Source organism: Hetaerina americana, unplaced genomic scaffold (assembly GCF_022747635.1).
Source record: "Hetaerina americana unplaced genomic scaffold, ioHetAmer1.1.p SCAF_6, whole genome shotgun sequence".
Lineage (NCBI taxonomy): Eukaryota > Metazoa > Arthropoda > Insecta > Odonata > Calopterygidae > Hetaerina > Hetaerina americana.
The window spans coordinates 4,077,121-4,149,209 of record NW_027287205.1 but is presented as its reverse complement, the minus strand read 5'-3'; positions in this window follow the sequence as shown (position 1 = coordinate 4,149,209).

Below are 72,089 nucleotides of genomic sequence, written 5' to 3'. Positions count from 1 at the left end.
ATGGTTCGAGGAAAAATGACATTTTAAATCCACCCGCTCTACGATAAATCTCCCTGATTTTACAATGGTGATCTGATCTACTATAGTAATTGAGGGCCAGTAATATGTCCTTAACTACCTCAGATTAGTAATCTGCCTAAAATTTACGCGTAAATTTAACCTTTATTTTAGCTCACGGTCAATTAGTGGCTGTAATCATAATTCTTTTAATAGTGTCATGAAACTGCTACCTCGTTCTTAACAACTTTTCACAAACCTAGCTCCTCTACGTTCCACCCAATCTACATAGTTCCAAAATTAATCCTACTTAATGAGGATCCCACACGCTTGCAGAGCATACTCAAGGTGGGGCCTTAACCAACGTGAAATAACAAAATTCCTTGCCTCTCTCATGACAATTCCCTATGCTATTCCGCAAATTTTGAAAATGTGTTTTCTCTTGGACATATCCGCAGTTATCGTTACACCCAAATATTATTCCGATTCTAAGGGTTTAATGTTGGTTCCCTGTATAGCGCAAAAGGTCATCGTTCTGCATACGCGAGCAGGGATTCGAACAGGGCCAGGAAATACGTTAGGACTGATGTTGTAGGCCTTTGATTCCAAGAGAAGATATTAAAATGCCACATATGGGGTGGATAATATCACGTACGTAAATTAGGGAGAGATAAAGTAGAACGGTTAGATTTAAAATGTCGTTTTTTCCTCGTACCATTAGAGATCAAAATGTGCGTGCTTATGACAGCAATCGCGAAGGAGATAATTAAAATTTGCAGTGCATATATTTGTCAATATCCTGCCTGTTTCTTTATTTAAAAGACCCTTATTTTTAACAGTTCTACCACATAGTTTGAATATACGTATCCTGATTTTGATTATTGTCGCATGCAAGTACCTTCTCCGAGTAATTAACTTCGTTCAAATGCATGATAGACCAACTATATTTGGGTGGATATTTAAGGATTGGGAATGCGCATGCATGAGTAGTTACCCCCCCCCCCCCCGCCACACGCCCTTGCGGCGGCTTGCGGGGTCTCATGTAGAAGTAGATGTCTGACGTACTTAAAGAATATGTGCGCAAGTCTTAAAGATGGGTTTTGTCTTTCTCGATTAGTAATTCAGGTTGGTTCAGTATCGGGTCCAAAACGGGTGGTAGAATCGTATTAAGGCATCGTTTTAATAAAATTCGAACCTGTGATGAGTACCATAATCTACCGAGTGACTATGTCAGGGGACACTGGGTTAAGGTGAGAAATGGCCACTAGTCATGCATGCGACGCATTTCACCAGTAAATCGGTCTCCATCGCCAAAAAGAAGACTCCTTCGCCAAGCCCCGTCGTCAGCCCGTCAGCCTCGTCATCTAAACGGCGTCAGATGAAGCAGGATTGCGGCAGTTGAGGGCTGGCGGGGGGTGGAGCGGGCGAGGCCTGGGAAGGGGGTTTCGGACGGCCGACGTGTGGGATTAAGAAAGGGCAGCGAATGATAAAACGGAGGAGGACGCAAGGGCTTTAGAGCGAGCGAGAGATTAACAGGGACACCGAATGTATGGATTAGAAGGGAGCAGGAGGGGGTTGTTGGGAATAAGGGGGGCGGAGGCAGGGCTAGGATGTCAGGAAGGACTAGGAATCACTGGAGAAGCGTAAGTTAGAACGTTGACCAAATCCCTTACGTAAAGATGCCGTACACCTCGTCTATAGAGAACGTAAGAGTGGTGGTGCTGAGAACACATTAAAACACCCCCTCCAACGGTTGACAATAGGAGGGCTCACACCAAAACAGTAACCTTGGAGCCACCGCACCTTCGAGTCTGTTGGAGGGTTTAATTCGGCAACAGGTATGCAAAATCAACAATTACAATGCAATTTATTTACAATGCAAATGTAAAATACGTCTAATTATGCGGATAATGTCAGCTACAGGTGCATGCACTGCAGTTTCGGTAAGTGATAATTACTTCTCTGCGAATAAGAGACGAGCTAATAGTAGCAAGAATCAAAATAAACTAAGGTTGGGTAAAATTATAACAAAATACTTCGTTACCATAAAATTTACGTTGGAATAAAAAAGAAAAAAACACAATTTTTCCCACTACGTGCTCACTTACAGTTATTCTAATTCCGTATCGTTCGTGTAAAAAATTACGTTTTGAATGGAAATATTCCGCTCTTAATCTCCGTAATTATATTGCCATGATCTCTCCTACTGTGGAACGAAGGAGCCAATCATAAACTTTCAAAATCATCGCTAATTAGCTATTCTTTCTATTAATGCCAGAGATTTTACCTGTAATTCAACCATGCCCCCATTACTGACGTGGTTTCTCTTATAATTTAGATGTTATCCTAAATTCATCATAGAAGCGACTATCAAATCTAGCTCCCCTACGCTGCATACGGTCCAATGCGCCAATCAATTCAACTTCGTGATGATGCCATATACTTGCAGCATATTCTAATTGTGGCCTGACCAGCGACAGATAACATTTCTCATGAACCTTTTCATCACATTTACCCAGTACTCTTCTAATAAATCTTAATTTTTTGTTAGCTTGTCCACATATTCCCCTTAGTATATATTTTACTTTTTAGCGGTAGAGTGAGGGTAACGCCAAAATATTTAATCGAGTCTACACATTCCACTTCGGTGTTCCCAATACAGTAGGCGTTCGGGAGGGAATTGCTCTTTTTCCAAAAATTAATGACTGCGCACTTTTTTCAGTTTAATTCTAATTTCCAAATGTCGCCCCAGCGTTCAGGTCATCTGTAAAGCTGCTGTGTCCGCAGGATTACGGATATCTTTGTAAACCACTGCATCCTCAGTAAATAAACGTATCTTACTAGTGACTACGGAGTCAATGTCGTTAGATCAAATTGGGAGTATAAGAGTTCCGATAGCACCTCCCTGGGTAACACCCAAGGTAACCTCTAATGCACTAGAGGTAACTCCATCTAAAACTGTTCTAACCGACCAATCAAATAGTCTTAAATCAAGCCCTAGATATTTTTATCTAAGGCTGGATTCTATCTACGCCATCGGCTTCTAGCTTTGGGAGTTTTTTACTATTCGGTACTTTGTCGAAGGTATTTTTATAATCTAGAAAAACCTCGTCCACTGGAACATTGCTCCCTCTCCCGAAATAATAATTTCATGAATAAGAAGCGCAAGTTGTGTCTCGCAGGATCTATCTTTTCGGAAATCGTGCCGATTTTTCATTAATAACTTCAGATTATCGAGATGCCTCACGATCGATCCAGCAAATATGTTCCATGTTTTTGCACGAAATTGAAGTGAGAGTAATAGGTTTTTGATTACTCGGTTCCTTCTTGTCTCCGTTTTTAAATATTGGTGTTACATAACCTGCTTTCTGATCACAGGTAACTTTGTGATCTACTATCAAATTTTTATACATGATTTCTACATACGGTGCGATTTCCGACACTAGTTCCTCAAATATACGAGCGACAATATGATCTAGCCCGGAGGATTTTTTATTTTAATTATTAGCGTGAAACATAGGTAAAAAGGTCCAGCAAAGTTAGGATGGTCCTACAATATGGCAGCTCCAATCAGACGTTCGAGAGCGATGGTAGAGACCGTTGCCACTGGAGACGCCAGCGCCAAGCAAGAGGAAGCGATTGAGTCTCCCTCGAGCGATTCGCAACTCGCATCGCACGGGATGCAGCGACCGATGCTGCACAATCCGCGAATGCAGGGCAAGGAAGGAGTCGGTCGAGTCCCTCGCCTTCCGATTGACCCTTTCCACTGCCACCCATAAAATCTATCCAACGCAAGATGTGAAGAGAAGAATAGGGTTTATGATTGGGGAATACCACTCCATCCTTTCACAATTTAATTGCAATCATAAAATGCATCTTCGCGGTTGATTACTGAGAGAGTGCTCGGGCAGCCCGAGATCCAGAATACAAATAAGGGGAGGGAATCACATTGGCATGCACATCACGATGACCTCTTGATGTAAGGTCCATTGACGGCTGTAGAAACAGAGAGACAATTGAAAAATGAACGTGCATGACCTCGATGCAATCTCTAACTCAAACGGCTAATGAATCTGCGTCATTTTGAATTTCATTTTGCTCACGCCATGGACACAAAGGCATCTAAGAGGAAAACTAAGGGATGCGAACGGTAAATTTTTCAGCGCAGTTAAATTAGGCACGGGAGAGCAGGTAGCTGCGTCAATTTCGCCCTTCCACTCCGATTATTGGCGGTGGATGTTACTTATGTCGGCTTGGGGTGGGGTTGTGAGGGGGTAATGGCTGCCGAGTGGCATAGTCTGGCCAATAAAAAAGGAAACCATTGAAGCGAGGGAAATTTAGAGGAGGAAGAATATATCGATTGCGATTTCTCAACAAAGGCGGAAAAAACGACACCCGACTTTTGACCGCTTAATCAATTGCTGGAGCATAAACGACCGCGTTAAAGTTTCACCTTCGCAGCGACGTGCCGAGTGGGAGTAATGGATTTATCGGGTGACGCATTAATGGAAACAAAGCACGGGATGGGTTAACGAAGGCGAAATTCTCTTAATAATTCAGAGTAACGCTCGTGCCGCCCTCCCCCGGCGTTCCGACGAATTTGTTTCCCTGCCCTCCCGTCAATGTGTCATAAAGCCGGCGACTTCATTCGGTGGAATATTCAAATTACCCCCCCCCCTGGCTATCGCATTAAGGCCGCGGTAATAACCCGAAATGTTGTCAGCTCCCACTTCTTACACCCCATCGCTAATTACATCTTAAAAACCATGAATCAATCGAACGGCTCTTAAAAGTTATGCTGTGGGGCAGGGAGATTTTAGATACTGGGAGGTGCGAGCACCAAGTGCTATGCGATTTAGACTGGCGCGGAGAGATATGCAAACCGCAGCTCCGAAATTTACGAAAGATGAACGTAAAATATTTGACAAGTTATTCGGTTTAAACTTTGGATTTCAATCGAATCAGAGGCGTAATTTGTTATGATATGTCACTTTATTTATGAATGCAAAGCGTTCCATGGACGAGCAGCACATGAATGCCTCTCGAAATGGTGACGTGGAATGAAAAAAAGAGCAAGAAACCTCTCATTCATGCAAACGAGATTCGACATGATTTCAAAGCGACCGTGGTTTCATTTTTTTCTCTTTGAAAATTTCCGAGCGAAAGAAGGTGGCGTCGCACCACACTCGCACAATCAATTATATCAACTGCGCCTTCGACTATTTCGCGAATGTTTTCCCGTCCATTCCCAACGTGTGTTTTCCGGCAGATTTCCAAAAGGAGCAAATGAATTGCAAATTGTCGGCGCCGTTTCAAAACAGTGGGGTGTTTTTTTTGGCGAGAGTTTCAGGCGTTGATTGTGTGTTTAGTGGCGTATTTTCGGGAAGAGAAACGCATTACGTGATGCATTTTGGTTAACAGGCTGACGACGAGGCTAAACATGGAAAATTGCTTTCTTGCTTGAAGGGGAGAGGTAAAGGAGGGGAAAATTACATCTACATCAACAAACTACCCCGCATGACGTCACAAAGACGTGTGGCAAGGGGCGTCAGGTCTCTAACCAATCTACTTCTACTCCCATACTTAACTATTAGGTGGTAAAATTGGGAGATAATCCCAGCCGCCAATCAAATGTAGGAAATTTTGTTGAAAAAGGTGACACTTGGCTTTTCCACATTGAATTTTCGTTATTAGCTACGACCTCGGTTTCGTTACAGCGTAACATCTTCAGGTGGCCTAAGGATATTACCCTGTTACGAAACCTAGGTCCCAATAAAAAATTCCACGTGGAAAAGCAGTGTCATCTTTCATCATGAAGGATTTCCACCGTGTTACGCCAGAAACTGTGTCCTTAACTTTTGATGATCCTAAACACGTGTCAGACATGGATTTGACAAAAGACATAACATGTTTCTCGTTCTTGTTTAGTATGGGCGATAGAGCCGGGCAGTATTCCAAAGAGCGGTGGTATTGTGTACGCACTGTGAGGGGTAGAACTGAAATAAGAAATTGCGTGGTCGCGCATAAAATGCTACTCGCCTTTGATGCTTGACTATCCCCAACCGATGTGAATATAAATTACTTAAATGTGATGAAAAGGTCGAAGAAAAATGTAATCCTTCGCTGGCTAGGCCTAATTTAGAACAAAATGCTGTTATTTTACTATGGGATCCTCACGAATTCGGATTGACGGCCGAATTATATCGCGTGCAGTGTCGAGGAGATATATTTGTAAAACGTTGTTACGATAAACGTAGTGGCGTTTTCCAAATATTAGAGGAGCTAAGCTGGGAATCACTCAAATGAGCAGAGGTTAAATTGCAGATCTGATGCATAAATAAGAAGGACATGTTCATAAATTATAGGATTATGAAAGTGTGACGTAGACAGTCCAATATTTATATAAGGCACAAAGATTTTAAATGATTATACGATCAAATTACGTGAACCCTGAATGGAAATATCGGGAAGAGTAGGTTTGAATATTATTATCGTGAGTGAATCTTCGAGCTGACGGTGAATCGCCAGGATTAGCAGTCATACCTTTCAAGTTTATGACGCCCACTGACAGACTCCCCCAAACTATCCTCCCCCACGAAAGAAGAAACTGTCCTGGGGTCCCCCCTGAAACCCCCTGCCCCCTCCCCTTGCCCCTCCCGGCCAAAGTGTTCGCATGCGCTGAGGAAGAAGGGCGGAGAAAGCAAAGGGATCCGCAGCACACGTTTCAACTGTGACACCCCCCTCCCAGGGGATTGGCAGCCGTGACCGGAATGCCATCGGCCTGGTCTCAGGGCCGGCCGGTGGCCCTCCGAGCTCGCATGAAATCTCCCGAGGAAGACTTCGCCCACGCAGGGCTCCGGAGGACTCTAGTGGCTCGTGACGGGAACACGTCCATTCTAAATTCGTGAATTTCGAAAGACAAGCATGCCTTTTGGTTTTAGGGAAAGATCCTAACAAAAAAAAACAATAATGAACCGAAATAAAGGTTAACAACCGGGAAACAACAGTCATACAAAGGTACAACTCAATTTTCGTGACATAAAATAGATTAATTAAACATTTAATTCCTTCGTGATAGTAGTAATAGATTTAGTGGAGACAACCGACCGACAGCCGATGTCATTTGCACCATTGGGGATGGATGGGAAAGGAGGAAGGGTGGAAAGAAACCCGGCGTCGGCGTTAGCCTACTCTCAGCAAAAGGCGCCAAGGGGTCAAACACTTCAGCGTCCCATCCGACGGACGGCGTACTCATTCAAAGTGCCCTACACAAGTCACCTCAAGTAGGGATCGGAACCTCACTGATAAAATATCTGCCGCGGGAAGACAATACGCTAGCCGCCGCACAATCCCGAATACCTCGTGAATGCTCCCTTCAATTGTCCAAAGTTGACAGTGAATTCCTCTTTTCCCGAGGAACTCAACTAAGGCCACGTTTAATTAGAATGTATTCGTCACATCCACTTATTTATTCCCAAATTATCGTTTATGCACGAGTCTTCGATCGAAGACCGAATGCTAAATGGAATTTCTGACATCACCGAAAACGCCGCATAGTGTTTTCGCGAGTAGCACGCTGTCAGACAGTATCAGTCGAACCCATGCACTCACCCAAGAAAAGAACTGGTCATAGGAAAACATTTATAGGCATTGATATTTTTCTTAGATATACTAAGTTGTTCCACGCAAACATATTCCACGGAATTCGACCATCACGCTATACCAAGAGTATTGCCATCTATTTCAGGAGTATCGCCATTGGTAGTAACCGTTCTTGATCTTAGAAGAAAAATGACTCACATGAAAAATGAAGCAGTCTTTGTAAACAAAATGTACTGATGTTTTTCAATGGAATATCACCAAGTATCCGCGATAAGTCTGAAGCAAAGACCGGTGGCGTTTCCTCTACCCTCGACGTCCGCGCCGAACATTCCCGCAACGCCCCAGTTGCAACGGAAACCTTGAGTTACCCACGAAGGAGTTGAGAGGCGAGCGGAAAAGGAACTGCAAGGAAAGGAAGGGATGTAGGCGGATGAAAGGGATACGTGAGACCCCCCCCCCCGGTGGGGACGGGGGGGGAGTCTGGGAAGCACCCCATCTGAGCGGCCAGGGAGGTGGCCACGATGGACCAAGGGGCCACACTGGAAAACGAGAGCGACTCGGTCCCCTCCCACGGAACCGCCTCTCCAGGGCCACCTTTGCCCCGGATGTCCCCAGGGAACGGCACCCGACACAGGCCTCCGGCTGAATGAGATAGGGTCGATGCCAAGCGAGGAATGCCCACCCTCACAAAGGGCCACCCCTCACACATCAAACTACCCCCGCCTTCACTCTCGGACCCTCGACGCGTTCTTCAAACGCGGATAACTCGCCCCTGCCTCTCCCGCAGAGACGTCTCCCCAGCAGAGGCCGCAAATGGACCGGCGAGTCGGAAAATAATTGTTCCCTTCCAGAATTCACTTCGGATGCACTGATGGATTGCCTGCACTGGGGGAAGGGGGCTGGGTCACGGCGCAAATAATGTTTCCCTCATCCACAAAGGGCCACACCTTCTCTTGGCGAGGATGCGGTCTCTCATGTAAATGGGCGATTGTCATTTGTATCCCCTCCTGCTAAATATGATTGCTAGGAAGATTCTGCAGTGGGCAAAATTAGCACTTGTTTAATATTAAGACTGGCACTGACATGTACAATGCGTGCACATTGGTGCATATCCTTCTGATAACAACCTTGCATATACCGCCAAATTATCAAATTTGCAGGTATGTATGATTCATATACATATATATATATATATATATAATTTTATAATGTATAACACTTAGCAATAGTGGACACAGACAAAAACACAGAAACACACAAATAAGAGACTCACTATTTTTCGAATTTTCGGTGGTCGTTGCCACCTTTATCAAGGAAGAGAGGGACAGAACCCTGTCCCTCTCTTCCTTGATAAAGGTGGCAACGACCACCGAAAATTCGAAAAATAGTGAGTCTCTTTTTTGTGTGTTTCTGTGTTTTTGTCTGTGTCCACTAGTGCTAAGTGTTATACATTATTATTCACGTCCGTGAGACTTTCAAAAAGTGTTATATATATATATATATATATATATATATATATATATATATATATATATATATATATATATATATATATATGCATATGTAAATTATTATTGTTCCGGATGGGCAGTGTTAGGAAGAGTTGTATGGCAGGGTTGCCCATTATCACCGTTGCTGTTCAACCTGTATGCAGAGGAAATGATTAAAGAGGCATGGGAAGAACTGGAGGTAGGAATAGAAAGTGGGCGGGGAATTCGTAAAATCAGTTACGTTCGCTGATGACCAAGCTTTAGTATGTCAGTCAGCCAAGGGGTTGCACGATTTGCTGAGTGAATTGGAAATTCAGTGCGATAGGTATGGGATGAAAATCAATTTTAATAAAACAAAGGTAATGCAATTTACTAGAAAGAAAAAGGAGTAGCTAAACATTAAAATAAGAGGGCAAAAACTAGAGGAGGTAGAATAGTGTTTTGGACCAACATGGTCAAATTAGTAGGGACGTAAGGAGAAGAATTGCGCTAGGCAAAGAGGCTTTCACAAGGAGGAGGGAGTTGATGACAGGGACTTTGAGTAAGGATGTTAAGAAAAGACTCGTAAAAACTTTGATATGGAGCGTAGCTATATACGGCGCGGAAACGTGGTCATTGAAGCAGGAGGATAGACGTAGATTGGAGGCTTTTGAAATGTGGGTGTGGAGAAGAATGGAGAAGGTGAAATGGACAGAGAAGAAAACAAATGAGGAAGTACATGGTATGGTGAGCGAAGAGAGAGGTTTGTTGGGAGAAATCCTATGGAGGCAGGAAAAGTAAATGAAGGGGGTATTGCCCGGAAGTGGGATGTGGAAGACTGTAATAGAGGGGAAAGTGTTAGGCAAACGAGGAAAGGGAAGGAGCAGGACAGGGATGTTGGACGGGATGAAGGGAGGAAGAAAGTACTCAGAGATGAAGAAGGACCTGATGTAGAGTAGAATACTGGATTTTGTGTTTTGTTAGGAGACACAAAATATATTTAGTAGCTTTGCCCATCCAAAAACCTACCTTAACCGGTAGATTACTTAATAATAATAATATATGTATATGCAGACATACATTTATATTGATACACATATATGTACGAGATGTATTCTATTTCTCTTTAGTAGTTGCTCCCTATCCACCCAGAAATCCATCCCCAGAATTGGTTGCATGATTTCCCTATTTTACCTTTTAATTCGGAGGCCAATGGTTCGAATCCGGTCGGGGTTGACTTTTAATCCGCGTAAGGCCAAGAGCTCTTCGCCTGTATCGTAGCTGTTTACCTTTTCTGAAAGCGCAAGCAATCGGTTTTACTTATCTCTGCACAACCAGGGAATTCTGCTTCTCCGGGAGTGCTCCCTTCCCCTGCCATCCCTCCGACTGAACCTAGGGAAACCTAACCGCTCCTCCCGCCCATTACTCCTTTTTTGAAGTCGTCTTTTTCCTTGCCTGAACTGCTCAGCATCATCTTCGCTAAATATTTTGATTGCACTCACTGGGCCTGAAACCCTCCCTTAACACCGTTTGCTGTTCTGCGGAGTCTCAGGCCGCGGAATTATTCCCACCCTAATGTAAGAAAGCGGGCCCAGCCGATGGCGGCGGGAGAAGGAGGGGGTGGAGAGGGAAATGAGGGGAAGGGGATAGAAATTGGAGACGAGGATTATGCAGAGAGCGCGAGGTCGGGCTGAATGCGAATGAAGCGGCGAGGGAGGGAGGGGCCGACGCTGGACAGGCCGCTCGCCTCCTTCTCTCGAGTCGCAAAGGAAAGCATCGAACTGCAAGTGTGACTGCATTCGAACCTTAAAAATGCGAATGGCCGGCAGCTTCAGGAGAACGATGATGAAAGTGGGGCTAAGTCTTTGGAGGAGAGTTTGCATTAATCTATTAGTGATTTGGACGTTAATTGCACGAAATTGTTGAGGAATGCTTTTTTAAAAAAACAAAACTCTAATGCGGTGAATTTTTTTTTTTAAGTTAATCTACCGGTTAAGGTAGGTTTTTGGATGGACACAACTACCAAAAAAAATATTTTATTACTCCTAACAAAACACAAAATCCATCATCCTACTCTATATCAGGTCCCTCTTCATCTCTGAGTACTTTCTTCCTCCCTTCATCCCGTCCAACATCCCTATCCTGTTCCTTCCCTTTCCTCTTTTGCCAAACATTCTACCCTCTATCACAGTCTTCAACATCCCACTGCCGGTCAACACCCCCTTCATCCACTTTTTCTGCCTCCATAGGATTGCTCCCAACAAACCCCTCTCTTCGCACACCATACCAAGTACTTCCTCATTTGTTTTCTTCTCTGTCCATTTCACCTTCTCCATTCCTCTCCACACCCACATTTCAAAAGCCTCTAATCTACGTCTATCCTCCTGCTTCAATTACCACGTTTCCGCACCGTACATAGCTACGCTCCATATCAAAGTTTTTACGAGTCTTTTCTTAACATCCTTACTCAAAGTCCCTGTCATCAACTCCCTCCTCCTTGTAAAAGCCTCTTTGCCTAGCGAAATTCTTCTCCTTACGTCCCTACTACTTTGACCGTGTTGGTCAAAACACTACCGAGATACGTAAACTGTTCTACCTGCTCTAGCATTTGCCCTCCTATTTTAATGTTAAGCTTGGCCTTTTTCTTTCTAGAAAATCGCATAACCTTTGTTTTATTAATATTGATTCTCATCCCATTCCTGTCGCACTGAATTTCCAATTCACTCAGCAATGCCTGCAGCCCCTTGGCTGACTGACAAACTAAAGCTTGGTCATCAGCAAAACTAACTGATTTTACGAATTCCCCGCCCACTTTCATTCCTACCTCCAGTTCTTCCCATGCCTCTTTGATCATTTCCTCAGCATACAGGTTGAACAGCACCGTTGATAATGGGCAACCCTGCCTTACACCCCTTCCTAACACTGCCCATCCTGACTCCCCGTTTCCCACCCGCACCCGAGCAGTCTGAGACATGTACAGGTTGCGGATTAGCCTCCTTTCCCTCCAATCTATTCCTATCTTCTGCAATATACTCATTAGTTTTTCCCAATTCACTCTATCAAACGCTTTTTCGAAATCTACGAAACAGGCAAATATCTCCTGGTTGTGCTCTATATTCCTCTCGATTAATAATCTCAATACTGCAATGGCATCACGCGTACCTCTCCCCTTCCTAAACCCAAACTGATCATCCCCTAAGTAATCATTTGCCCTACTCTCTATCCTTTTGTTTATGATCCTGAGAACAACTTTAGCTGCGTGGGATATCAAACTAATTGTCCTATAGTCCTAACATGACGTGGCCTTTACCTTTTTCGGAATAGGAACTAAAACTGATCTCACAAAGTCTTCCGGCCAGATTCCCTCCTCATAAATGCTACGGATCAGCCCATATAGCCTCTTCCTCCTACATTTTCCTAAACATTTTAAAAGTTCCGCGGGAATGTTATCTACCCCCACGGCCTTATTTAGTTTCATCTCCTTTAATGCCCTTTCTATCTCATTGTCTAGTATGCCTGGACCTAAGCTGTTTTCCTCTACGTCATATTCTTTTTCAATGTCTAACTTTGTTGGTCTAAGTTCTTTAGTATACAGTTCTCTTATATATTTCTTTCATCACTCTTGCATCTTTCCTGCGTCAACTATTACCCTACCCGTCATATCTTTAGCTGTTAGCATAGATCCTCCTTTCTTACTTCCCGATAAAGATTTAACTTTGCTGTACAGCGCACCGATTTCACCCTTTCTCTGCAGACTTTCCATATCCTCGCACTGCATCTTCCACCAAGTTTCTTTTGCTTTATTTGTTGCCCGCCTCAATTTATTGTTTAATTCTTTGTACTTCATTTTGCCTAACTCTGCATTTACATTATTCCATTGTCTCCACTCATCCATCTTTGTAATCATCTCATCCGAGAACCATGGTTTCCTAGTCCTTTTAGCGTTAACGGTTCCAATAGTGTCTTTTGCGGGTTTAGACAACCCTTTCTTGATCATTTCCCATTTTTCTTCGATAGTACTAAGCCCTTTACCATCCTCCATGATTTTCTCTACCGCCTGTTGGTACTCCTTCCTTTTCAACCCAATTAATGCTTCTACATTCCATTTTCTAACTCGCCGCCCCTGCCTTATCTTTTTAAAACGTACGCTACATTTCATAACAACTAAATTGTGGTTTGAGTCCGCATCCGCTCCCGGGAAGCTGTGGGAATTTATCACACTGTTCCTAAACCTTTGTCTAACCGGGATATAATCTAGCTGATATCTTCCTGTGTCACCTGGCATTTTCCATGTATACCTACGTCTTTTGTGGTGTCTAAACCAAGTGTTGGTGATGACTAACCCCTGTCTCCTGCAGATCTCAACTGCTTTCTCCCCGCGGTCATTCCTCGTGCCGAAACCGTAGTCCCCCACCTCATCACCATCTCTTCCTTCGCCTACCGTCGCATTCCAATCCCCCATTACTATTCAATGTTTCCCTGCAGGAACACACGCGATCATGTCCTCTAACTGATCTTATATCCTATCGACCTCTTCTTCCTTATGGTTGCCCGGTGGCATGTATACCTGAATAATAACCAAGTTCGTCGGTTCTGCTTTTATCTCCACTAGTAGTATTCTATCCGTTACCTGCTCTATGTTGACTACGCTTCTTCCTACCTCTTCATTTAATACTATGGCAACCCCTCGTTGACTCTCGTCCCCACCGCTGTATATTATTCTATACTTATCACTCCAGTAATCCCCGCTATCTTTCCATCTCACCTCGCATAGACCTAAAATATCTATATTTCCCCTTTCCATCTCTCGCTTAACATTCTCCAATTTCCCTGTCCTCATCATTGTCCATACATTCCACGTTCCTATTCTAACTAATGTGGTCTTCTTCTCCTGTGTCTTCTGTCCTGCTGCTGCTGGTTTTCCCTTGCAAGGGTTTCGTGGGATGATGACCGCGGAAGCCTTGCCTCCCCCGCTGCCGGGCACGACACACGGCCGATTGGGCCGAGCCACGTGGTTGCCAGGACTCAAAATATCTCTATTGTCCATCATATTTTTCTTGGGAATGATAATTGAGGTGGTTTTCCGTTGCCTTCCTCAATAGTGTTTTTAACGTAACACCATCACTTACTGGCCACCCCACTGGGGTCAGACGCCATTGCAGCCGCCTCACTGAGGAACAGACGCTGCGTGGACTACCTTTCGTCTTGCTCCTAACCTTCGACCTATCGGGCATGGGTGACCCTACCAGGAGATATTTTTAATACTCCCGCCAGCACAGCTCTAGGGGTCATTGGAACGCACAAGCCCTTCCACCACGTCAAGGTTGTAGTCCGGGGAGGGCGGTGAAAATTATACCAATTAAAATGAATACAGGGTTCGTCCGGAAAATAAGTGTACTGATTTTTTCCCGCCGCTCCAGACGCGCCCAGCACCGCTCTGACGGGCTGCGATTGGAGGGGGTATGTTGGCAAGCGACGCTGAAAAAGGCAGTCGGCTCTGAGCTGTGGTGTAGTGAAGAGCTCTGTTAACGCGAACCTCCACGCTCGACCCACGTCACGGAACGCGATGCCGAAGTTTTTGGAGTAGCGTTATTCCATCAAATTTGCGGTAAAGCTTGGGAAATCGTCCACCGAAACTGTCGGTATGATTAATCAGGCTTACGGGGAGTCAGCCATGTCCAGAAACATGATCTTTCGGTGGCACAAGATGTTCGTGGAGGGCAGAGAAGAGGTCGACGACGAACTACGGCCTGGATGCTCATCAACGACACTCACCGACGAAAAAGTGCGAAAAGTTCGCGATGGACTGAACTCTGATCGTCGTCTTAGTGTTCGGATGATAGCAGAGCAGTGTAATGTGCCTAAAACAATAGTGCACGAGATTATTAGGGAGCAATTACAGATGCGAAAAATTTGTGCAAAGTTGGTGCCGAAAGTACTCAGTGATGATCAAAGACTCAATCGTTTGGAAATCGCGACACAACTTGCGGATCACTGCAAAAATGATCCACATTTTTTAGAGAACGTTGTTTCGGGTGACGAGACGAGGATCTTTGAGTACGACCCGGAGTCGAAGAGACAAAGTGCGGAGTGGCACACCCCATCATCACCCCGTCAAAAGAAAGCTCGCATGAGCAAATCTCGGATCAAGGCGATGGTCATTGTCTTTTTTGACAAAAGGGGAGTCGTCCACTACGAATTTGTACCTGAACGACAAACTGTAAATGCTGCATTTTACGTCCAAGTGCTCGACAGGCTTCGAAAACGAGTCGCCCGCCACCCGGCCAGCGATCAAAAACATCTGGCGGCTGCATCACGACAATGCGCCGTCTCACACCGCGCTTGTCGTTTCGGACTTCTTGGCCAAGCACTACGTGGCAACGCTGCCGCACCCGCACTACAGCCCGGACTTGGCCTCACCGGACTTCTTTCTGTTCCCGAAGAGAAAGAGGAGTTTGAAAGGAACGCGATACGGGACTTTGGACGCCGTCAAAGAGGCCGTGACGACGTCTCTTCGAGAGGTTCCCGATGATGCCTTCGCGGGAGCGTTCCAGGAATGGGAACGCCGCTGGAACAAGTGTATCGACTCACAAGGGTCCTATTTTGAGGAATATTAGCTTAAGATATGTAAAAGTGTAATAAATTTTTTTTCCTGAGCTCAGTACACTTATTTTCAGGACGATCCCTATATAAGTGACAGGAATGAGGTGAAGGCCAGCGACGGCTGGGGTCGCTTGCGCCACTAGGATTAGGCGGATAATTAGGGAGATAGGCAGATAGATAAACGTCTTTTGTCGGGAGGATTTGAGGCCATAAGGTCCCTTCTTTATTTATCCCCTCATCAAATACATAGCGACAATAATAATAAGAGGAAAGATAAAACGATAAAAAAAAGGAAAAAATGATAAAGTCATGTATATATATATATATATATATATATATATATATATATATATATATATATATATATATATATATATATATATATATATATATAGATGATTTCGTCGACGTAACACAGAAGTACCGAATAATGAATTGGACAGGGCAAACAATATAGGCAAACATAAAAAGAAGAAAGGGAAACTGAAGAATGTTAAGCGAGAGATGGAAAGGGGAAGTATAGATATTTTAGGTCTATGCGAGGTGAGATGGAAGGATGGCGGGGATTACTGGAATGATCTGTATAGAATAATATACAGGGGTTTGTTGGGAGCAATCTTATGGAGGCAGGAAAAGTGGCTGAAGGGGGTATTGACCGACAGCGGAATATTGAAGCCTGTAATTGAGGGGAGAATGTTAGGCAAACGATGAAAGGGAAGGAACAGGATAGGGATTTTGGATGGGATAAAGGGAGAAAGAAAGTAGTCAGAGCTGAAGAGGGACCTACTGTAAAGTAGGATGTTGTGTTTTGCTAGGGGTCACAAATTGTTTAATTAGTAATTATGTCCATCCATAAACCTACCTTAATCGGTAGATTACCTAATAATAATAAATATGTATATATATATATATATATATATATATATATATATATATATATATATATATATATATATATAAAATCCACAGAAACACTTCTCGTGTTTATACACGAGAAGTGTTTTTGTGGAAAAAACCTTAAAGGGAGTTCAGACATGAACACCCATGTAATAACCCATCCAGGAAAACACTCTTGAAAAAGGGGGGAAACCTGCAAAAATCCAGCGAGATAGTATAGAATAATAATAATAAAAATTCAATAAATGCATACGAGTGGCCTGTCCGTCATTCATTTCTCCCAATTCTCGCATAAAATCGTATCTAATTCCATAAAATAAGGTTTAATTTTAATTTTTCCGCGAGATTCCACGGAACAGGACTATCAAAAGAGCCTGCCATTAAAAAAAATTAAAAATTTGATTGAAAATTAATAAACATTGAGAGTAGTTGCGTTCCCCCATATTCCCCCCCCTCGAACGCTGAAAGCACAACATTGCTTCATATAGCATTCGGACTAGGGTTTAAAATTCAAACTATGCCCAAAACACGTAAAAATGGAAGTATTTAGTCTGAATAGATTGGAAATGGCGATGCCACTCCATGCTATTTGAAGAGCAGATGCGAAAGAGGTACCCCTTCCCACTCCATCGCTGTCCTTTACGAGAACGCATGCGCGCACAGGAAATGAATGATAAAGACCTCGTTTCTTAGCAGATGGCGTCGCGCCCTCGTGGAGTTGGAGAGCGACAGGTTTCCAGGCTACGGGTCCAGATAGGTCCGTGTGCACATCCAACCCCTCCCCACCCGTTGATGTGCGAACCAGCCACATTCGCCAAGTGGCGATTAATAATGAATAGGAAGAGACATTTCGACCAGCTGTTCTCATTCGCGAACAAAACGCGTTATGATGCCGGGCCCCGGCGATACGCCCAGAGAGCAGTGGACCGTCAAAATTAAAACACCGACTATAACCGTTACTCTCTCGAACAACTTGCAAACACTGACGACGAAAGAGCAGCGGACAACGACAGACTTTGCTGCGAAATTGCTTCCACTCGTCACTCTGACACCGATCCACGATTCCTTGTGGCGAATGGTTCATCCTTCAATTCTCCTCTCGGCTTATATTTTACTAATCACATTTTGTAAGCAGTACCAATTTAACATAACGTACACAAACCCTTCACCCCATTCCCTTTTGGGCTTGGGCGGAAGTGGTGTGAGATCTAATTGCAGTTTTCGGTTCCGTATACACAGCTCTTTCATGCAATGGTTCCCCTTTTCTTTAATGCGTCCCCCCCCCCGCAATCCTACAAATACATCGCTCCATGCTTGTTCTTTTGCCCCTAAGACTTGTAATACCTCCGTCTTGATGGTTTCCCCGAGCACATTCACCCAAGAGACCTTCTCCTTCCCCCCTCTCGAACCATTTCCTCCCCCCAACATCCTCTCCTGCACCCCCTGCATCTCCACCCCCTTCCCCGCTCATTCGATTCCCCTCCAATCTCTCGGCGCCACCAAATCAAAGAACCAAGCTCATTTCATTCTCACCATTTACCGGAGCGCCCAATCCACATTCTTTCAATACCCACCCATTCCTAACGCCATCTTTCCTTATTTTTGCAAAAGGAAACCTCATCCAATACCGCATACATCAGCCAAATATAGAAAAAAATTTACGCTTGTTATCATAGCAATCTTTTAGCACTCAATCTTTGTTTCCCCTGGTCCCATTAACCGCCGGCCCTATTGGTGTGTCATGCTAGGGTGACTTTCGGGGAGATTTGCAGGATTGGGGATGGGGAGGCAAGTGAACGGAAGGAGTTGGGGAGGAGTTGGCGACTAAGTGTGGGTGGGGCATTCATGTGGGGTGGGACGTGGTCTGTTCCGGGAGAGAGAAGAGGTAAGGAAGGGGGAATTGAGAGGACATCCTCGAGGTCGCAGACCGGAAAATGAGATCAGAGTATGGGTCTGCGGGAAAAAGTTTTCCAATATCGGCAGTCGAAATAAAAATAATATGAAGGTGAGGACGATATATGGACGCGTCGATTAACATCGGTGTTTTCGAGATAGAACGCGTGCACAGAGTAATAACTACCAAACGCGTGCATTTAAATATATCGAACATCGCGACACATCAAGCGAGCTTACCTCAGTAACGGTGATAACCTCCATGCCACAGAGACATGGTCTGTTATGAAAGTAATACGCATAGTTTTATTTTGACGCGACTATCCATGACAGTGCGGTAAAACCGGTCGCAGAATGCGGTGGGGGGTCTGCCATGCCATCACCACCGGTCGTTAGTTTGCTCCGAGCAGTCTGAGCGGACACACATGCCTCCCCATGAAGTGTTATTTGACTTGGGAGCCCGGTGCGTTAGTGGGCCCAGCTACACGCCCAAGCCACACTTCCTTCATCGTTACCAACTTCCTGGGCCGGAGCACTACCTTAGTGGTCGCCCAATCCCCTTAGGGTTCTGAAATGGCTCCCTGTGACATTTTATTGATTCCCCGACTGAATAGAGATCGGAAAGGAAAGCATTGGGAGGAGAATACATCCAAAAGGATGTTACTCCACGTCCCTGAGAGACATTCCTGTAGAGAGGAGTTTCAGTTTATCTTCCAGGCGTCACAGACACGCCTCCGCAAGCGTATTGATTAATGGGCAGAGTATTTTGAAGACATTGAAACATTTGTACAAGCACTATAAATAAATCTATTTTTCCCAGGGAATGCGCACTACTTTTACATTGTGCCCTGTAAATCGAACGGCCCTTATTGTATGGAGACCGTCCTTCTAGATCGATATATCGAATATACCCATCGTTCAACCCAAAGTACATATTCAAAAATTGAAATTATAATTTCCATCATTATCAGTAGTCCCCTCATCGGACTACAACCTTGACGTGGTGGAAGGGCTTGTTCGTTCCGATGACCCCTAGAGCTGCGCTGGCGGGAGTAATACTAATTGCTCCTGGTAGGGTCACGCATACCACCACATAGGTCGAAGCTTAGGAGCCAGACGAAAGGTAGTCCGCGCTGCGTCAATTCCTCAGTGAGACGGCTGCAATGGCGTCTGACCCCAGTGGGGCCGCCAGTAAGTGATGGTGTCACCCTAAAACCACTATTGAGAAAGGTCACGGGAAACCACCTAAATTACCATTCCCATTATTTAAATGATGGACAATACATAGATTTTGAGTCCTGGCTTTTATGGGGCTCGGCCCAATCGTCCGAGTGTCGTGCCCGGCAGTGGGGGAGGCAAGACTTCCACGGTCGTCATCTCACGAAACCCTTGCACGGGAAAACCAGCAGCAGCAGGACAGAAGACACAGGAGAAGAAGACCAAATAAGTTAGAATTCGAACGTGGAATGTTAGGACAAAATGGAGCAAAGGGAAATTGGAGAATTCTAAGCGGGAGATGGAAAGGGGAAATATCGATAATTTAGGTCATTGCGACGTGAGATGGAAGCATAGCGGGGATTACTGGAGTGATCAGTATAGAATAATATAAAGCGGTGGGGACGAGAGCCAACGAGGGGTTGCCGCCATAGTATTAATCAAAGAGGTAGGAAGAAGCGTAGTCGACATAGAGCAGGTAACGGATAGATTATTACCAATAGAGATATAAGCAGAACCGACGAACTTGGTTATTATTCAAGTATACATGCCACCAAGGAACCATAAGGAAGAAGAGGTGGATAAGATATACGATCTGTTGGAAGACATAATCGCGCGTGTTCCCGCAGGGAAACATTATATAGTGATGGGGGATTGGAATTCGACGGTAGGCGAAGGAAGAGATGGTAATGAGGTCGGGGACTACGGTTTAGGCACGAGGAATGACCGCGGGGAGAAAGCAGTTGAGTTCTGCAGGAGACAGTGGTTAGTCATCACCAACACTTGGTTTAGACACCACAAAAGACACAGGTATACATGGAAAATGCCAGGTGACTCAGAAAGGTATCAGCTAGATTATATCCTGGTTAGACACAGGTTTAGGAAGTGTGAAAAATTCTCACAGCTTCCCGGGAGCGGATGCGGACTCAGACCACAATCTAGTTGTTATGAAATGTAGCGTCCGTTTTACAAAGATAAGGCAGGGGCGGCGAGTTTGAAAATGGAATGTAGAACATTAAATGGTTTAAAAAAGAAGGAATCCAAACAGGCGGTAGAGAAAATCATGGAGGATGGTAAAGAGCTATGTACTATCGAAGATAAATGGGAAAATTTCAAGAAGTGTTTATCTAAAGCCGCAAAAGACACTATTGGAATCGTTAACGCTAAAGGGACTAGGAAACCATGGTTCACGGATGAGATGATTACAAAGATGGATGAGCGGCGAAAATGGAAGAATGTTAATACAGAATTAGGCAAAATGAAGTATAAAGAATTAAACAATAAATTTAGGTGGGCAACAAATAAAGCAAAAGAAGCATGGTGGAAGACGCAGTGCGAGGATATGGAAAGTCTGCAGAGGAAGGGTGAAATCGGTGCGTTTCACAGCAAAGTTAAATATTTATCGGGAAGTAAGAAAGGGAGATCTATGCTAACAGTTAGAGATAAGGCGGGTAAGGTAATATTAGACGCAGGAAAGATCCAAGAGAGATGGAAGAAATATATAGAAGAAATATATAGTTAAGAACTTAGACCAACAAAGTTAGACATTGAAAAAGAATTTGACGTAGAGAAAGACAGCTTAGGTCCAGGCATACTAGACAAGGAGATTGAAAGGGCATTGAGGAAGATGAAACTAATATGGCCGTGGGGGTGGATAACATCCCACGGAACTTTTAAAATGCTTAGGAAAATGTGGGAGGAAGAGGCTATATGGGCTGATTCGTAGTATTTATGAGGGAGGAATCTGGCCGGAAGACTTTGTGAAATCAGTTTTAGTTCGTATTCCGAAAAAGTTAAAGGCTACATCATGTGAGGACTACTGGACGATAACTTTTTAATCCCACGCAGCTAAAGTTGTTCTCAGGATCATAAACAAAAGGATAGAGTAGGGCTAACGATTACTTAGGGGATGATCAGTTTGGGTTTAGGAAGGGGAGAGGTACGCGTGATGCCATTTCAATAATTAGATTATTAATCGAGAGGAAAATGAAACACAACCAGGAAGTATTTGCCTGTTTCGTAGATATCGAAAAAGCGTTTGATAGAGTGAATTGGGAAAAACCAATGAGTATATTGCAGAAAATAGGAATAGATTGGAGGGAAAGAAGGCTAATCCGCAACCTATACATGTCTCAGACTGCTCAGGTGCGAGGGGGGAACGGGGAGTCCGGATGGGCAGTGTTAGGAAGAGGTGTAAGGCAGGGTTGCCCATTATCACCATTGCTGTATAACTTGTATGCAGAGGAAATAATCAAAGAGGCATGGGAAGAACTCGATGCAGGAATGAAAGTGGGCGGGGAATTCGTAAAATCAGTTAGGTTTGCTGAAGACCAAGCTTTAGTTTGTCAGTCAGCCAAGGGGCTGCAAGCATTGCTGAGTGAATTGGCAATTCGGTGCGACAGGTATGGGATGAAAATCAATATTAATAAAGAAAGGTTATGCGATTTTCTAGAAAGAAAAAGGCCAAGCTAAACATTAAAATAGGAGGGCAAAAGCTAGAGCAGGTAGAATAGTTTACGTATCTCGGTAGTGTTTTGGACCAACACGGTCAAAGTAGTAGGGACGTAAGGAGAAGAATTGCGCTAGGCAAAGAGGCTTTCACAAGGAGGAGGGAGTTGATGACAGGGAAGTTCAGTAAGGATGTTAAGAAAAGATTCGTAAAAACTTTGATATGGAGCGTAGTTATGTGCGGCGCGGAAACGTGGTCATTGAAGCAGGAGGATAGACGTAGACTGGAGGCTTTTGAAATGTGGGTGTGGAGAAGAATGGAGAAGGTGAAATGAACAGAGAAGAAAACAAATGAGGAATACTTGGTATGGTGGGCGAATAGAGGGGTTTGTTGGGAGTAATCTTATGGAGGCAGGAAAAGTGGATGAGGGGGGTATTGACCGGCAGTGGGATGTTGAAGACTGTAATTGAGGGGAGAATGTTAGGCAAACTAGGAAAAGGAAGGAACAGGATAGGGATGTTGGACGGGATGACGGGAGGAAGAATGTGCTCAGAGATGAAGAGGGTCCTGATGCAGAGTTGGATGTTGTGTTTTGCTGGGGGGCCCTACAACACCTACAACGGCCTCATTTGTTTTCGGCGGATTTCATTTCTTCTCTCCCTCAGATCCGAGATACATTGAATCTTTAAAATCAATTTAGGAATTGAACTGCATAAGGAAGGCTGCACGTCTAATTGATTGATTAAAATGCGGTAATTTCAAAGTTGAAAAATTATTCACCTTGGCCGTGATTATGACGATGCGAATAGTTTTCATCGTTAAAAGTTACAAATTCCAAAGAAACTGCGGGAGATGCCGCAACAGTAACTTTTAACGGAGTCATCCACTAATGTGCATTTCAATGCAACTATTTCAGAGTGTAAAAATCATTCGCCTTGACTGGGTTCCTTTAAGAGCCTCAAAATTTCAGAGTTTAAGAGGACGCCTCGGTAGCTTAAGTGGCTAAAGCACTCGACCGGATATTGAGGGATCTGGGTTCGTATCCCAGTCAAGGCGAATGATTTTTACACTCTGAAATAGTTGCATTGAAATGCACATTAGCAGATGACTCCGTTAAAAGTTACTTTGTCGGCATCTCCCTCAGTTTCTTTGGAATTTGTCAAAGTGTAAACACCATAAGCGTTTAAAGTTGGCTTTAACCTCGTGGACTATGGCGCCTCGCGCACGAATACGAATGCCTGTGACATTGTATGTACGGCATTTCGTCATAACATCTAGTTCCTCTAAAAGCCCCGAAATTTCAGAGTTTAAGAGGTAGCTCGCCTCGGTAGCTTAAGTGGCTAAAGCACTCGACCGGATATTGAGGGATCTGGGTTCGAATCCCAGTCAAGGCGAATGATTCTTACACTCTGAAATTGTTGCGTTAAAAGTTACTGTTGCGAATTCTCCCGCGGTTCATGGAATTTAACTGATTGATGTTAATCATTTATTAACGTTTACGCAAGAGTCTGTGTGCGCAAATACCATCGCCATTCGCCCTGGTGGTGGCTCGCGGAGTAAAATGCCGATGACCTAGGGCACCAGCCATGCATGTGCAACTCTATCTTTCTATGCATTCGCTATATATTGGCTTGCAGGCTCGCACACGTGCATCAGGCAATAATTTAGTAAATCAATAAATGTTTGTCTTTTAGTAAATATATTTGCTTGCTTGGGTTTCATTTTGTTATGACTGCGTTTCGTGCGAGGGAGAAACATATACTAGTAGTTTCCGGTGATGGTATCTGTCCCTCTCGTTATATCTCGGCGATTAATTTGGCCAATTCCATTTCCAGCCCAACAATTGTTCCCTCGGTGACGCAAGAGAACTCTGGTTTGCTGTATCCGTCTGAAAGTATCTTCCCTGCTCTCTACATGAACCAACGGACGTCAAACCTAATGCCTCCAGCAAGTCTGTCACGTTTACTCCATTTTCTTAGCAGTTATTAACAGCTCGTGCGGATTTTCTTGGAACTTATTTTCCGCATCCTAATTCAGATGTAGATGTACCGACAACGACATTGCCGAGAAGAAACTGAATCCATACTCAGGAACTGCCCGCCAATCGTTCAATAACTAATGAAAAAATCCAGGAGATGGAACTCGTAGCATCGGAAAATGTTTTCTTTCAGTTTAGCTATATCCATCCCGTGGTTTCATTTTCATAGTCAATTGAAGCAAGAAAGTTTTATCTACACAAATGAAAAAAAAGAATTATGTGCCTTTATTAAAAACTTCTATGTCAAAGATTTTACAGTGAAAGAGATCAAAGCCAAGTTCGACGGAATTCATGGTACATCTGTTCTAGGGTGTGCGACTGTTTACTATGGAGTGAATTAAATGTGGTCCACAAATGATGAATATCATTCGGGATGTCCAATGGAAGTGACTTCGTCCGATATGATTGACAAAATCCGAGGTACGATTTTGAGTAATCAATGAATCGAAGTTCGCGAAATAGATGAGGTCACGGGCATATTATAAGGTACAGTGTATTTCCAAATTTGCACGAATATATTGGGGGCGATGAAAATCTCGTCGAGACGGGTTCCGCGTTCGTTCCCCGTGGAGAAGAGAAGCAATCGCGCCGTCGATTCGAAGGCTGCTTCGGCGCTTTTCTGGCTCAATCCTAACGAGTTCCTTCGTGTATCCTTCAAATTCTTCAGGAGACAATAGTTAAACAAATTATTCGAGCAAGATAAACACTCGGAAAAGTGTATCGAGCCAAAAGAAGGTTAAATGGAAAAAAAATTAAACCAAAAAAATTTGTTTTTCTATTTTTTAATTTCTTTATTTTCAATTTTTAATTTTTTCTATTTTCTATATTTCTCGCATATCGGCAGATCACTGGGAAGGGGAGCGACACCAGAAGGCATGCCCTTTTACTCCAACGCCCTTTCTAATTGGTAGAGGGAGGCAGGCATCCGCCGGCAATGCCCCCTCCGCCCCCACCGCCCCATGGACCCTTCTGCGGCGAGGCCCCTCGACTCCCTGGGGCCCTCCTTTTTCGCCAGTTTTGCCTCTTCCTCCTCGGCCTTCACCCCTCCGGTCCCCCTTCCAAGTCCCCCCGCGCCCTCCCGCGCACCCTCCCGGCCAGTCCCATTGCCGGCAAAGAATAATTTCGCTCCAACCCGCACCTCCTCACCCGCGGAGAGGAATTTATTTGGCCCGAACAAAACTAAGCTAATAAGACGGATCTGAAAGTTCTTGTCAAAAAATAAGACAAGACGAAGGAAACGACTCGCTTTTCCCCGCACTCTCTCCATCCGAATGCTTCCTGTCGCCCTCTCGCCGGGGGGGGGGGAGGATAGGCGGACAGAGGGGGTGGGTCGGCTCCCTTCCACCCTTGGCCCCCCGTTAGGCGTCTCTGAATGGCGAAGGGGATGTGGGGTGCGCGGAGGGAGACGGGGAGGGGTGAGACAGGGTGGGTGGGTGGGGCGGGGGCCTCTCGGATTGCGTCGGAGGACGGGGGGGGTATTAATCGAGGGGTTCCGTCCACCGCCGCAAGTATTCAGTGGCGGCGCCAGGGTCGCCCTAAAAACTTTTCACTTGGGCAGTGCATAGACGCGGGATGACTGGAAGTGTGATTGTGGGTCAACCGGCGTTTTTAACCTCTCGAATTGTTTGTTTCAACTTGCTAAAGTCGAGACTACATCTACATGTATATAATACCCGCAAGACACCGCCAGGGCGATGCACAATCAGTGCATATCCACACAAATATCATCCACAGGTCACGCATTCGATGAAAGCTGAACGCGCCAATTAAAGATACTCGCATTAAAGGATATTGACCACAGGGATATATTCAAATAATAGGGTGAAAATGTTATAAAAATGGGTATATTCGACATGCATTCAGGTATTAACTAATTACCCCCCTTCGCGTCTCCGATTATAACTTTTTAGACCACTAATCGCACGAGAAAGAAAACATTTAAAATCGATCCGTTCAAATATCTCCCTGACTTTACGAACGTGATGTCATCCACCGATTTAAGTCGAGGTCCGTGATAGCATCTGCTCAAAATCCTTGGCTTTGGGACCTGCCTCTAAGCAACTCAATAAATTTAGAAAAATAAAATAATTATGTGTTAAATAATATTAACTGGCAGATGTTCCTCAAATCACAGGGGTGTGCTTGATAAAGTGAATAGAATGGACCATCGACCAATGAAAGTAAGCGGAGAAATAATTAATTCGGTGCATGATTTGGTACCATCTTGGAAGGACCGAAGATGAAAGAATTGGCGAAGAGGCTTCAAAGGCACGATGCGAATGTCGAAAGAATGCACGCTAGTGAAAACTTGAGTATAAATACAATAACGATTAATAGGGCAGCAGGAATGGTAGATTTAAATGTACAATCCCCCGCATTACTGTATGAATGTGATACTTTTTTTGGGGATTTTTCGGAACAGGCATAACATTCGATAAAAAACATTAACGGAGTGCTTGGGACCAAATAAGGAGAGAGGTTGTGGCAAGTATGCATGTCATACAAGAATGCGGATTGGATTCACCGCTATAGATGGTAATGAAAGCAGTATTGTACACTGGGAGGTCATATAAGGGAACTAAACTAGCGTATGCTAGAGAAAATTGAGATAGAAAAAGCACAGAAGAGCATTGAGAAAGCATACTTGAATGTAACGCCGACAAAAGGAGTGGGCAAGGACAGAGACACAGCACTTTGAAACGAATCATTAAATATCATCATGGTCTCTGAAGTGACTTGTAAGAGACTTTATTGACTTTCGTCTACCCCGACAGGGAACGGCGTTCAAGGGCATGCTAATGGTCACATAATGTGTACTCCATATATTCTTTTAACCTGTTAATAGTGAATGAAAAGGGTTGGTACAGGCACTCCCCACGATTCGTACTTGCTTTATTTTTTCAGATTAACCATAAAATGAACACCATTTTCTTTTGAAAGACCCTCCATTCTCGGGATGTCACCGCGGAGGTTGTTTTCCTGACAACAGTTTCGCCCGTGTTTCAACGAGCGTCTTCAGGTCGAAGACGCTCGTTTTCCGTGGACCATTTTCTTTTGCCTTACACACGAGTCATTCAATTTCAGGGATATTTTTCTGATTATCAGAAGAGATTACTTAGGCATCGGCTGCGTAAAGAATAAAATTTAGCCCTCTTCAAAAATGGACACGGACACAGTAATACGCTCAATAATACTTCCATGTTGAAATTAAATGCTTAGCCAACATTAATTTCTTTAGGCCGGGCTCTCATGGCCAGGCGTAAGTATGTACACACGTCATGATTAGGGTTATTGCTTGACGACATACATTATTTCAAAATCAGATCAGTTTACGATATTATTAATTGCGACACATAAAATAGAACGTTAGAGTATTGTACTGAGGAGAGAAATTAAAGTTGATCATCCTTCCCCTTTCAAATTCTTTACCCTCTTCCAACATGCCTTCTCAACCTTCGACCGCGATTTTATCGCTAAAGAGAAGCGACAACTGCTCACGACACTGAGAAACAATGACTTCCTGAAGGACGCGATCCAAAAAGCCGCTTGAAAATAAAAGTGGCCCTTAAAAGGACCGTCGAGGAGCCAACGGAGACCACCATAAAAAAGCATCCTCTTTCACTACGATCACTTACATAGCAGGGATAAAGGAATGAATAGTCAGAATATTCGCCAAACATGACAAGGTGCCCAGGCATACACGGGTCACGAAGTCAGACGACCTTCTCTGCGAAGCGAACGACCGGAATGCAATGGATGAACAGGGACTGTAAGAGGGCTGGGGGGTGCTCCGGGCCAGGAAGTTGGTAACGATGAAGGACGTGTGGCTGGGAGAATTGTCATGGTGGAGCTTGGCCGTGTCGTGCACCGTGTTACAAAGTCGAAAAACACACTTCACACGGAGGCACGTCTTTCCGCTAAGGCTGTTCGAAGCAAACTAGCGACCGGCTGAGTTGGAAGGACAGACTCCCCACCACATTTTCCGACCGGTTTTACCGTGCTGCCATGGATAGCCACGTCAAAATAAAATCATGCGCATTACTTTCATAACGGACCATGTATACATAGAGTTGCCTACAAAATTCAACGTAGCCGCAGAAAATCCTGATTCGGAGAAGTATCCAGAAAACTTAGAAGCGGTATTCAAGGGCACACGAGAGCTAGGAAGAGTAGACGCCTGTGCAGAACAAACTTGGACAGGTCCAACACACAACATCAACTTCGAAGAAACCAAACTAATCGCAAAAGTAATTTTTTATTTCCTACGAATCATACGTGAATCCATGGAAACAGCCTAGGAACACAACAATTTCAACAGGAAAGGCAGCTATGCGCTTTCCATCACCTGGAAACGGGTTTTAGCGAAAGAAATGTGAGTCGATCTATCACAGCACACCTCAGACGGGAGGGCAGCCTGTAAAAGACGGGCGAACACCTACCTCCGAAGAGGAAATTGTTCCCAAAACGGGGGTACAGCATCATCAATGTGTTACATACTTTATTATTGTTACTGTTATTTCTTCTGCACCTATTGCGATAACGGATTGAAAACCTTTAAAATTGAACTGAAGCATCAACCACTTCTGACCTGAAGACGGCGACTTGAACGCCGGCGGAACGGTCGTCATAGAAAATGTATCCACGCGGAAGAAATCACAGAAGATTAGAATCTTCAACTTTTTAATACTATTTATTTATGACTCCTTTCGACGCTTAGAGTAATCTTCCGCTAAATATTAGTTGTATTTCATTTATTTCTAGAGCAAAAACATACCGCCAAGTCTCGGAATTCCGCATGGTAACGCCTTACGTACTGTAAGAGAGTGGTTGGTTTATTTCGTGCAGGTTATGAAGTACATACATTTGAAAACACTGTACAATATCTTTTGAAAAATATCATTTTTCCAAATAATGAAAAATCGATTAACCTTGACTTTTCACGGAGGAAGAGCATGGCTGACACGTTACGACTCAAATCAAATGGGTACATCGAATGATCACGCGGTCGACACAGTCATTCAATCAGGTTCGCAATCGGTGGAGACGAAAATCTCCGCTCACAATCGCAACATTGTCCTGGGACTTCAATCCTCTCATCAAGACGACAACAATCGCGCCTGAAATAAAAAGTGAGCGCGAATCGAGTGTTCAAAAGCAGGAAAAAAACACAATCGAAATAACTTTCACACGCCAACGCTGTTGACGGGGCAACGCCATTCCTACCACCCTGATAATGATTAGTTTCGGGTGCAAAGTTGGACCCGATAAATATTTCCAGCCAATCGCAGGGGTGTAAAACCACCGCTGGGACGTCAGGAGGCATTCCAATCAGGGGAAGAGGGAGCGGAGCGGAATCATCCAAGTCATTATGCGAAAGAGGCGCGGCAAGGGGTGTAGGGGGGGTCGGGGGGAGTAGGGAGAGGAGGGGGACGGCGTTTTTACACGATTCCTTCCGAGCGAGATGAACTCGAGAGTCGGTAGGCGCGTTTGCGTAAGAAGGTAAGTCCGCGAAGAGAAGGGGACTAAGATTTTACGGTCGGCCGACGGCGTGGAGTGGAAGGGGAGGAGGGGGAGGGAGGAAGGGAGAGAGACATCTTCGACACACTCGAGCGAAAGACTTAGGAGGGCAGAAAAATAGGCTCAAGATGTGAAGAGAACTCGAGAAGGGAACTCGAGAGGGAGGTTGGGAGGGATGGAGGGGGCGGATTGGGAACGGGGCGGAGGATGAGAGGGGAAGTCGGAAGATATTGAAATGGGAAAAGCAGGAGATGCGATGATGAGAGCATAGAGATAAGGGTAAGATATTTATATGCACGGGGGTTGAAGGGCGCTAGGACGAAGGGGGCGAAGGGTCGGGGGGGGAGGAGGGTGTTATGCCTTCATTCCAAGTATCGATACTGCCTATGGAAGAAGGGACCATTTGGTCTCAATTTCGCCCAAAAAAAGACCACTATCTATCTATCTGTCTATCTATCTATCTATGGGTCTTAATTCCCACGATATTGTCGAATCGATAATATCGATACGCAAACCGTTTCCGGAGTTTAATTAAGAATGTCAAACACGGCCCAAGGTATTACTTCAAGGACCTCGGCGTGGGTTTCTGATACTTAATAACCATTAATAACCATCATTGAAATGAAAATGTAATTTTGTAGCTCTCTCCCACAGTGTAATAATTGACTCATTTTCCGATGCCTACTCAGATTTTCTGTTATAAACAACAACATAACCAGGCTCGGTTAATATTTTTGTAAAAAGTACAATAAAAAGGTATTTGTCATCCAGTGTGATTCAAAGGTCTAAGGTGTAATACTTAGTACTGCGTCATCATGAACACTAAGAGGGAGGGAGAACGGGTCTTCTTCCACTCCGATTTACAATTCGACTTTTGATGATGGCACAGACAATCTACTTTCCTTCGCAGATCAATGATGAAATAATTGACTCTCGTAGATTAAACTACATGAGGCCAGAAAGTATGAGAAAAACTGACCTGAGCCCTCACTCATTCCTCAAAACAATAAGGCCAAGATTAAGTATCCTAAATATCGCAACAAAAACTAGTTCTCTCCGGCCATTCCTCTTCCAAGCACCTGATAGCCACGTGCGTGCTTGAAGACGTGAATGTTAACAACACTTCCGGCCGCAGTTTCTCCTTTGACTTAGTATCGAGCTTCGACGTGAGTTTCGAACGCTGATTTACAAAGGTTTCCGATTGTGAACGTAATCGATGTCGATTCTGATGCTGTCACTTGCAACGGCAGCCGATAGAAATATTTTGTCATCCTAAGGAGAAGTTAAGCTGTTGTGAAACATGTGGTGCACTCAGCTGATGATGTACGTATCATTGTTTTCGTCTCTTTAAGTCTTCATTTTGTACAGTAATAATCGCGTTCAAGTAATGATCTCGGAACTCAGTGCCAAATCAATTTCTTAGTAGTTTATAGTTCTTACACGACATTTGTAAGGGGGAAAACAGGTGATCATTAGTTTAACAACATCAAATCTGAACGAAAGAAAAGTAAGATAAGCAAGCTGTATTTTTCATTTATTCTTTTTAGTAAAAATGTTCATTAATTTAAATATTGGGTAGGGATGTTGTTTGCAACAGTACAGAAAATAATGAAAACAGTTTGCTGCTCTGAATGCATGAAGTGCGTAGCGAACGACATATATATTAACACTTCATTACATTAACCGGCAGATGAAGGTTTTTAAACTTCAAAAACACAAAACAGAATCACCTATTGAACATACGAGGGTCAGGGGAAAAGCTCTCGGCCTGACACAAAGATGGCGTTCCAATCAGGGAAAAGTTATCATTCCTGCTTGGTTGTACGTGTCATCAGTTCGTAAGACAAGTTTCAACTTGTTCTGTCAAGTAGTTTCTTAACACGTAATGCTGCAGTAGATGTCTTTCGTATTTTTCGTTAAAGTGGGAAAACTTGAATTTCGTGCGGTCATACAGTTCTTCGTTTTGGATGGATTCACCCCGTAAGGAGATGGGCAAAAGGGCAAATGGGGACTCTGCTCTCCTTCAATGTCAACTGTTAAAAGGTGGGCAGCTGAATTTAAACGTGGTCGCTCGTCCCTCGAAGATGCCCCTCGTGAAGGACGTATATTTGGATTATATTTTAATAGAAGCTTGCAAACTTCCGGATTTTTAGGGATTCCGGGTATCAAAATTACCGTTACCTTCGGGCTGATGACTGTTTTATCTCTACCTTATTTTTAAATAGAACACTTAACAAGGTTTTCCTACCCAAAATGTTTATATCCACGTTGCATATTCAATCAATCATTATATACACGAAGTGTGCCATGTCCCCATATTATCTGTGAAGACCATTGTATTTTTTAGCCCTGAATATGGTTTTTACAGGTCGCTAAACTTAGGCAATCAACTCATTAAGTTATTTTGTTCCTTATCCTAAGTAACTGAATATAAATGCTACTGAAGATATTTCGTCAACAATTACTGCGAGACAAGTCATCCCAGATCCCCTTAAACCATAGTTTTATGCAAACGAAATAGTGGATTTAATGTTGCGCGCTATCGATTAAGGGGTCGAGAATCGATTCGGATGAAACATCGAGATACTGTGCGACGGCGAGGGAGTCTCGAATCGCCAAGAGAGAGAGAGAGAGAGAGCGAGGAGGTACTAGCCGGGGTGAGAATGGGGGTGTTCGGGGGGTGGGGGTATGGGGGGGGAGAGAGGGGGTGGTTGGCGTAGGGGGTGGGTGGCAGAAGCGGCAGCTCACGGGGAGAAATCGATGGAGGGGAGGGAAGGGGAAAATAGGGTGGGTTGAAGGAGGGGTGGAGGGAGGGGAGAACAGGGTACTCGTGGGTTGGCTGAAGGGACTCCGGGGTGGAGGGGGCCCTCGAAAGAGGGGGCCCTTCGAGGGTGGGGGCTCCTCGCTGCCCCACCCGGCATGAAGTGGGTGAGTGGCGGAGGGAAACAAGTCCATTCCGTCCGAAAAGGTCAGGATAATCACGGGGGAAGAGGAGGCGTGTTGAGAAGGCATTCGCCAAAGTGGCGCGCAGAATTAATTTTTGTAATTTTCGCGTGCGGGGTGTGGATAGGGTGCACGGGGGTGTGGGGGAGGATGAGAACTGGTTTGAGGTGGGTGGAGAGAGAGAGAGAGAACAGCTGAATCAGATGAATGATACCGAAGGAATTCGGAAAAAGATAAGGCGGAAGGGATGAAACTGAATGTAAGACGAGAATCCTCGAATAAATACCGACCACTCATAAAAATAAACCCCCCTCGACCGACAAAAAATTATGACGCAATAAAAAACCCCGCCACGGAAGCCGGGAACGAAATATCTGCCGGCCCAAACTATTTCGATTCACTTCCGCATATTTTTGGAAAGCCTCAAACGGTACGACGGTGGACGAATCGCCGCAAACACTCGGGTCTTGGGAATTGTTCAGGAAACAAAGAATGGTCCATTTGCTCGTCGATGACTTTTTCCTCAAAGATAGATGCGTAAAAAAAGTTTACCCCTATCTTTCCGAAACCGGATGACCTTAAAGATGATCCAACTGGTGGAGACTAACGAAAGGAACCGACATCCTTTGTTAAAGGGTATAGACCGGGTGAGCTGCTATTAAGGCGGAACGGTAGGGACAGGGGGGGGGCGAGGGGGAGAAAGGGAGGGAGGGAGAGAGTCCAGGCATTTCGCCCCCAAGGCCTGCGCTCCGTCCCAGCAGGGAAATGTGATGGCAAAGTAAAGGTGATTTCGCATATTTTAGTCCGTACTTGCTGCAAGTATTTGGAACGCTCGTTAATTGAGTGAATTAGATGAAGTTTAAAGCTCATCAGATTCGTGGAAAAAAAAAAGGTTAGCGGAAGAAATGGAGTGATGTCTTTGATTGGATGATTGGGACGGGCAGGGAGAGTGAGTGTGCATGCGGTGGGGTGAACACTATTTAGCGACCTCCCCTCAGATAATTGTCGAATTGAATGCCTCAGAAAGAATTACTATGCGGATATATATCACCCAACACTAATTAGAACAATGGAATTGAATGAAATGAACTAACACGGGTACACTAAAAATATTCGTTGTTCTTCCGCACAGCTTTCGTACACGAGAAATCGAAGAAATGGGCATGGCATCCAATGGAGCATGGAAAATATTTCATCCACTGTAGCCACAGCGTCGAGATTACTACGCGTCATAATCTGGCACCTACGCCATTATTGTTTCTGAATTACCTCTCCTTTCATGCATCTGAATTTTATCCAATATTTGATTGACATTGATTGACAATGATTTGATTGATAACTCTACCTTCAATGATAAGGACTATGGTATGTATGAAGGGTTTGAGTTACGATAAAACATTTGTATTGAATTACGGTTAAATGCTATATATCACCTGTTACGCATTATTACGATAAGAGGATGAATTATATGCTTCTAATCTACTCCCAACATAATCTAAAGTGTGCTTGGAATAAATTATTAACTGAGCGATGAACAACTATGTAAGCAAGCAGAATTTTATCCCTTTCGCTATCTCGTCAAAAAAGCGAAAATATCCTCTTTAATGCCTGAGTCCAAATATTAGAGGAAGTAAAATCTTCAAGAAAGTGAATCAAAAAAATTCCTTTCCATCAATAGACAGTAAGTTCAACCTAGAAAAATATAAATTGTTAAAAGCATTCACCTTGACCGAGACCCCGGTTCAGGCGAACGCTTTCTTTTTAAATGAATTGTTACACCTTTCAATAATTGCTTTGTAAAGCTCATTGGTTTAATACCGTGGCATCTCCCGCAGTTTCTTTAAAAATAAGCCATAGTCATTTCAAGTACTTAGAAAGTATATCTCCTAAAAGTGCCACTGTCACAACACATAATTCACCGCTGAAAGTGTGGAAATGCAAACACTAGAGGGGAAATAATTTCGCATGAATGAAACTCCGTAGGTACAATATATTAAAAAATATATATAAATAAACTCCGCAGGTACAATGATCATTGAGAATGATTTCTCATGAGGTAGATAGTTTGGACAATTCCCTAGGTACATTTTTCTGAACAAAAAGGGCCATAAATTCTTTCAGGACAAAATAATATAAAATCAGCAATGGGAATGAGAAACATCTCGCCCTGTCCACATGCGTATATCCTTCCTCTGACGTTGAACGAAACGCGTGCCGCCACTCGGGCTCCACTGGCACCTAACATTAACCAACATTTGAACAAGGTAGATAAGGACGTGGGGACAAGGTAAATGGGAGGAGGCGTTTGGCGGTGAACTACGGATTTCTGCTCCCAAGCCGTGAAATAAGATGAATTTAATTTCGGGCTTTTAAGGTCTGCGCTAAAAATATGTGCCAAAAGGTTGAGTTCTGATATAGTAGCGTTGCGTTTGTGACCGTAGTGCGACTTACTCTAAAAATACGTCCGCGGTACGCCGACCGCTACATACATATTCCATTGCAAATTTAAAAAATAGTATTTTAGTTTACACCAAATGAACTAAAGCTGTAATTAAACCTGCTTCAAAGCTGTGCTTAAAGCAGTTCATTACATACGTTCCAGGGACCGTAATCTACATTTTATGCGAGGCTTCGTTCTTTAATTGCCACAAATTTGCATGAAATATTCGTTTCCCCCGAGTAATTTAAAAATGGAGTCACTGGTTTCGAATTGAGGGTAAAAAATTGTGCACCGTGGATATGTACAAGGAAAACCATGACGGCACACGAAACGAGAAATTTGAACTTTTTCACTCCAACCCAGCCCACGATGAATTTCAATATTTTAAATATTATATTCATAGAATTTTTTATAATTTGACTGCTTTACATCAATGACAAAAAACCCCAACATGATCGAAATTAACGGTCTCTTACACTCACACATTTCCTGCGTTGCGTCGTCAAAGAATGAATGTTTAAATACATTTGGATCCATCTCATTAGTCATTTTAAAAGCTAGAGTGGGCAGGTGGAAATCAGCAGTATGCGATCACATTTCAGCATACACAATGCCTATCTGAAGAAAATAATATGGACAAATATTTTAAAGATAATAAGTCACCATTTTTTAACCTGAAGTAAAGGTTTGCAGTAGTATTAGTATTAAGGGAAGGTGGCATATTTGCGCCATTAGGGATGTACAGGGAAGGATGGAGGGTGGAGAGAAACCCGGCGTCAGCATTAGCCTAGTCTTAATACGGAAAGGCGCCAAGGGATCAAACAGTTTAACGTCTCAACCGACGGACGGCGTACTCACTCAAAGTGCTCACCACTAAGCACCTCATGCAGCACCACAGAAAAATATCTATCGCCGCCAGGATTCGAACCCGGGCCCTGTCAATGGGAAGCCACTATGTTAACCACCGCACCATCCCGATTTCCAAAGTAAGGATTTGTTCCGAAGCAGCTGCGCTGAAACGGAAAGTCGTCCAGGGTCTGTACGCGTGCAACTTGCAACATTCCCTATTTTCAAATATGACGAGTGGGACCAATTAAAAGGCTCAATCCTTTCATTACACTCCTCCTACAATGCGATACGGCGAGCACGCGCGGCGCGCCAAGATTTTCGGATCCCCCGTGCATACAATCAACTCCGAGCCGATTGGGATTCTCCGTTTCAACCGGTCAATCTCCCCGACGACGTTCCCGCCTTCCGGACACGTAGCGAACCATTAGAAATAACTCGATAGCGGTCCTACGGAGTTTACAGCTGAGGGGAGCGAAATCCCCCCGTATTGAAATGGCGAGGGTCTCCGGGAAGGGGGGGGGTCAAGGGGGATAAAGGTGGGAGCGAGGGCTCGTCCGCGTGAGGCCCTGGAGAGGGGCGCCCCCCTCCGGAGGGAGAGAACACCCATGGAAATGGTTAAGCGAGGACTCCCTCATTCTCCCGCTAAATTACTCGGAACGTTGGCGGAATAAGACGGCGCCTGGGCGCGCATACCTTGGGAGAAGTACTCTTTTGCACGGTCCGCATCTGAAACGCATCAGCAAAATAAAATTAAGCACGTCTCACCATTTGGAATTCTACACTTTCTGGAGAAAGTACATTTTCGGAAATAACATTCGCCAAGTTCCCAGAATAAAAATTGGCGTTGCGGAACATCTCGGGAGATATTACTTCAATAATTTCTTGTCTCGCTCCTCCATTAATACACACCCATTCGGTTGCGACGAATTTTAAAGTTTACTTGTTTCCTTTCGCTGCAATAGATGAAGGCGTTTCAGCATCACGTACTTACTTTTAATTGGAGTGCGACCTGAATCCCTGAACAGATGCGCATGTATAAATATACATGTCTATGTAGAAAGCAGCGATATATTTCTTAATCTCAAGAAGATCTTCTTAATCCCTTAGGGCTGGAAGGTGGGTATTATCGCTGTGGGGATACCGAGAGAGGACACTAAGTGATCATCGCGAACTAATAACTATAATGGCTATTTGAACAGAAGGTCTCCTTTTTGAAAAATAAACATAAACATTATAAATTTGAAATGTAGGCACAGAAACATAAAACCTGATATTAATGTGATCTTTGTCATTATCTTCTTTGATTAGTGGCGTTTAATATGATCAGTTTATTTATATTTTTTTTAATGTCGGAACTAAAGAGCAGCGGTGTTTCAAAACTCCGCTTAATCAAAAATTTTAAATAAATTTGCTTAATAGAAAGATAATATTGCAGTGAACATCCCCTGAAATGCGTCCAATAGTTCATCTAGCTCTAATGCTTTGACGATGAACTATCCCGGATATTAATCGACTTACGTAAAGTAGCGATAGCAAAAATTTAAATAAAAGATCCAAAAATGATCACTTTAGGAAGAATGACACACCAATAATACTTAATTAAGCGTTCGCCTTGTAATGATTTTAATAAGACAACTTTTTGCAACCATGATACGCTATTAGAGATCCCATTTAGTTTCAGCATCGACGATTAAATGATTGCAATGCCATATTCGCGGGAGTTATCCCTAGGTAGGGTTAATTAATGTAAACTTTATGACCCGAAGAGCGAAAGTATTTTTCGGACGAACAGCTCCGTCACCCTCACCGCCACATCGGACTTCCCCATCGATCACATGGAGGGCAGCACTTCACAGATGGAGCTTTTAAACCATATTTATGCTGACGAGGGTCCGGGAGGTTATTTCAGGAGAATCTCATCTTTTTCGACGAAGAGGATGGCAGACAAAAGCCGCGCGGCACATTTGGGTCAGGGGAGGGGAGGAGGAGAGGGCCGGCCCTCGTCAAAGGGCTGCTCTCCCAAACGCCGGGCCGAGGAGCGGGGGAAAAATGAAAAAGCCCTTCCAAATCAACGCAAAGGAAATAAATAAGCGAAAAATGACTTTCTGAGAAACTGCCACCGAATAAGAAGGCACGTTTAGAATTCTCTTGCTGTTTGCCGATTTTGTATTCATCCCTGCACTCTTTAAAGGAAAAGAACTTTTTCCCTTCAATTCTTCCTACGCACTTGTTATAATTAATGCATCCCGCCCAGCCTGGCTTCTTTGAATTACTATCGCGTGAGACCCGTTTATCAAGAAACATATGTACATGCAAGAGCCATTAACTATATGGTAATTCAAAAAAATACCGAATGCAGCGTTGTACCGATTATTTTTTTTCCGAAAACCTTCCGCGTGACAAAAGTCTCGTGCAATTCCCGTTCGGGATGTTTGGCATTCGATTCATGCAGAAACAACACCACATCAGCAATGATAAAAAGATAAGAACGAGCAGATAAGTTACGTGCTAAAAAAATAAGTGTCATTGGAATTAATATGATGTCTCACTTTTCCTCTACATGAAGCATTCAAAGTCTTTGATTAGTTCGCTTTATCTCTACACACTTTATCTCATAGTTAATCTTATGTTTCTCATTACTCTTCATGTGTTGTTCATGTTATTAATTTCTCCATTTCAACTGCAGTAACTTAACAATATGTATACTATGTAGAATTGATCGTTACAATGTACATGTATCTTTCCTCTAATTAATAGGGTTTTCGCAGGTTTTTCACACCCCCCTTCTCTTCGTGGGTGTTTTTCCTGCGTGGGTTTTTACAGGATGAGCAATGCCACGCTCTCCCTAGCGTTTCCCATAAACCTCATCCTTTGCTTAGACTTTCCTTATTTTATTGTTCTCTTTCTTTATTGTCATTTAATTTGAGTATGTGTGTATGAGTAGATGTACCCTTAATTTACATATGTGTATGTATGTACATATGTATATGTATATTGTTGTTTAGATTCGCACATCTGTGCATATTGTATGTCTGTCTGTCTCTTCGTATTTATGTAAATGCATGTAAATATAAATTTTATGGCCAAAAAAATATGTCTACGACGATGGATTGAATGAAAGAAGGGATCATTTGGTCTAAATTTCGCCCAAATAACAGCTTCTATCTGTCTATCTACACGCGTAAGCTGAGTTGCTACAAGTGATTATTGCTTAACTTAAGCTTAACAAGTATTGTTATTGCATAGTGCACAAAATAATCAATTATTATATCCAATTTTTTATTACATGAAATCATAAAGTGTCCTATAAAATGACAATTCTTAGAGGGATTTAAAATGGTGGGCCATTAGTCAAATTTTAATTAATTCGCCCAGGAAATAATCCAAAAGTTAACTATCATGGAAAATATGAAAATATAAGAGAAATGTCAAATCGACAGATGAATCTTGAATTTGAATCCAATGAATCGTTTCCTTCGAGCACGATTCAAAGGAGGAGCGCATTTTAGCGCTTGGCTACGGACCTGTGGAACCGAGTTCGATTCCAGTTACCCTAGGCTTCACCACAAATTTACACAAACTGCTTGATTTTATTCACCGACGTCAAATCTACATAAAAGATCCAATGTGAACAGGCCTCACTGCCCACCGTCATCTGTGGATTCAAACAACGCTTTTGGGTAGTGGTGGTTAGTTTTAATGGGAGGCGACCGACAGCTGAGGCCAGTTGCGCCATTAGGGATGGATTGGAAAGGAGGGAGGGTGGAGAGAGAAACCCGGCGTCGGCATTAGCCTGCTATAAATAAGGAAAGGCGCCAAGCGCTCACACAGAATACCGTCCCATCCGACTGACGACATACTAACTCGAAAGAGCCCTCAAAGCACTTCAGGCATGGATCGAGATAGTACTGAAAAATATCGGTCACCGCCAGAATTCGAACCCGGACCGGGAGCCCAGTACGTTAGCCACCATACCGACCCCAACAAATCTCCGGGACCTGATGAGATACCGGCTCGTGTGTATAAAGAACTGTCGTCTGAAATTGCTCCTTATCTTAATATAATATTTAAGAAATCATTAGCAGAAGAAAGCGTGCCAAGCGGTTGGAAGATAGCTTCTGTGACACCCATATTTAAAAATGGAGACCGGTAGGACCCCAGTAGTTATAGGCCAATATCGCTCACCCCCATCTCCTGTAAGATTCTTGAGCACATCATTGTTAGTTCAATAATGCGGTACCTCGATAACCGAGATTAATTGATTAATAACCAACACGGGTTCCGTAAAGGTAGATCCTGCGAAACTCAACTCGCACTCTTTGTTCATGATATAATGCATTCCGGTGAAAGTAATATTCCAGTTGATGCAATATTTCTAGATTTTAAAAAAGCTTTTGATAAAGTCCCTCATTGCAAGTTACTCGCTAAGTTGGAATACCTATGGAATACACGGGAATGTTATATGCTGGATAACACAATTTTTAAAAAATCGTGTTCAAACAGTCGTCCTGGACGGTGTATCATCCGATACTGTTAGGGTCACGGCGGGTGTACCACAGGGAAGTATCATAGGCCCCCTCTTGTTTCTTATTTACATAAATGACCTCAGCACCGTGGTTAATAGCAGGCTCCGTCTTTTTGCTGACGATGCGGTGATTTATGGGGACATTCGAAGTCGCGATGACAGAGTCACGTTAGCTAACGACCTAAATGCAATCCAAACTTGGTGCGATACATCGCAATTGGAATTAAATTTGAAAAAATGCGTAGTAATATATTTTTGGGAAAAGAGTAACACCCCCCCCTTTAGTTACAAAGTGAAGCAAACAGAAATCGCGAGGGTAGATTCCTTTAAATACTTGGGTGTAACAATTACTCACGATCTGTCCTGGGGAAGGCACATACGGGAAATATGCGGTCGCGCTAATAAGAAATTGGGATTTGTAAAAAGAGTGCTGGGTAAATGTGACGAAAAAGTGAAGGAACGATGTTTTCTTGCCCTAGTCAGGCCCCACCTAGAGTATGCTGCCAGTATATGGGATCCTCAAGAGATAAATTTGATTTCGGAATTGGATCGAGTTCAGCGGAGGGGGGCTAGATTTGTCAAAAATTGTTATGACCAACGCAGTAGCGTAACTACTTTGCTAGAAAATTTAGGCTGGGATTCCCTTACACAGCGGCGTTTACAATATAGATTAAACTTATTAAAAACATTTAAAGATGGGTCCTTTTCCGATGACATCATGAACATAATACGAACCCCAACGTATTACGGGCGGAGAGATCTCGAATATAAGATTAGAGAGATAGACTGCAAGACAGACAGGTTTAAATGGTCATTTTTTCCGAGAACAATAAGAGACCAGAATGCTTGTAATGGAAATCCCCCACTAGTCGGCTCGCCGTAATAAGTATCAACCTACAAGGTAGCGACTGCGCATGGTTATACTAGTATATTTATATCTTTTTTGCAGGTTCCCCCCACCTTTCCCTATCCATTTGAAAAATCCTAACCCGTCATCCCTTACCCTTTTCTCCTGGTGCTGCACCCCCTGCCACACACCTTTTTGGTGGCTTGCAGGGTATTGATGTAGATGTAGATACCATCCCGATCCCCACGCCGTTGAGTTTCTCACTGGACGAGCCCTGCTCTCACCTGCAGACGCGTTGATAACTTTGGTGGTTAATTCACAACCACTTCTAAAATGGTGAAACTCTATCATTATGCGCTTGACATACTTCTTTTATTGCATTTACACGGTACTGTTGCACCAACAACCCTCGCCACACTCTTACATACTTTGGTTTGCTTTAGATGTGGTGTCATTGTAAAATCCGACACCCTGCAATTCTATGCAGTCCCTTCCTTTTTGCATTTCCTATCCCAATCCGGAACACTTCCTAAAACCTAGGATTGGGAGACGCAAGGAGAGAGATCGACAACCCTGAAACTAAACCAATTTCTCCCTTGCGCAACCTGGCATTGTTGTCCTTGGCTATCCTCTGGGAGTGAATGGGGCGGGATATTCGATTTACTAGCGGGCATTCCCACGAGCCCAGTTTCCCTCTTTTCAGTTTTCCTCTGTTTTTCTGCGAAAATCGAATGAATCCCCCAATCGATTACACGCCCCTCCGACCACCCTCTCTTCCCCTGTCCCGCACCCCCCAGTTCAAGACCACCCTACCCAGAAGTGCTTCGGGAGCGGTAATCGTGGACCAATGGGTTACGCCGTTGACTTGAATACTTTGTTTTTTTCATATTTCGAACCGAGAAACATAAGAAGCTCATTTTTGTCTTTAAATGAGCGACAGTTAAACAGATACGCACGTTAAACCATTTGGATGTGGAGGGTATCAATTGGGTTCTTTACACGCTAGCAAACAGAAGCGCCGGGAACGGAGGAGATTCCAATGCGGTCAAGGTGTAAACCTTGACCGCATTCGAATCTCCTCCGTTCACTTTCAATTCCGTTTTCCTCCGTTTTGTAAGAATGACCAAAGGGAATGAATTTTATGCATTATCGATGAGTCCATGCTGCTTCCGCGATTCATTAGATAGAAGTCGCGGAAGACTACGGATAAATACAATGCATAGTTTTTACTTAGAATGTCGTTTTTACTTTATTCTTATTAAACGACGTTAGAAATTGAATGCGTAGAAGTTGTGTGGTTAATCTCAAGGAATGGAATTTTTCCAAAATTAAACGGAAACGTAAAAATTTCGTAAATTTCATTTTTTTAATGAACTAAATGCCAACGAATTAACTTTCTCCTAGCTTCCATACTTCAGAATTAGTCTTTTATTTGCAAGCGCTGAATGTAAATAAACTAATTATATCAAATACTTCATTCCATGAGTGGGTTTCGTGGACGCTAAACAAAAATTCAAGAAAAAGGCGGATGGGGAGAAGCGGGGTGGCCGGGTGGGTTAGGTGGACGCTGACCGCTGTTTCCTGCTACCTGACCCCCTTAACCTTGTCGTGTGGGAACCAAGACAGTTCCGGTGAGGTTTTTTGGCAAGTCTCTTGGCGGGTGGTGAATTACGTGAATCACTCCCATTTGCCTGAAACGGTAAGGCGTGTAAGGCGGCAAACACGAATTTCCAGGTGCCTCATCGAAGTTTCACGCAAAATCGACATCTGGAGAATTCGGTAAATTTTTAGTCATTAAATTCTCATGTGCAAGGAGTTCTGCCACGAATTTAAAAATAATTACAAGGGCTTTCCAATTAAGAAAGGACTCATAGATAGAGCCGGTATCCCGGGGTAAATGTTTTCTTTGATTTTTTCATTAAATTCATATCAATTGAATTATAATCGCATGCCTAAATACTTCGATGTCATACCGGCAGGGAAAATTCCTGGATGTGGCGCTGATCAGCTGACGGCTTAAAAGAAATTTTTGTTCGGGTGAAATCAGTCGCAGTCAGTCGTAAATGGAATATTGGAATGCCTGAATCGATGGAAAATTTTTTCGTTTTCACTCTCAGTTGTTTAATTCAGAAGCAATGACGGCATGCGCAATCATAGATGATCCTTATGAAAATGTCTGTGTATTTGCTAGACTGAAATAATTCTCATCTCCAAAGACTTGCCCGGGAATCGAACCCGGGACCCTACGGTTGGTAGTCCTACACTCTACCCCCTGGACTACTGCGGCCCACGGTAAACATAATGAGGTGGTAGATTTAGACACTAATGTTTAAAGAAACATTTTCTGCCCCTCTTGCACGGGGAAAATATCAGAAAATTTACAAAGGCAAGTCATTCATTCAATTTGCATCCCTTTCTCTCACTTGAATTCACCACAAGTAAAACGCTCTTGGGCTCCATGGGCGACATTGAAAGGAAACAGCCGTTGCGCGTGCACAAGGGAAAACAAATAACCGGTCGTTTTTTCTTCAAAAATTAACAAAGATGCATTAGTTACAGATCATCACGGAATATCAGCAGGTTTACACGCACTCCAGCTTCGCGTGACATATAATGTTATTCATGAATTCATTTCTGAAGATATTTACCGTGAAAAGTGAAAATGTGAAGTTCACCTTCTCACATAAAACTACTGAAATTTCTATATTTCAACTGGCAAATTTTATATTTTGTAATTGAGCCATCAACGACAACGGTGAAAACAGTAATTAAATATCAATCGCAAACTGCAAGCCAACCGTGGATGAATGGAAGATAAACCTGAAATCGAAGGCAAGGACAGCTCGTATCTTATTTCGAGAGAGCAGGTAGTTCAGAATGAAGGTATAAAACTGGGAAGCAAAACCTGCAGAGAAAAGACGCACGTGTTTCCTTTTCCAAATTCACAGAGATTCGGATGAGGAGTACACGGTAATGGAATCAAATGCCGTTGAAATGCATGCATCCGCACTCCATGAGGTCACTCAAAATGTGAAGAGACCCGCTGGTACACCATCTCACGAGACGTGAATCAAAGCAGCCCCTCACACACAAACTTGCCAACCCCTCCTTTCCCATTCCCTACTTTGCGGCTTTCTTTTCCCTGCTGGAGCAAGCAGTTGCCATCCCTTATGCTTTATCCACTAGAACTAATTTCAGTGTTAGTGCTGCGGCTTTACATATCAAGTTTACGCAGAAAAATGCACTGCATGTTTCATAGTTATTTCGTGAAAGCCCTTTTGTTTTGGTAAACAGTAGGAGCTTTATACTCACTATCACCTCCTCGCCGTATCGGTAGTCAGCAAACTTGCTCATCGAATCGAGAATCGATGACGAAGGAGGAAGAATAAATCCCCACCAATCAACTCCAATGGTTTGATGGAAAGGCGAGTAAGACGCTCACCTCGGAGCATAAACTCAAGAGGCGAGAAAAATCCATAAACTAACCAGTTAATAAGGCGGGGCAGTTCCTTTATTTGTATCACCTGCCGTTTCCCAGGAAGACCATTTCGTTGAAAAATCATACGATAAAATGAAAAGCGACTCTGAAATGCTTATGGAGTTGGGGCGGGAGTCATGAGAAGAAATACGATTCAATGCTGGGTTGAACCTACTATATAAATTCAGATCCGCATGTTTCAGCGCCGAAGTCTCGCAAATTATTCGCACTCAAACATACATTGGTCGCTTGGATCATGTTTATGAAATTCGGGAAATTGATGCCAGAAATAGCAGACGGAAGGACTCCTTCCCACGCACAATACGGGATAGCTACCGTAAGGTTATAGATAGCAAAAATTCCACTTACCACCCTAATCCATTACATGCACTTTCACTAGCCTCGTGTGATTTGTTGTCAAACCCCTTTCTTCCCGCATGAATTAATTGGAATGCCATTAAATAATGCACTGCTCTCAACAGTAACTGCTTCGTCTGTTTTTAAGATTCCCCTTCCGTCCCTCGTCTCTCTCTGTGGGGGGGAGCCTCCCGCTACCTTCAGCGTTGGGTTACATTCCCTACCTGTGTCCGTGGGGAAGGAGACTGTTGCATGTTGCCGATCCATGTGGTGGTGGAATTTCGCCTTCTCACTTTTCAAATTCTAGCTTGCACGTTATTGGATAAATTTTTACTACATTCAAAGGGTTATTTGTTTCTTAGTTGATAGTACATGAATTTGCATGCGCACGCAAGTTGAAAGGGTTTTTGCACAGATGCGTTTATTTCGCATGTGGTTTTGTCATCTTTTACGCGTGGAGACCACCCGCCACACGCCTTTGCAGCGGTTTTGGGGTATTTTGTGTTTTTTTACACATATACTTATTAATAACTTTTTCATGTATAATAGTAGTATGATCTTCATCATAAATGATATACAATGAATAACGGACAATTAATAAAAAATACAATTACAGATAACTTTTATCATATAACATAGAGTGGTATGATCTTCATCATATACAATAGTGGTATATATTAAAAATTTATAAATGGAATACTCATTCTGGGTCTGCTAAGCCAGTCAGTTCTGGCTGGACAGCAGGTGACGAAAACAAAAAATGATTGCTTAAAGTGTTAAAATTGAATATAATAAGTAAGTAATAGTATGAAACAAGGAGAATATGATGTTTGATGGATTAACGTTTTAGTAATGGCCGGTCGCCCTGGTAAGAACAGTTGACGGAACCGGTCTTCAAGAATTTCCTCAAATAGGGAGATGAGTCCGAAGCCCCGTTTGATCCACCTTGTGGAGGCTTTTGACGGCATTTTTCACGTGGATCTCTCCCATCCATTCTATTTGGCGCGTAAACCGAAGGGGGGTTGGGTTGGGTCGGTTCCCCTTCAGTACATGTTCCGCCCCCGCTCCTCGGCCCGCCAAATCCATTTCGCCTCACTTCTGGGCAGCACTCTCTCCAACTCTCGGTTCGCCTAAATTTCCTCCCCCCCCATTCCGACTCGGTCGGAAGCAGCAGCGGCTCCTGCTTGCATCCCGGAGTTTCAAAGTTACATAAATCACCCCGCTTCAACCGAGCAGTTGGCCGTGCGAGGTAAATCGATTCCTCCCACCCCTCCACCATTTCCCGGGCAATTTCTCAGGGGTGCCACACACCCGGGGGGGGGGGAACGCCTTCCTTCGTCGTCGCAATTAGGGAATCGCTTCGCTGCTCCACGCCGACATCTGACGCGGTCAACCGAACAAGCATTTAAGCTCTTGAGCGCGCTCGAAGCGCCCCCAGAGCCACCGCGTCGCTGCATGGGAGGCGACAACGGGCCCAACGAGAACTTTGCCGTGAGCGCGAAAAATTCAAATATTTGCCCTAAGACCCTCCAATCAAACCACCGCCAAACGGAACTCCCGGATGATTTCGCCGATGCGTCTCTAAAAAGATTTCTATGCTTCTGAAGTTTCAGCACTGTGCCTTTCGCGCTTATTTTCCGCTAATTACACCTTCTAAAAGAGCACTTATGCATGGAGTTCTAATGCAATATGCTGCGGCATTCATTGGAAAATGTTGCATGAAATATGAGGAATCCTATCAAGGAAGACCACAGGGTTTATATATGACTAATGAAATTGATTTCAAGTATATTTTAATAAATAGGTGACTTCTCTAATTATTTATCCTGCAATTGAAAGCGCTGAGTGCGATTTTTTGTCGCCTTGATCGGGAGACTACTGCCTCGATAAAAATACTTTTGGCATCTGTTGGTACGTTTAACAGTTTAAAGTTAAAAAGAATACTTGTTATTAGCTTTCAAAGACCTATCATATATCATTTTTAAAATTAAATTAGCCAAAAGGGTGAATCTTTTAAAGCTGAATTCCCAAATCCCTTGATTAAATGTAACTTTTAAATTGACTTTTGGAGTTAACAAATATTTTGTTGAACAGGAAAATTGTAATAAACCACCCATTTTGCGGCTACCATGCGTTGAACTCACTCCATGGAACAAATCACACTTTTCTCAAGAGTAAAAATATTGGACTTAAAACTTTTCCGTCCGCTTAAAAGCCATTACTTAGGAGCACGTGGTACCCTGTATAAAAATTAAATTCTAGGAGTTAGTACAAGTAAAATGATTTTTAAATGTCACGCAGCACGACAACAATACGAAATGTCACATCAATTTCAATACGATGCGTTTAAATGAAATGTTATATTATTTTACGGATGAATGTGCTAAAATGGGACCACCCATTACCTACGGTGGATGGGTACATTAGCTACAGTGATGGCGATTGCTCAAATATAAGGTTAAATAAACGGTAGGGCCCTACTTTAAGCCTTACTCAATTAATACACATTGTATTTCGAACGACAAAGAACACAGATTCATGCAGTATAAGTATATGAACACAGGCTTAGGGTTAGGTGCTAAATTAAAATAGACGATTAGTTCCGTAAAATAAAATAAAAAAGACAAAAGAGTCAGTTGCGACACTTGCCGAAAATAAACGACAGTGGTCAGTAATCCCTGAATGCAGATTGTCATCTACGAGCCCTCAAAACCTCGCTATCAAAACCAAAGCTCCTCAGAACATAATGCCCGAGTGGAATGCCCTTTCCGCCGACCCCACTTCCGGCCAAGCCTTCCTCGAGGATTGCTTTCCTATTGGCCTAGACGACGTGTCGGGAATAGGAGAGTGCCCCCAGGACAACTTTGAACATTGCTAGATCGACTCTATTTTGGCTACGACGTGTTGGACGACAGTACTGGATGTGGCCTCTATGCCTGGTTCAACTACGAATAAACAGGACTTTACACACACACACACACACACATACATTTCACGACTTGGCGGACAAGATTGATCGTCAACAGACGGAATAAGGAATATCTATGTGCTTTATCACGGAGTGTAATAATATTGAAGTAAAAGTCGTTGTATACCGTTTACTATTCTAAATAAGATTATCAAAGAAAACTTGGAAACTTGAATCTTTCGAAATCGGGGTGGGAGCGGCAGTTGGCACTGACGTGACTTCGCTTTCGTTTAAAAGGATGACTTTGCTCGCAGGGACGCACACTTTCAGTGAAATTCCGTCCTGACTCGGACAATAAAAACGTAATTGCGCTGTTTCGCCCGAGGGCGTCCTTCGCTACCATGATTCACGTGGAATTCCGAAAGCAGGCCGGGGAGAGTCTAAGCGTCGCTTGGACATACCTCTTTTTTGACGCTTATTGTCTTGGAACGAAGAGAGTTGTTATCCTTTTTTTATTGTTAATTGTGTATTTGTGGTGGGTCGCGGCAGTCCAGCAGAAGGTGCGTTGTGAATCTTAGATGCATCCATATCCAAAATCGAGAAATGTATATTCAAAAAAAGCGGAGGATGTGCTAATTCTTTTTGCAGTGATACAAAATAATTTTTGAAGAAATATCATCTGCGTAGAATAATAAGCTTAATTCAACGCACCAATGCCACAGAGTTTCTGGTAGCTGCGTATAAAGACTGAAAAAAATTTTATGCATGGATGGTATGGCGCGGAAACATGGTCACTGAAGCAGGATGATAGACGTAGATTTTGAAATGCGAGTGTAGAGAAGGATGGAGAGGGTGAAGTGGACCGAAAGGAAAGCAAACGAAGAAGTACTAGGCATGGTGAAAGGGAAGGAGAGAGTATATTGTTGGGAGATGTCATCAGGACCCAGGAAAAATGGATGAAGGGCGTACTGCAAGGCCGTGGGATGTTGAAGACTGTAATAGAGGGGAGAGCCTTAGGCAAACGAGGAAAGGACAGGAATAGGATGGAGATATTGGATAGGATGAAAGGAGGAAGAAAGGACACAGGTATGGAGATGTACTTGACGTAGAGTAGGTTGCAGGATTGTGATTTGTTAGGAGATTTTCATTTGGTAGTTGTGCCCATCCAAAACCTACCTCAATTGGTAGATTACGTAATAATAGGTATGTGAAATTTTCCACAAGACCTACAAGGACAAATCTAGCTATGCATGTTTTCAGATGCTGATAGAAGAGCCGTGGGCTCCCAGGTGTGGGCGTACAATTCACGTCTGCTTAAATGTGCGTGTGCAAATAAGGTGTATCTTAAACGGCGCCGTAACGCGGGTGCGGGAGGGAGTCGGCTCCCGAGTGGGTGAGCGACCCGGCGCGGATCGGAGCAGTCATTACGATGGGCAAAGCGGGAAAGAGAGTGGCGGGCCGGGCGGGTCGGGGCGGACAAGATTGCTAACAGCCCCCACTCCTCCGATGATAAACGACTTTCATCCACAGCGGCGGCTCCGGGGGAGGCGTGTGAGGGCGGCGGTTTCCAAGAGGAGAGAAAGTGCGAACTAAGCAAAGGCGGCTAAGGGGGGGGGGGTTCGCCGGATGCGGCCTGACAGGGGTCCGCGGCAGGGAGGGAGTGTGGGCATGTGTGTGTATGAATGACTTGGCCCGAGGAGGAGATCTGGCGGCGGCCGGCTCTGCCTCACCGCCCCGGAAACCACCAACGCCATTCGTAGATACATCTCCGCGGTGTACTTGTTTAATACGAAGTGTTGCCTGCAGCCACGTGGTGCCCTGCGGTGCGTGGCAGGGGGTGGTTTTCTCGTGGATGGGCACATTTCACATAAGTTTTTCCTGGACGTGGAATTAAAGTAATAGAAATTTCTTCGGAAGGTGTGATATCCACAAAGTTTGGTGTGCACGCCAAATTATTCATGAGATTTTCCTTGAATGACACAAAATAAGGGAATAATTTAATAATTTATTGGGAAAATATTAATGACAGAGATGAAAACTATTACAATTTTTCACTTGATCAAGCATTTATTCTCGACGAGTTTCGATGTACTTCATCAATTTCAAGTTTTCATTTACACTTGAAAATGATGTAGTGCATCGAAAGTAGCCGAGAATAAGTCTTTATTAAGTGTAAACTTGTAACAGTTTTCATACCTGTTATTATGGAACAGCACCAAATCACGCCTGAATCTGTAATTTATATTTAAAATATTAAATCACGTGAGCCTGTCGCCTGTCAAATGTTTATCTTTGAGCCTCTGCGAGAAGAAATTAGGTGATTATCTCTGGATCATCTCATTATACTTAAAGAGTTAATCAATTAAGAAATCTCATTCGTTCTGGGTGAGATGAACTCTGCATTCAACCTAGTGAAGGGAATGAACCCACGGAGACGCGGATTTCTATGTTGACCGCAGTCAAAACGGCGAAAGAACACTAAAAGACGCACCAGCAAGTACGAGCAGATGACAACTGGTTTTAAGGACAAGGCATTTCAATACTCTATCCATGCAGAGGAAGATCCTTCGACGGACTTTGCTTGATTTAATTAAGTAATCTTGGAAACAGAAACCTGTGTGTGATTTACGAAGGCAACTCGCCAGTGGAAAATTATATTGCTGCCATTAGTCTAAACACCTACTGCACATCATTAGAGATGGGTAGAAGCCAATTAGATCAATTATCCTCATCATTAGCAAGGTTTACAAAGAATATGCCAATTATACACAAGATTCCTGGAAACATGACTCTGGCATTTAGTGCAGGAAAATCGTAATTGCAAGGTATCGTGGAAAACACGAAAGGTTTTTAAGATCGGTGGAGTCATAAATACACCTTAAATGGATAAAGATGATCAATTTTCCAGTCTTACGAGTCTTACATGAACTATGTTCATTACCAACTCGTATGTGCCGACGTCATACCGCATGTTTTGCAAGACTATTTGGCGCAAAATATTTCGACAATTTCCTACATGATGATCTGAATAATCATCAAAGTAGACGGCTACCGTTTGAAATTCATTATTTAATGTAGCGTTACACTAAAATCTGAGGCATAAAATACAAATATAAAACCCCCCGAAATAAATTTACCCCGAAACCTTTGCTCCAAAGCACAAATATCTTCATTCGAGCATTATTTACTTATTTCTATTTTTGGAATTTTCTAACCCTCCTAATGTCAATAAGATTGACCCTCCTCTTTCATTCCTTTGGGGAATATTTGACCCTCTTCCATATGCTTTAATAATATATTGCTCCACCTCTATATTTCTTCCATGCACAAATTCACCTCGACTTTTTCCCTCTTACTGAAAATGCCTCCTTTTTACTGCTCAAAACTCCCCGTCTACTTGACGCTCGCTCCATAAACGTTTTCCCCTCACCCACCGAGATCACCTTCCTCATTCATCTCCCAACACGAACCTCACCAGCTTCCAATCTCCTCCTCCTTCAGGTGCCTAGTTTCCTAGCCATTAAGCACCACGTTAATCTAGGCTAATATTTCTCTTATCTCCCTCCGCAGAGTCCCCTTCCTCAGTTCCATCGTCTCAATAAGCGCCTTATTTCCCACTGCAATTCTTCACTTAATGCCCATAATACTCTGTGAATTTACGTTCTAAATTCTGCATATAAAGCTTTATTTTTCCACCCCTTTCAATTTATGCCTTTCCACCCTTTACCCTCATTCCTGCCTCAAGATATTATTCCAATATTTGCCAGTTTGCAGAATAACTTCTTTCTAAAACGTCTTATTTCACCTGTAATAGGCTGAGTGATTGGTTGCAACCCTTGAGAAACATCAGAAGTAATGCTGAAATACCCTCCACCTAATTAAATGAAGAATACAATGTATCTTTCCACTGTCTTTTATTCACGTACAACCAGTTTCAACGCTCAAGCGTCATCATCAGGTACACATTAATCAAGACGCAGTCCATTTATATACCAATTATGAGGGAGAGGAGGGTTGGGTGAGAGAGGGGGGAGAGGGGTGTTAAGCGTCAGGAAAGGTGATTGGTTTGTTTAAAGTGGGGTGGGAGGGGCAATCTGATCGTTGAAAAAGCGGACAAAGGAAACGCAGTGGTAGTGATGAATAAAAGTCACTATATAGAAAAGTATTATGACTTCATCTGCAGTGAAAAAACTGCAAAACTCCCAAATGACCCCACAACGAAATTCCAAAGAATAGTTATTAAGTGTGTAAAAACCACCCTCAATATCCTCAAACAAAGTGAAATTTACAAAGCAATAGTGATGAATCCAAGGGCTCCCAGATTTTTCGGCCTTCATAAAATTCATTAAGTAAATATTCCCATGAGGCCAGTGATTTCCAGTGTATCCGCCCCCACGAGAAAACTAGCCTCCCTTTTGAACTCCCTCTTCAGAGAGTTGACAAATTTCCAATCTAATTTAGGAGTGATAAATTCCAGTGATTTCTGTTCACAGCTCTCCAAGAAAGGTCCCCCGCCCTCCAAACATACCCTAGTGTCTTTTGATCTCAAAATCCTTTTCACAAATATCCCGGTTTTGGAAGCATTGGTAGTGGCGGAAAGAGTGCTACAAAGTGTTGGGTCGGAACCACCCTTCCTCAGCGAATTCATGTCACTTTTGAGATTGTGTGTGGAACAAAATTATCTCCAATGTAACAATGAATTCTTCAAACAAGTTGGAGGATTAGCCATGGGGTCCCCGTTATCACCACTACTTGCTGACTTGTGCATGGACGATTTTGAAAGTAAAATATTCAGCAGCCCCTGAATTTGCACCAAGAATATTCACTGTTGGTTTCGATATGTAGACGATATCTTTGCTATTTGGACAGGAACTGATAGACAGAAAAGTTTTGAACAACCTGAATTCCCAATGCGAAATTATCAATTTCACTTGTGAGAAAGAACAGAATAATCAATTAAATATTTTAGATATCACAGTGTTGAGAAAGGGACGGGACTTTGAATTTGCAATTTTTCGGAGAAGTATCACCACAGACCACATCATCCCCTCCAACTCCCGCCATCACATATCACATAAGCTTTCCACTTTTCATTTCCTTCTAAAAAGACTTTTGGCCATTCCTCTTTCCAAAAGTAACTTTGTTAAAGAACTCATAACGATTAAAGGTTTAGCAATGAAAAATGGCTACAAAGAAAATTTAATTGACAAAATACTGCAAAGAAAATGTTCCTTCAAAGCATACAATCTTTTGTTCAAACCAATTAATGTGGAGGAAATAGGTTACAAATGGTGCAAACTCCCGCATTATGGATTGATTTCACAAAAGTTAGCCAACCTCTTTCCTAGGGAGAAATTCCGAATAGCTTTTTACAATACTAATAACTTAAAACCATTCTTGAATACTACAAAAGACAAAATATGTACACAAAATAAAAGTGGCGTTCATAAGTTAACTTGTGGGGACTGCAGTGCTATATATATAGGTCAAACGGGGAGATCATTAAAAACACGGGCGGAGGAACAAAAACGCTGTTTCAGGAACTGTGACCTCAAGCAATAACACTTCGCCAAGCATCTATGGAAGGAAAATCATAGGAGTGATTTCAACCCGGAACTCTTTCGCCAGATGGAAAAAGGAATGAGGATGGAAAAGGGGGAAGAGCTCTAAATCTGGAAGAAAGGGTCATTTGGTTAACGATTCATTGTTTGAATACTTCTCCCCAATCCTGGAAGTACCCCTTTCCTTCACAGATAGACCCGGCAAACCCCGCCACCCCACTGTAAACCAACCAATCACCTTTCCTGACGCTTAGCACCCCTCTCCCCCCTCCCCATCAACGCCGATCGAACCCCATTTTCTTTCCCCTCCTTCTCCGCCCTCTCTCACCCCCCCCTCCTCTCCCTCATGAATGGTATATAAATGAACTGCGTCTTGATTAATTTGTACCTGATGATGACGCTTGAGCGTTGAAACTGGTTGTACGTGAATAAAAGACAGTGGAAAGATACATTGTATTCTTCATTTAATTAAAATGAATTTCCACGAAGTTGAGCCGGGAACAATTGAATCCTCAAGCGATAGAGTGCTAACCATTCACCGACATTTACCGCGAAACTTCACGCCCATCCCTACTCTTCAACTTTTTCATTCATATACTTCATCAACTATTAATGTCAGCCATAGTTTAGTTTATTCTTCTATCTTCTGTTGATAATAATTGGTGCTACCTTTGCCAAATTATCAAGTACACTAAGCCCATGCATCAATAAATACTGAGTTTATTTAAATGAGATGAAGCTATTGACTTAGTAATTCTCCACCTTTTTTTAAAAAAACTCGACCCACGTTTCGGTGTTGAACGCCATCATCAAACTGCCTTAAAAATTCCGCTTTGCTCTTAAAAAGGCAATGAAATGGACATTTAAAATTACCAAAGAAGAAGTTCTTCGAAAAATGAATGGAGGACGATCTAGCAAAGACACCGACAAGATGGAGGGAAAAAGGAACTTGTGCTTATCAAAACATGAGCGCTGAATATTTTTCTAAATCGAAGTAAGAATAAACAGCAGAGCGTCGGCTTTAAATTAGTACGCACCGAGCCAGAAGTTTGTTCCCTGAATATCGTTTTTGAAATAAACTAAGAATGGGACAAACGTATTTGAAGGCTTCGCATAAATTATAAGGAACATGAGAAGGAAGGCTGTCAGTTCACGGAACTATGAAGAATTAAAAAAGATTGACATGTTATACGATATCGTATATCTGCTGGCTAAAAAGATCCACGAATAGGTAGAAGTTTACACCTTGCGGGTAAAATCTAATCCATCTGAGTTCCCCGTCTAAACTCGGTGATCCTCAGTCGAGATCTCCTTCGTTCCATTTTATTTTTCTTATTTTGAAGGCTTCACAAGGCCGTGTGATGGGGTCTGTCAAGACCCCAGTCTTTGTCTGTACATTCGAGTGAATGTGGTGCGTTTTTTACATGGGATATGCAGTTTTTCCATCGATTATTTTGATTGTGGTCTTCGGGGAGCAACCCAGCTTTTATCGTGACTGCGGACAGAAAGAGAATTTCAATGTGCCGGCGCCTATTCTGTCCGTGCCGTTCGGGTAGTTTGAAGTGCGGACGTGCACGGGAACCCCAGGCGGCGAGCACGAAGCGTGGTTCACGCGCGTTCGCCTGGAGCGGCGTGCTGTCGTTCGCGTGGAACGCCTCGCGAGTGAAGGGAGTTCACGTTTGCGCGGAGATTAGGTGGTCGAGATGGGAAGGCGACGGCGGACAAAGCACGCGCCTCTGAGTGACTCCGCCGCACGAAGCCCCAAAAGAGGTCAAGGAGGGCGGCGGGTGCGGGAAACACGGCTTCGACCTGCGTCGGGGCCCTCCTGAGATTGATCTCCCGGCGAAGGGAGGGCTTCCCGTCCCGGCGTCCGCCGCCAACCCCGGCGGTGAAGGTCGGAGCGGAATTAATGCTGATTGTTCCCGGGGTAAAAAATAAAGAAGTTGTCGTCGGCGAGAAATTAAGTCCCTGAGAGAGAGAGTGGGGAAAGAGCTCGGTGATTTCCCATAATGTGAATGGCGTTGGAATGCGTGGGGTTTTCGTCGAGAACCCTTCGAGCGACTTCCTCGCAAGAAAGACACGAGGAAAGCCTAAAAACTAAAGCTCGGGAAGGCACAGGAGTGATGAACTAAAGCAATTGCAACTAAAGCAAGCAGGCTTTTGTGTCTAGTCCGCAGAAGTAGGGATTAGACAAATTGTAAGAAATGAAATCCTGCGAACTCCTAGAAAAATGAATTGAAAACATATTTAAGGGATTTAAACCAGCAACACTGAAAAAGCTATAAAAATCAATACTAAAGAAGTCGAGTACTTGCAAAGATTAACTTTCATGGGGTACTTGAATTGGAAGGATACGAGGGTTCGACGTAAAGAAACATAGTTTCTTACAATGCACATCTAGCAGATGAGTCCGTTAAAAGTTACTGTTGCGTAATTTCCAGTTTCTTTGGAATTTGTCAAAAGTCCAGTTTCCTTAGTTTTAAAATAATTCGATTTAAAATAAAAGAACCGCGTTACTTCCCATTGCTTAGGTCACATTTGAAATGTAAGGCAGTTACAGGATAATATTTTGATTAGAAAATGGATGCTGTTCGAATCAGAAACTCTAGATTCGTCCAATGTTTCTTGAAATTCTGTCCAAACAAGGGAAACCCTGAGAAACAAGGCTTTAATGAATATAAATAGCTCATGGATTTGCATCTAAACGAGAAAATAATTAGGACCTAGTACTACGTTTATTAGCATGGGGATTTTCCCATTTCCCACATGATTGTGATGGATGAAATGACACCTTTTTTAAATAATATTTTTTCAAAAGCAATGTTTCCATTTAATTTTTTGAACGTATTTCGCGAGTTTAAAGAAATATTCTGTAAATAGTGAGAAGGCTCTGCGTTGTGTTATCAACTGAAATAAAATTTTGGTTATTACCATGCCACTGTTTACATGAACCGTCCTAAAATTTTAGCGTTTATTAGCTTCAATAGCTCTCCAAATTACAATACTCAATTAATAAACAATATCCAAAATCTAAAACGAGAAAAACGTTTCATTGTTCCATAAAAACTGTGTGGCTTTACTTCATTGGAAAAAAATCACTGGATTCAGGCTTTTTTACTTTTTTATCGGGTATTACCACGATTACTTCACAATCTTTGAACATCTGTGAATAGATTGAAATTTTGAAACATGCATAAGAAGATGCTTCGAAACACAAAGTGCATAAAATTAATTCACTTAAAAATTCATCTTCACAGATAGCAGGTCAACAAATTTATTTTCACATAATTCCATAGTCGTTTTTGGTTCAAATTTAAAAGTGAATGAGTCATTGTCGAGATATTCAGGAGAAGATTGGGTCGCGAAAAAAGGCAATTGTAGAAAGGAGAAGGGAGGAAATAAAAGTCAAAACATCCGGCAACAAGCTCAAACTTAATGCCGCAAAGATGAAGAATAAACAAATTGGACGAAAAGACAGCACACGTCGAGGTTTCAGATGGGCTGGGTGAAGAGGGGAAGTCAGCGGGGGCGATCCGAGGGAGGGCGACATGGAGAGCGGCCGGAGGGAAACCCGAGCGTTTAAGTGATGAAGGAGAGGTAGGGAGGCGGGTTGGGGAAGGAAAGAGAGGAGGCTGGATTTGCAGACTGCAGGAAGGCAAGCAGGCGTTAAGAATAGTGGAAGATTCATAGAGAGGAGGTTTTCACGATACTTGGAAGTAAATGCATGATCAGTTGTGAAAGTAATGCGGATGATTTTATTGTGCCGCGACTATCCACGGCAACGCGGTAAAACCTGTCGGGAAATTTGGTGAGGGGTCTGCCCTTCCAAAGCAGCCGGTTGCCAGTTTGCTCCGAGCAGTCTCAGCGCATAGACGTGCCTCCGCTTGAAGTGTATTTTTCGATTTTGTAACACGGCGCACGACACGGTCAAGCTCAACCATGAAACTGCCCCCACCCACACGTCCTTCATCGTGTTACCAACTCCCAGGCCCGGTGCACCACACCAGTGCTCCAGGCCTGGGAGTTGGTGGTCCGGTTCCGTGCGATCATGTTTCGTTTCCCCGGCTGAAGAAAGAGCTGAAAGGAAAGCATTGGGAGATCACGTGGAAAACACTCAAAAGCATGTTACTCAACGTTCACGTTTCAGGATGCCTTCTTAGGCGTGAGAGACACGTCTCGACGCAAGTGTATTGATACAGGGGGAGAGTGTTTTGAAGAATATTAAGCATTTGTCCAAGTACATCAATCAATAAATATATTTTTCCAAAAGAATGCGCATTACTTTTATAGAGGACCGTGTAGTTATTAGGGATCGAATAAAGCCTACCTTTAAATATTAATTATTGGTTCAATGAATCGCTATAATGGAATGCAATGGCTATGGAGTAGATTTATGGGCATGTTTTTATCACTGACGACAGGGCTCGATTGAAGGGAATTGATTCTAAGAAAAGTCATGAAAGCATAGCACCAGCGGGAGAGGAAAATCAAAGATTCCCCCTCATCCAAACACGGGAGGATAATTCATCGATTTTCAATTCGTCCAAGTTTAGCTCAAGTTTCACTGGTTAACACAGCATAAGTGGCAGCTCAAAGGGTAGCGAAGCTCTCTCTCTCTCCTTCATTTCCTCAGTTTTCGAGGAATAACGGGATAAGTGGAGAGAATGGATCGAATTACTAATTATTTTGAAAAGGAGAACACTAAACTGCCGGCAAAAGATAAATAACACAATGCCAAAGGGCCAATCAAATACTCAATGCTTAATTTCACTCATAAGAGGAGAGTATAATATTTTCTCAAATATTGGACTTTGTCTCCAACTGAGAAATGGAGCAGGAACAGGAATTTTATAAGAGCGTATTTCCTGGATATGTGGGAACGGGAATGGGAAACATTAGAAAAGGGTAAAACAACCAGACAATTTTTACCTAGCGTGAAGGAAAGAACGAAGATCAACTTTAAAACTTACAACGGTATTACGCAAATTTTAACGGGCCACGGTAGGTTTAGATCATACCTCAAGAAAATAGGGAAAAAAAGGAGGGGACGTGTGAATGCATGATGGAGGAGGACACGGCAATACACAAGAGTCCTTTATTGCCCAATTTATGCCGAGGAAAGACGCGAACTGGAAGCTATCCTTGGATATTTGCATAACGTCCAACAAATTGGGCAATACCTACATGAGGAACCGATTAGGAAAATATTGGAAAGATTTATCAACAAAAGATAAAGTAAGAACGGGGAGAGTAACGGAAAGGAATGGCATTTAACTCATATTTTGTAAAATTAACGAAATTGTTTTGGGGGTTTAAACATAAGGCACCCCAAAAAAACTGAAGTTGAAACAATAAATTGCCCGATCCTGCTCGAACGGGCCCAATTATTATTAAATTATTATTATTATTAAATATTGGATGGCGGACAGTCTTAGAAAAATGGATTCACACACTATACCATTTCTGAAATTAACCAAGACCAAACGACCAAACAAACAGGGCCGACTAGCTATTTCAACGCAAACGACTATATCTGCTAAGAAATGGCCAATTGATCCAACGGTGATTATTCTCTTGAGAAGCGCCTTGTCTCTCTAATAGACCAGAGGCTAGAAAAAATACTACGCGATTTTTCTTTTTTCTTCTTTATTATTTCAAATCACCTTTTTTGAAATTCTCTTGTCAAATGAAGTATTTTTACTAACCTAATATTGTTTCTTCGGCGGAGATTAATCTTTAAGTCTCCAATGGACAAGGCTTTTATTTTTCTTCGCTGCTGGCAAATTTTACTTCATGTGTGCAAAATCCTTTATGATATTTTACTGATAACATTTATACCAATGAGTGATCCCCTGATACAATCAAAAAATAATATGTATATTACGCAGCTCGAAAGGGAAGCTACACAGATAAAAAATTCCTGTGAAAGAAATAACGGTTGAGAGGAAGGAAGGATTGAACCTCCAAACTTGATAATGTTAGGTCCGGAAAATATAATGGATCAAAAAAATCCATAGTACAAAAGAAATCATTTGGCAATAAAATCGAGTAAAAATTACACAGCGTATTAATAATTATTGATATTAGAGTGGTGAGATACGCGGATCACTATTTAAACACAATCCACTTTTGTCGATTCGGAGAAAAATCAGAGACCGGCGCCGCCCCCTTGTCGTCCCAAACGATTCCCAATGGAGAGAGGCAGCCAGCCCCTGACGAAGGGCGGCCGCTATTACAGGACTTAGGTCGACATTCTCGGCTAGTTTGGTACACCTTGACCCCTGGAAATCGTCCCATTTTAGGGGCGCCCCTAGTTGAGGGATAGGGGGAGAGCCAGCACGTGTGCCGCCGGAGGACTGGGGTGAGGATAGGACTAAATCCCAGGGCCGGCGGGCGGGAAGGTCCCCCTCCCGTTCCCCGGAAACCGATCTCCGAGTCGGGGCTCGGTGTGGCGACGAGGGATGGACGGGGGTGGAGGGCGCTGAATGATGGCTGCGGGGTGGTGGTGTTCGTTAGAGGGGGTCGCGGGGAGTGGGGGGGGGTTGGGGACGAGAGATGCATGGGGGGAGGGTTCAGACGGATTTCTTGAATCGCAGGTTTGCAGGGGCGGGCGGGGAAGGAGGAACGGGGGGAGGGGCACCGCTTTCTTGAGGCGGAGGTTCGCCGCGACTCCCTGGGGAGCTCAAAACGGTCGGATGAAAAATTTAGGGGGTCCTGGCCGAGGGTGGAGGTTCGAGGGATTGGCCCCGGCGCCAGGCAAACCCTTCCCTCGGATTTCTAGCGCAACCTGAGTGCTCGAAAACTGGTTCGTCTTCGGTGGCCAGGGCGAAGCAAAATGTTTGGAAGCAATGGAAATCTTTATCAATCTCAGGTGTCCATTTACATGGAAGTTGATGACATACACCTTAAGTGAAGATGTACTGAGGTGGTGGGGTCAAATTTAATGAAGAGCGTACTTGCGTGTTGCTCGGAAACATGGTCGTTGAGGCAGTAGAATTATCTTAGATCATATATATATATTGTCTGTGTTTATGGACACTATAAAGGGATACTGCATTTTTCCTTTATATGTGTTCCTATTTCTTTTCCTTATGCATACATATAAATTTATAAATGTGTATGTGAGGCGGCTGCTATGGCGTCTGACCCCAGTGGGGCGGCCAGTAGGTGATTGTGTCACGATAAAAACACTATTAAGGAAGGCAACGGGAAACCACTTCAATTATCATTCCCAAGATTTAAAAGATGGACTATACAGAGATTCCTGGCACCTACGGGGCTCGGCCCAATCGGCCGTGTGTCCTGCCCGGCAGCGAGGGAGGCAAGACTACCGCTCCCGTCATCCCACGAAACCATTGCAAGAGAAAACCAGCAGCAGCAGGACAGAAGACGCAGGAAAAGAAGACCAAAGTAGTAAGAACAGGAAGGTGGAATGGTAGGACAATGATGAGGACAGAGAAATTGGAGAATTTTAAGCGAGAGATGGAAAGGGGAAATATAGATATTTTATGTCTATGCGGGGGGAGATGGAAGGATAGCGGGGATTACTGGAGTGATAAGCATAGAATAATATACAGCGGCGGGGACGAGAGCCAACGAGGGGTTGCCATTGTATTAAATGAAGAAGTAGGGAGAAGCGTAGCCACCATGTTAATGCGATCAGTTAGAGGACATAATCGGGTGCGTTCCCGCAATCCCCCATTGAATAGTAATGGGGGATTGGAATGCGACGGTAGGCGAAGGAAGAGATGGTGATGAGGTGGGGAAATACGGTTTAGGCACGAAGAATGACCGCGGGGAGAAAGCAGTTGAGTTCTGCAGGAGACAGGGGTTAATCATCACCAAAACTTGGTTTAGACACCACAAAAAACTCAGGTATGCATGGAAAATGCCAGGTGACTCAGAAAGGTATCAGCTAGATTATATCCCGGTTAGACATATGTTTAGGAACAGTGTGATAAATTCGCACAGCTTCCCGGGAGCGGATGCGGACTCAGACCACAATCTAGTTGTTATGAAATGTAGCGTCCGTTTCAAAAAGATAAGGCGGGGGCGGCGAGTTAGAAAATGGAATGTAGAGGCATTACATGGTTTAAAAAGGAAGGAGTACCAACAGGCGGTAGAGGAAATCATGGAGGATGGTAAAGAGCTAAGTACTATCGAAGAAAAATGGGAAAATTTAAAGAAAGGTTTGTCGAAAGCCGCAAAAGAGCCTATTTGAACCGTTAACGCTAAAAGAACTAGGAAACTACTGACCACGGATGAGATGATTACAAAGATGGATGAGCGGAGAAAATGGAATAATGTAAATGCAGAGTTAGGCAAAATGAAGTACAAAAGAATTAAACAATAAATTGAGGCGGGCAACAAATAAAGCAAAAGAAGCTTGGTGGAAGACGCAGTGCGAGGATATGGAAAGTCTGCAGAGGAAGGGTGAAATCGGTGCGCTGTACAGCAAAGTTAAATATTTATCGGGAAGGAAGAAAGGGAGAACTATGCTAACAGTTAGAGATAAGGCGGGTAAGATAATAGTTGACGCAGGAAAGATGCAAGAGTGATGGAAGGAGTATATAAGAGAACTGTATACTAAAGAACTTAGACCAACAAAGTTAGACATTGAAAAAGAATATTACGTAGAGGAAGACCGCTCAGGTCCAGGCATACTAGACAATGAGATAGGTAGTGCATTAAGGAAGATGAAACAAATAAGGCCGTGGGGGTGGATAACATTCCCGCGAAACTATTTAAGTGTTTACGAAAACGTGGGAGGAAGAGGCTATATGGGCTAATTCATAGTATTTATGAGGAAGGAATCTGGCCGGAAGACTTAGTGAGATCAGTTTTAGTTCCTATTCCGAAAAAGGTAAAGGCTACATCATGTGAGGACTATAGGACCATAACTTTGATATCCCACGCAGCTAAAGTTGTTCTAAGGATCATAAACAAAAGGATAGAGAGTAGGGCACATGATTACTGAGGGGATGATCAGTTTGGGTTTAGGAAGGGGAGAGGCACGCGTGATGCCATTGCAGTAATGAGATTATTAATCGAGAGGAATATAGAACACAACCAGGAGGCATTTGCCTGTTTCGTAAATTTCGAAAAAGCGTAGATTGAAGAAAAAAGGAAAAGATTGGAGGGAAAGGAGCCTTATCCGCAACCTGTACATGTCTCATACTGCTCAGGTGCGGGTGGGAAACGGGGAGTCCGGATGAGCAGTGTTAGGAAGAGGTGTAAGGCAGGGTTGCCCATTATCACCGTTTCTGTTGAACGTGTAGGCAGAGGATATGATTAAAGAGGCATAGGAAGAACTGGAGGTAGGAATGAAAGCGGGCTGGGAATTCGTAAAATCAGTAAGTTTTGCTGATGATCAAGCTTTAGTTTGTCAGTCAGCCAAGGGGTTGCAAGTATGGCTGAGTGAATTGGAAATTCAATGTGACAGGTATGGGATGAGAATCAATATTTATAGAATATAGAATAATATAATATTTTATTAATATAGAATATATTAATAAAACAAATGTTATACGATTCTTTAGAAAGAAAAAGGCTAAGCTAAACATTAAAATAGGAGGACAAAAAGTAGAGCGGGTAGAACAGTTTACTTATCTCGGTAGTGTTTTGGACCAACCCGATCAAAGTAGTAGGGACGTAAAGAGAAGAATTGCGCTAGGCAAAGAGGCTTTCACAAGGCTGAGGGAGTTTATGATAGGGACGTTGAGAAAGGATGTTAAGGAAAGACTCGTAAAAACTTTGATATGGAGCGTAGCTATGTACGGTGCGGAAACGTGGTCGCTGAAGCAGGAGGATAGACGTAGATTAGAGGCTTTTGAAATGTGGGTGTGGAGAAGAATGGAGAAGGTGAAATGGACAGAGAAGAAAACAAATGAGGAAGTACTTGGTATGGTGTGCGAAGAGAGGGGTTTGTTGGGAGCAATCCTATGGAGGCAGGAAAAGTGGATGAAGGGGGTGTTGACCGGCAGTGGGATGTTGAAGACTGTGATAGAGGTAGAATGTTGGGCAAAAGAGGAAAGGGAAGGAACAGGATAGGGATGTTGGACGGGATGAAGGGAGGAAGAAAGTACTCAGAGATGAAGAGGGACCTGATATAGAGTAGGATGATGTATTTTGTGTTTTGTTAGGAGTAATAAAATATTTGTTTTGCATCACCTCGGTGGTCCGATCCCGTGGGACTTTTTTATGTTTCTCCGACTGAGAAGAGAGCTGAAAGGAAAGCATTTGGAGACCGTGGAAAACATCCAAAAGCATGTTACTGAACGTTCCTGAGAAACATTCCAGTCGAGGGGAGTTTTAGGGAGCCTTCCAGGCGAGGCAGACACGTCTCCACCCAAGTGTATTGTTGATGCTGGGTGAGGAGAGTACTTTGAAATATTTTAATCATTTGCACAAATGCGTAAATCAACAAATCTATTTTTCTCAGAGAATGCGTATTACTTTTAAAATAGATCTGTATACATAAATGGTGTAATATAGTCGATATTTCAGGCACCATTTAGTTTGAAGGAAATTAGAATTGCAGGGACAGGATGCAGTGTTCGTAACTTCCATGGATTCGACTCCAGTATTTTAGAGCCTCCCTGTCATGAATATTAATCCTGTGGACCGAGAGGGGCGCCCCAAGCGTTGTCATCGAACCCAGTAAAATGCACGATGGTTCGTTGTTAGTCGCTTCTTATATTTTTAATTGAGCTAAACTATAATTGCTCCTCTCAGCCGTGCGCACCGACTCTCTAGGCCAGGGGTGGAAATTGCCCACGACCTCGCAATGGGTACCACGAATTAGATATGCAGAGTGCCGCGCCGGGGGCGTGACTCATCTCAAGTGAGTTACGAGGGGATATCACCACCGGTCGGCGGGATAGCACACTTCGCTCCAAGTTCACGAGCGCGTCACGTGGATCCATCCAATTGGGCCAAGGGGGAGGGCAATGGGAAAGGACCCCCCTGCCCCCCCCCACGTGGCAAGCGATAGCGCCGCCAGGATAGATTGCTTGCGCTACCCACGGAAGGAGTCCATCCGCCGAGAAACTGAAAAAGTGATGAAGTCAGCGCTAACAAAGCAAGGGCTCTACTTAGATGATCATGACTGCGGCAACGTCACATGATTTGGCAAATGAAGACATTTTGAGCGATGAAAACGCCAACTGTGCCACGTAATTAACTCGAAGGTGTGGTTCGTGGGTGAGGTCAATTCTCGCACCAATCCCTCAGGCGTACGCAATTCAGGTTTGTGAGGCCAGTTCCGTTCGATATTTGTCACCTGAAATGTCCTGGAAACGTTTTCCGTGCAGAAAGTTACGCAGCTTAATTTCAGCTAGGTCCATCCACAAGCTTTTACGGAGAAGAGACCCCATTGGACTTTGGTTAGCGGCTGAACGCTTAATTCACTGGAATTTCGACGACAATTTTTGATTGCAAATACCTGCATTCGCCGAAAGAATTGATGGATATCTTTATTAGGTATGTCCGAGGGCTGGCCAGAAAGTAACTTACGTTTTGACCTAGTGTGGCGGTGGTTAGATCCAGAGCTACTATCATGGTGTCTAAACGTCCCTAGTCTCAGTGAGCAACCTGCCGTGGTGAGTGTGTACAGACGGTGGTTCTTCTACTTCGCTCACATCGCGAACTGTTAAATTGTGCGCTCCCACGAGAATATCCCACGAGTTGTGAAGAGCGATCAGTGATTAACTTCTTGCTGCCAAAAATTACAAGCCTATTGAAATTCAAAGACGACTTTGTGAAGTGTGTACGGAGACAAAATATAGTAATGAGTGAAGGCGGAGTGAGGCAGTGGTGCATTCAGTTTAAAAATAGCCACAGCACCAATGATCACGTCGAGAGGACACCGCAGTGGTCGGCCTAGCCTTGAGGTGACGGATAAACTGACGGTGAAAATCAACGAAAAAAATGCATGAAAATCGCCGATTTACGATTATACGGCCAAACTTTTCGGCATGCGTGAGAGACATACCAACATACCCCACAGTGCCAGCATAACGCCACAAAAAAAATCGAAAATCAAATATATGTAACCCGCGGAAATTCAAAATTCACGACACTTGTTGAAGAGACCTCGTGGATATCTCTCTAGACTTGGCTTATAACACAGCGCTTTGAAAGTGACGCAGAACTGCAAGCAGGTGTAAACAAGTAGCTTAAATATAAGGTGACAGATTTATTCAGGGACGGAATTGAAAAACGTATGTATCGCCATGATAAATGCTTAAATTTGAATGGCGACTATGTACCAAAATATTTAAAAAATTCACCTTTCAAATTAATATGATAAAATTTTATCTTGTCACTAGGTTCATATTTTATTACAAAATTCATTTACTTTTTGGACAGGCCACGTATATACCTCCCGTAAAATTAAGGTTGGGCGGGAAACACGAATTGATAATCGAAACATAACATAAACATAATTGATTCTCGAAAGAGCAGCCAATGTTGAAGATCGGGGTCGGCGCATTAGCGTGGGCCAAACATTATTGATTACATTTTTAATTAAGCATCCTGATCTTTAACCTTGGAGATACTCTTGGTGGCTCGTAGATAATGAAAGCCACGGCTTTGTACTTATCCAAACTCCAGAACTTTGAGGGAAGCCACGGGCAGCAAAAAGAAATGAAGGGACTTCAAACCTCAGGGTGTATATCTCACACACCACAGGGCAAAGTACGCGGTGAACTCTTCCCTTATGAATCAAACCAACTTTGGGTCGCTTACCATCGTTTGATTAAATAGGTCCCTGGGCTCCTTACTCTGACTGACATTAGGACCGTGTTTTAATGTTATCAAGTCATGTATTGACGGTAATGTACTTTATTGCCAATGACGTTTCAATAAACGGAGAAAGTGAGGGATCAAGAGCTGAAGCTGACAACGCTTTCATTTATGCTTTTGAGATCCTTATAAATTCACTAAATACGAGGACAGCTAAACTGAGTTTTGCAAGTGTGGATATGAATCCCACCATGCCGATATTATGTACTATTAGTATATTAATAAATAATTCAATTATTTAATAATAATTCCTTTAGTAATGGTGTCTTTTCACCAAGTATACATAAATTAGCTTCGACAAAAAGTTACAATCTTCGCACAGCGGCGTTGAATGCCAAAAAATGGATGAAAAGATGAAGAAAATCGATCTGTAGGATAGAACACTGATTGAATGCCTTAATTTAAAGCCTTCAACATAAGACTCGTATTTCTGAGTACCTCAAGGAAAACAATACCGTAAATAACACACTTTGCTAAGCTGGAGCATATGCCTTAATTGCACTCCTAATTTGTACCGACAGGATCGTTACCTTGACTGCTTTAGCGTGCGTCCTTGAAAGCCGAAGAAAGTAGTTCGAGACCCAGCAATTGCTATAGATAACAAAATAGTTAACCCCTCTGATATTTTTCAGAGTGCCTCAAGGCTCGATGTTAGGGCCATTTTCTTCCCGAGAGTGGCCACCGCATTGTCGCATGGGCAATAGCACACAGCCGCCCATGCGGGGATGGATGGGGAACCCAAGGTGATGAATTATGTTGCATCGACACTTTCGATGTACTTGCGAGGAGACTATGACTCTCGCTAACGATACAAAATCTCTGATAATAAATCCGAACCTCCTCACTAAACGGTTTTACCTGCGAAGTATATATGACAACGCAGCAACAAAAGTTTCTCAGCTCTCATCGGAAGTTGAGAACGGGGACAAATCATAATTTGGCCACGAAGCCTAATGGTGGGTGAATTCGTTGGCTACCGAAGGTTTTGCACACTTGAGAGGAATGATTAATGCGTCGACTGATGTTTCAAAGGGTTTTAAAATATGCAACCGGCGTGGAAGTTAATTCGGATTTCTAAAGACTAGCATGAGCAGGCTGAACGAGAAAATGAGCTTCATTAATTACGACGCAGGCATTAAAATAGTTCAGATGTTGCGTGACGATACCAAATTTGAGGAGGCGTACCCACATCCATAATAGACACTTATACTTATTTTTAGTGAAGGCGTTCTTGATGATATTCTTCGACTTCTCCAGCGCATAGACAAAGGCATTTTCTTGTAACGGAATACACATAATTTTTACACGCCGGCAGGCAGTTAGTGACGGATCTGTTTCTAAAAACGTTTTATCAAATCTCAAAAATGCCAGGAACAAATAATAAATTACCTTTTAACAAGACCTCTTCATGGTAATTGCGCCAACGCATGATCCATCGCAATATCAAATGATGTATCTATAATGCATACTCATTTGCAGTAAGCCGATATGGCAGTGAATTATAGAATCACCAAAGGAAATGCGAAGTGTGTTCAAAAAGTGACGAGAATTTGGTGATTTTGAATAATAGATGGTGAACCACGAGTTTTTGTCCCAAACGATCAATTAAGATAACAGCTACTGGCAATTTCAACGGTGTTCACGTGAAGCAATAAGGAAACAACGCCAGTGCTTTTGAAGAAACAATTCATGGCTTTCGAACCACCACGAGAATACACCTGCTCGCACCGATCACTGCTAATTCGTGATTTTTCGGCCAAAAGGAGCACTCTGATAATGATGTGTCCCAGCCTCCATATTCCCCAGATAGAGCCTCGAGTGAATTTTCTCTGTTCCCAAATATAAAGAGAACCTTAAAGGGCCGTCTTCGTTCTGGTAGCGAAGATTAGATTAAGCACGCATCGCTGAGAGAGTTGAAAAGATATCCCAAAGATTGAGTTCCAGAAGTGTTTCGAGAATTGTAGAGAGCTCTGGCGTGAGTGTATATTATCGTATCTGATGGGAACTACGAGGGTCATCCGGAAAGTAGTACCCGTTCGTGCCGCATGAAGTGCTGACGACGCGAGTAGCCGCTGGACGAGGTCAGATAGCTTCAGTGGCTTGTCTGCCTTCTCTGAGCCAAGTTGCGTGACGCTAGCATTGCCTGTGTTGTTTCTGTGATTGTTTACAATGTTTAAAAAAATTGAGAACGCCGCCAGTTGTGAAGTGAGGGCAGTGATTAAATTCCTCAATGCAAGAAACGTTCGCCCATGTGATATTCATCGCCAATTAAAGGAGGTGTATGGAGACAATGTAATGGACGAGTCGTCTGTTCGGCGGTGGTGTCGCAACTTCAACATGGGGAGGGGGAACACACACGACGATGAGCGTTCGGAGAGACCGTCTGTCATTACAGACCAACTGGTGAGCTCAGTTGACGAATTCGTGAGGAACGATCGGCGCGTCACAATTGATGACATCTGTGAGCATTTTCCCAATGTTTCTCGAACAATTGTTCATGAAATTGTTAAACACCATCTGCATTATGCAAAAATTTGTGCAAGATGGGTCCCTCGCGTATCTCAATGAGCTGGCGGCGAAGGACTATGCAGCAGGAATACAGAAACTTGTCACACGTTATGACAAATGCCTTAATTTGCTTGGAGATTATGTTGAGAAGTAGTTTAAAGTATCCTCTTTCAAATAAAATTTTTTATGTTTGTTAATATTTACTTTTGTGTCTTTATTTCACGAACGGGTACTACTTTCCGGATGACCCTCGTACTTCGATGGGGATAACATAGATAAATACGAAATCATAAAATTATTTACAAACAAATCGTATGCTCATTATTTATTGAACACACCTCGAGCACGGAATACATGGTCTAGTTTATCAAGTGATCGGATTTCGTCACCGTCTAATATCAATCTTTGAAACCTTACCTCATTTCATGGCAGAGGCATGGTAAAGGTGAGCAACTTTTAATTCGAGCGATAAAAAACAACATTTTTACTTGGAACAACAATTAACTCAATTTTACAGGTTTTAAGGCTTCTTGAGTTCTACTCGCATATGCCACAATCAAAAGATAAGAGCTCAGCCGAGTATTATATCTAAGCGGGGAAAAACCTCCCCGGTTTATTCGTCACCTCTTTTGCATTCACGAACAATAGAGATGTATTGTTTGCCCTGATGACAGAATATGGCTCAATCATAAAGTTGATCTCGGACACATTGCTAGAACCTCCACTAATACACTCTTTTGCTTTATCAGACGACGGACCCGATGAAGATGAGTTTTGTAAAACTTTGAAAAGCATAAAAAATCATTCATCGATTACTTTTCAATCGCATTATTGCAACATAAACCGCCTACGTTTTTCTCTGCCTGTGCGAGCACACTCTACGCAACAGGCAGTGAAGTTTCCCGGGCGCCAAAGCATGAATCACAGTAATGAGCGGGGCAGATCTAATTTTCCCGTCCCGCTATGTTTTGAATGAAGAGAGCCTCGCAAGCGTGGCGATTAAATCTGCGAAAATATAACACGGGGAAAGCTGAAATGTAGCGCGCGCAGACACGGAAATAGCACCCGACTAATTCGCTTCCAATTGGCATCCGAGTGGAATTGCGCGTCGGGAGCCGTGCGGGAACAAGGCGATCAAAGGAAGGAGCGAGGGCGTTTTTGGCAAACTGCGCTCTTGCTGCTCCGCTCTCAGCCTTCGGCAAATATTGCAAAGCGCCGCTCCATTCCGAAATGAGAAACAATACCGCATCGATTAAAGATCTGATCGACTGCCTCAGAAACAGTTTGCGGACATGACAAATGCCTCCGTCGAACATAAAATCCGCATCGGCCGCTCCTGTTTGCGCCAATCAACCAATGTAATCATTTGGGAGGAACAATAATTCATTGCTTGATTAATTGGGAATTGGAATGATGCATCCTCGCCAACATTTATAAGTGCGGCCGGCATTGCTGCGATGCTTCTCGGTCATTCGGCGCTCACAAAAACTGTCGAGGAAGTTCCTCGACAGTTTAGTCTCCCCCCGCAAGGAGCCAGAGCGCCACCAATTCATCCGAGAGCATGGGTACATACATGCGAATGAATATATTTTGCTAACGCAAAATGTAAAAACGTAAAACAGCTATACCTGAAACAAGGGTTCAATTTTCCATCGGAGAAAATAATATCTTTATTCCACCACCTGATGTGTATCTACTGATCTTTAAGGGATAAGTTTTTGTCAATAGATGATTGAGTGAATTGGGAAAACTAATGAGTATATCGTAGAAAAAAGGAATAGATTGGAAGGACCGGAGGCTAATCCGCAGCCTGTACATGTCTCAGACTGCTCTGGTGCGAGTGGGAAACGGGGAGTCCGGATGGGCAGTGTTAGGAAGAGGTGTAAGGCAAGGTTGCCCATTATCACCGTTGCTGTTAAACCTGTTCAGAGGAAAAGATTAAGAAGGCATGAGAAGAACTGGAGGTAGGAATAGAAAGTGGGCGGGGAATTCGTAAAATCAGTTAGGTTTGCTGATGACCAAGCTTTAGTTTGTTGGTCAGTTAAGGGGTTGCAAGCATTGCTGAGTGAATTGGAAATTCAATGCGACAGAAATGGGATGATAATCAATATTAATAAAACAAAAGTTATTCGATTTCCTAGAAAGATTTCCTAGCTAAGCTAAACATTAAAATAGGAGGGCAAAAACTAGAGCAGGTAGTACAGTTTACGTGTCTCGAAAGTGTTTTGGGCCAACACGGTCAAAGTAGTAGGGACGTTAGGAGAAGAATCTCGTTGGGCAAAGAGGCTTTCACAAGGAGGAGGGAGTTGATGACGGGGACGTTGAGTAAGGGTGTTAAGAAAATACTCGTAAAAACTTTGATATGGAGCGTAGCTATGCACGGCGCGGAAACGTGGTCGCTGAAGCAGGAGGATAGAAGTAGATTCGAGGCTTTTGAAATGTGGGTGGGGAGGAAGTGAAGTGGACCGAAAGGGAAACAAATGAGGAAGTACATAGATATATTCAGGGGAGAAGACAATTGCTATTGTGCTACAATAATTTCAACTAAGTAATAATAATTTTTATATCCAGTAGAAGTAAGCATTGCGAAGTGAATTCAGTAAAACCATTAATATCGAAGATGAGAAAAATGTTATTAAATCAAGTCCAATGCTTGCAATTCCTCTTATTTTGAAGAGACGAATTGGCGCTAACAGTTGCCGGCATTTCCTTGGGGAAACTCATTCCGGACAGTCTAATCCAAATAATCATTTACACTACCATTGATATTCTGGTAGGAAGAAGAAATATCCAGGTTTAATAAGTAAAATTTATGAGTGCAGACGTTTCCTTTCCTCATATAAGAGAGATGGCATCGGCTAGGCAATATTTATAACTCAGGGCCGTGAATGCGGCCCGTGTGTTACGCGAGACAAACAATTATTCCAGAACATGGACATACAAATGTTTCGAACTGTGGGTATTCCAATGATGTTCATGAAACATACAGAAAACAATCAACTGTTTTCCCCGAACAGCTATTTGCAGCCTTTCTCATTGAGATATCCACATATTACTTACTTTTTATTATAATTTACTGTTACCTTGGAAGACGATACATTTCAATGTCAGGGTAGAGTTCATACAAGCTCTTGGACAGCGTAAACCCTCATGTTTAAATAAAAATCATCTTTGAAATTATAACGT